General features: G+C 43.5%; 1 protein-coding gene across 1 annotated transcript; it reads left to right on the top strand.

Moving 5' to 3' along the window:
* Positions 1-22,550: 22,550 nt before the first annotated feature.
* Positions 22,551-67,370, top strand: PI15 (peptidase inhibitor 15). The gene is made up of 6 exons (XM_074985730.1): positions 22,551-22,661; positions 23,209-23,547; positions 53,401-53,519; positions 53,986-54,118; positions 54,292-54,407; positions 61,170-67,370. The coding sequence occupies exons 2-6, from the start codon at positions 23,278-23,280 to the stop codon at positions 61,303-61,305; spliced, it is 774 nt and encodes a 257-aa protein (XP_074841831.1). The 5' UTR covers positions 22,551-22,661; positions 23,209-23,277; the 3' UTR covers positions 61,306-67,370.
* The last annotated feature ends 4,719 nt before the right edge of the window (positions 67,371-72,089 follow it).

Genomic DNA, 72,089 nt, shown 5'->3' with positions numbered 1-72,089 from the left:
AAATCTTGTGTTGGCCCACAAGGCCCAAAGTGGATTGAACTAACTATTTGTATAATGATTCTATAGCGTGATGAGTGATGAAATGATGGTGTCCATGCCAGAATGGATTTAGTCCAAAAACTAATGATCTGGGATATCCCAGACCTATGTATTACCAATCTTCCAAATAAAATTCAAAATACTAATTCCCTTCTTTTTTCACATTTTTAAAATGATTGGACTTTCAAATTCTCCTACACTTCCTTAATAAATGTAGTATGGTCCCTCAACTAGACATTTGGAAGTGGGTCAGCCCTGGGATAAATCTTGGACTGGGTAAGCTGTTCCTTTATCTCCTTTAGCCAGGGGACTATTCTATGTAAATAACAGACTGGGGAGGGGTATATTAGTGGGTGGGGAGTATAGTACATAGGGGCAAAGTGGATTTAAGACTGAATTGAGAGGTGGGTGATAAATGCGGATGGGAGGGGAGAGGAGTTGTGGATCATTTCAGGGGAGTGGATATTGGGAAGGGGACATAAAGTGAATGGCGGAGGAAGTAGAAAAGAATAGGGATATAGGCACCTCTGTGACCCTCATTCTTCACGTGCACAAAGATCTGTGGGGTCTGAGCCTTTTCCCCTACTTCTCCCAGGTGTGCTGGGGTCTGGCAATACCTGCCCCCAAGGGATGTTAGAGCCCCACTTCCTGCTGCTTCAAGTAAGCCAGGTTCTGGAGCAGCTTCACCCATCTTGTGAGCCAGGATCTAGGGAAGTTCTGCCTGTCTGGATGTGGATTTTAAAATATTAATGTGTCATGAACACGCTGATGGGACTGGAATGAGGGTCTGAGCATGGATATGCTTGACATATATCAGAAATTCTCCAGCACTGATAAGAGGGAAAGGGAATGCCCACTGAGATAAATGGGGCAGTTCACACATCTCAGAGTTATTGTTTCAGGCTGTAGTACTATCTATGGGGTAGTCACTTTCAACTGAGAACATCTAATTGAGATGAATGGGCCACTTACCAGCTCTCTGATCCTGTAACTTTAGAGTTGGAAATCCAGTCTGGGCACAAATCTGAGAGTGAACTTAAACCCCAGGAAAAAGCCTGTCAGCTTGTTTTTTGTATTTCCTTGGACATGTCATCTCAGAGCATCAGAATATTTCCCAATGGGCTGAAAGTACATAGGGGCAAAGTGGATTTAAGACTGAATTGAGAGGTGGGTGATAAATGGGGATGGGAGGTAAGGGAAAAGAAAATAAATTACACATGTAAATGTTCACTGGTGGTGAGGAGTGATAAGGGTGCAAGATAGATGGTAAGAGGAGAAGAGAAGCTTAGGTAGCCAGTGAGGGCTTGAGGTAGGCATTATGAGGAGCAGGACAATACAAAAGGCGTTGGAGAATAAGAAGGGTAGTAGAGGAAACTGGTGGCTTAGGGATAGAATGGGATGCGTTGGGCCAGAATTCTCCTCTTCCATACGTGTTCTGGGATGCAGGCGAGCTCTACCTCTCCACAGGGGTCCGAGCCACTTTCCTGGCCCTTCCATGTGAGTTGCAATGGTCAGACTGAGGGTAATACAAATTTAAACACATGAAATCGAGCAAATAAATAATTAAGATATACATTGCTCGTGTTTGGGGGAGCATCCCAGTTTGAATGGGAGCTGGGGAAGTCTAGCTGAAGCTTGGGACAAGTGATGGAAGTAAGGAGTCTTGATCAGCATGCAACTCAAACTACAGAACTAAGGTTGTGTGCAGCCTTACAGTGAGCTGCTGTCTGTGATATGTGCGTGCAGCAGAACAGGGTGGGAGATAGCAAGAAGCATCATTTTACAGATTACGGGGTTTCTCCGTTGCCAGTTTTAATCACTGAACAGTCTAGGAAGGGTCAGAAGTGGAAATGGTAGTTACAGGCCACATGTTGCATGGAATGGTGGAGCAGGGTAAAGAAGGAGAAAGACATGTAAGTCTTCTGGCCAGTGCTTCATGTTATTGTAACCACCATGAAATAAAAATTTCAAGCTTTTGGGACATAGTCCCAGGTTGAGCTTTCTCTCACTGGCCCTGTTAAACATCAAGACATTGTGAACATTTCAAAGCATAATCATCATGGCCATTTCTCTGTAACAAAAAAGTAAAGGGCTGTGTGTACACGAGCGCCCAACTTTGAAGGGAACATGGTAAGTAGGGTATCGGGAGATTACTAATGAAGTGCTGCGGTGCATATGCAGCACTTCATTAAGCTAATTCTCCCCCGTGGCAACTTCGAAGCAGCAAACTTCAAAGTGCTGGCTTGCGTGTAGCCATGGCTAACCCACCGGCACTTCAAAGTGCCCGGGCTACTTCAAAGTCTCTTTACTCCTCAAAATCCCAGAACACGTATGGAAGAGGAGAATTCTGGTCCAATGCATCCCATCCTGTCCCTAAGCCACCAGTTTACTCTGCTATCCCTAGTATTCGCCAACCCCTGTTGTATTGTCCTGCTCCCCATAATCCCTAAAATTTTGAGGAGTAAAGGGACTTGGAAATAGCCCGGGCACTTCGGAGTACTGGTGGGTTAGCTGCGGCTGCATGCAAGCTGGCACCATGAAGTTTGCCACTTTGAAGTTGCCGCAGGGGAGAATTAGCTTAATGAAGTGCTGCATATGAACTGTAGCACTTTATTAGTAATCTCCCAACACCCTACTTGCCATGCTCCCTTCCAAGTTGGGAGCTAGTGTAGACACAGCCAAGGAGGAACATTTTATATGGATTGTACATATCACCTATGTAGACTACTAGAAATGCCATGGAGCTGGGACTATCCCTAGCTCTGCCATGGCCTTCTGCATGCACTTGAGCAAATCACTTCAACTCTGTGTGCTTCAGTTTCCAGTCTTTAATTGTGGATAATGATCTAAAGATCCTTGAGATTAGCTAATGAAAAGCACTCTATAAAAGACTGATCTTTTGATTATTACCCAGGCATGACATTACATCAATTGCAGACCTAGGTGAGACTACAACTGTTTAGAATATCATTATCTCCTACCAGTTAACAGTTGATTTTTATTTAAAAGCTAGGAAATTTAATGGCAAAAATCATTCATACAGAGTTATGTTTGCCTGATTATAGCTCATACCCTTCCAAAATGCCAAACTCAGACTTCTGAAAAATCAGGAAATAGACAGTGAAGGTAAATAGTCCCAGACTGTAAGCCTGCACTCTTTAAGAAATGCTCCAGTATGTCCATCTCACTCATGCTCCCCCTCTTTCCTTTCACTGTAATGGATTCGTGCCACTGGATCAACTTCTCCTCTGCTCAAACACTGAACACTGACAGAGTGCTCCCTGAGCTGGCAGTAGCCACTGAATTCTTTGTATGCACTCTATTCTCTGCTATTCATAGTCTCATAGGCTGCGTCTACACGTGCACGCTACATCGAAGTAGCTTATTTCAATGTAGCGACATCGAAATAGGCTATTTCGATGAATAACGTCTACACGTCCTCCAGGGCTGGCAACGTCGACGTTCAACTTCAACGTTGGGCAGCACCACATCGAAATAGGCGCTGCGAGGGAACGTCTACACACCAAAGTAGCACACATCGAAATAAGGGTGCCAGGCACAGCTGCAGACAGGGTCACAGGGTGGACTCAACAGCAAGCCGCTCCCTTAAAGGGCCCCTCCCAGACACAGTTACACTAAACAACACAAGATCCACAGAGCCGACAACTGGTTTCAGACCCTGTGCATGCAGCATGGATCCCCAGCTGCGGCAGCAGCAGCCAGAAGCCCTGGGCTAAGGGCTGCTGCACACGATGACCATAGAGCCCCGCAGGGGCTGGAGAGAGAGCGTCTCTCAACCCCTCAGCTGATGGCCACCATGGCGGACCCTGCTATTTCGATGGTGCAGGACGCAGATCATCTACACGTGCCCTACTTCAACGTTCAACTTCGAAGTAGGGCGCTATTCCCATCCCCTCATGGGGTTAGCGACTTCGACATCTCACCACCGAACGTTGATTTCAACTTCGAAATAGCGCCCAACACGTGTAGCCGTGATGGGCGCTATTTCGAAGTTGGCAACGCTACTTCGAAGTAGCGTGCACATGTAGACACGGCCATACTCTCCTTCTCACTGTAGTGTCTGAGTGCCTTCCAATAGTGCACTAAGCTGCATGAGTATCGTCTATCACATGAGGTGTATCTTCTCTCGTCTCCCCCTGGAGAAAAAACTGTGTGCGGAAAGTTGTGTTTTCTTCTGCTGTTTTTATTATTTATTTTATTATGCTATGAAGACACTGCTCTGTCTTTATATTCCAGGAGGCAAAGTTGAAGAAGTGTGCCTGGCACTTGGAATGGCAGTTGGTAAGGGTTGTGATGATTCATTGTGTTTTATCCCATGTTCTTCAGCCAGTCTCCAACAAAACTCTGTTTCCTGCACAAATAAAAAACTAACAATAAATAAGTGACACTAAAATACCCTTCTTAATCAACAGGTGTGATCCTTGTGTTGGTTCTGAATCACTTTTACTTGCCTTAGTGACAAAAATAAGGCTTTTCTGCATTTTCCTATGTCTAACCCTGCAGAGCCTGCTCCAGTTAAGACATTGACTTTGAATGCATCTACACAGCACACTAAACTAGAAATAAGATAAGCAATTTGCACGTATCTTATTTCAAGTTTATTTCAAAATATGCTATTTTGGCATTTGGTGCTGTCTAAACAGCATCATTTTTTTTGTTGAAATAATGTACTATTTTGGAGCATCCTGGTGGTGTCGCTTCTTGTCCAACGAGCAATACTGGGATGCCAAAATAGCATGCCCATGTTTTCAAAAAATATTTTGAAATAACAGTTGTATTTCAAAATGGAGTAGCAGCTATTCAGGATAATGAGGGAAACCAGAATAGCTCTGCCATGTAGACGTAGCATTTATGAGTACAGGATCAAGCTCTAACCATTCTGCCACCATTCTGATGGTACTGAGGCTGCTCAAATTTTCTGACTACCTAACCAGCACAGTTGATGTGGCACAAGGTGGAAGAAAACCAAAATGACTTAAAGAAGTCGTTAAGACATAATGTATATGGAGCGCCATGATGCCATTTTTAGAGGCACCATTCAATGCAAAACTATACTTCAAATGATGTGCAAAGGCTTCTCTTTAGTGGTGTCACTTTTTCACTACAATACATTTTTCTATGATTTATAAACAGGACATATCTGCCAAGTAACTCAATATAGAAATGTTCCCTTTTTTATTAAGGATGGTCATGTTACTTTCACGAGTTAAAATCTTCATTCACTAGTTCTGCAGAAGTGAATTTTCCTCTGAAGCAAAAGGTTAACAAAGGAGCTATGCAAAACTTATTGATTTCAGTTCACAGGCTTCATATAAAGCAAGTCTTATCAGATTGACTGTCAGATGGATTCACAGGATATGAATTTCTTTTGAGTTTTAGGACTGAATTCAGAGCAATGCAGAATACCATGACAGACATGGTTGTGATGCAAAACCACAAATCAGATGACATTTCTTAGAAACTGGGACCAGGTTCACTCAAAAAAATTCATGTAACTTTTGACGAATATAGGTTCAGTTTCAACCATGTAATGAAACATAACTGACGCTGCTGGAGAACCATGGTGAAATACCCCTTCTGCTTAATGTACTTGGAGGCTAGGTAGTCAAGAGCCAGAATTGTAATATACATGCCCTATATTGGTCCTCCACAGTTAGGGAAGCCCATCTGTGCAAGGCCATTCACAATTTCATACATGTTGCCCAGAGTCACGCTCTCTGAAGTAGGATACAACTGATGTGCCTGAATACTTCCATCAATGCAAGCGCAGTGGTCAACTTTCCCACTCCAAACTGGTTGGAGACCCATAAGTAGCTTCCACAGAGAAATTACCACTTGTTTGTCCACCAGCAGGGCAGCTCTCATACTCATGTCCTTGCATTACAGTGTGGGGGCAAGCTCATCACACAGTACCATGAAAGTGGCTTTCCTCTTCTCAATGATCTGCAGCCACCACTCATCATCCCAGCCTTGCATGGTGATGTGATCCCTCCGCACTGTGCCTCATTCCCAAGCCCAAAATTGGCATTCCACTGTGCTCAGCTCCTCCATGAATGTCACAAGAAGGCTCATGTTGTCATTCCTATGCATGGCAAGCTCAGTGTCTGACTTCTCATTGTTCCTTTGTAGTTGAAGGAATAATTTGGCTGCCATTTGTGAGGTGTTAGTGACACCTGGCAGCACTTTCTTCAGCGGTTCCGAATCCATTCCTGCAGACTGAGGAGCCAGAGCACACAACACAAGAGCTATGGGAAGAGGGTGCCAAATGAAAACAGAAGCACAGGTGTTGCTGGGCTGTGAGGCAACGCACTGGGGGATGTTGGGATAGGACCCAGTATGCCCTGTGAATCCCCCGTCACCTTGCCACAAACTTCAGCAGCAGAATAAAGAAAGGTGCTCTGTGGGATAGTAGCTCAGAGTACATTGCTGTGAACACCACTGAAAGTGCCACAAGTATGGTCAAACTACTGTTGTGGCAGCTGGCTGTGTGGCTACACAAGGGTAGTTTCATTGCTGCACCCTGTGACTGTAACTGACAGCACTTTATATTTACCAGTGTAGATAAAGCCTAACTACATGTTCATATGGGCAAGTTCTTAGTGATCCAGAACAGATAAATGTCACTTATGCCACTCTCAGTTCCAAATGAATACCTTTATTTCCATTTTTTGCCTTTTCAGTGTGGGGATGGAATAAAATCAGGACTCCTGGGGTATTACTCTTCTTTCAGCTACTACTCTTCTTTCAGCTACTACTACTATGTTGTTATCACATCACTTTTTGCAAAGGAGCTACTTTTATTTTACGTAGATGCACCTGAGATCCAAATCTGACAGACTTTTATTAGCTAAGGACAGTTTTTCCAGATTGTTTTGAACTTAGGCAACGCGTGGGAGATAAACAGGGGGCCTTGCACGCTCAGCATTGCCCCCCCCATGCACACTCACTGTGAGCTCCACAGTGCTTCCAGTAGCGGGCGGGCAGTCCCTCCCGCCTCTTCTGGAGGTGCATGGTTTGAATGCAGTGTTAGTGAGCATCCTAGCTTGTGCTACTCCCATGCTATGTTGTTCAAGGGGAGGTGGGGACTGTCCCTGCACACACCGGAAGTGGTACAGTGCTTCTTCAGGAAGAGGCAGGTGGAAGCCAAGGGGGAGGGCCATGGGCAGGGAGGGGGCAGGGCATGTGGCCAGTGCACCCCTTAGATCCCTGCATGGGTCACCTCTGTGAATAGATAAGCTAAGGTCATTCAGGCTGAAGCCCTCCTATGTGTGTGAGTTGTCTTTTCAAATATTTCAGTTCTTGAAGCAGTGAAAGTGCTGTTCACTGTGAAAAAAAATGAAGGGTCTGAGTCTCCTCTCACTTACACCAAAGCAAATTGGGAGTACCTCTGTTGTAGCCAGAGGAGTTGCACTGGTGTAAGTGAGAGGGAGATCAGCTTTTGTCCCCATCATAGAAGATGAGACAATAAAAGAACTGAAGGAGAGATTTGTACAACGGGGATTTAGTGTGACATAAATGACATTTAGCTTTTTTTTTATCAGAAAGTGGCCCCTTTATTATTTTTAATGACTATTTAGAAACATTTCCGGATAGCATGACAGGCAACGTTTCTAGTAAAAGTCAGTAAAAGATTAGTGACCATCTTTAAACTGGTTCATGCGTCATACTGCTTTCATTTGTAATTTATGCTGGCAACTGGATGATCTGTTGAAGTGAATCTGACTTGGCACAACATAAACCTGGCAAGGATTTCTGGACTGTTATGTGCATTCACTTTATGAACAAGTACACCATTCTATGCACTACCATTTACTGTATCATATTAAACATGCCCACACCATCCTCTCATTTTGCCTGCAATTTTCCTCCTGCTGACAATGGCTGGTGCAAATGATGGTAAATGACTGCCTACTTTCTCATAGCACTCTCAGACTTAATTGCCCTCATTTACACCCACAGTTGATTTTTTAAAAGTTGGCCCCCAGACAGGTGTCCTGGAACATCTTTTCCAATGGGGATTCTGACAGCCATTAAACCCAACTGTAAACCCTGAATATAAAACAAACCACTTCAAGTCAGGGCATACTGCAGCATCAGCAACACCCCTAGTTCCAGCACCTATGTCTTCAGGCCTCTGTTGTTTAGGAGCCTTTATTGCATTGATTTTCAGTGGGCCCCTAGGCTGCTAAGTGACTTAAGAGCTGAACATCAAATAATAGCAACTGCAAAATAGGAGGACAGTTTTATAAATTAAACCTTATGGTGCCTAGTGTTAACACAACTCACGTTTAGACATTCTGTAGCAATGGCCTGATTTTCAGAGCTGCTAGGGTCAACAGAAACTGCAATTGCTCAGCGTATATGAAAATCAGGGGTGACAAGGCACCTCATCCACCTGTTGGGCTCAGTGCTTTCTCTCTGGCAGTGGTGGTGTGTATGTGTAGGAGAAATGGAATACATTAGCCCCATTCCAGACAGTGACTTCCGCCCCTACCCCCCGCCTTTGGGGTTTATTGCTCAATATCTTCCAGGCAGGACCCAGGAGCTAAAAGTGAGGGAGTCATTGGTACCCGAATTGTGGTCATGGTCCCAGCCCTTCTCCAAGGCTTTCTGCCATGCTGCCCAATCTCAGCAATGCCCCACTACTTCTCCCTGAGCCCCAGCCCTCACACTGCCCCTTCTCCCTTAACTCTCTCCCCTCACACCATCTCTTCCCCTGGGGCCCTGCACACTACCTGTTCCCACAAGGCCCTGCTCCCACACTGCCTCTGCTCACTTCCCAAGAACAACCCCCTTCACTCTCTCTTCTCTGTCGCCTCACACCTGCCATTGCCCTGATGGCCAGTAACAAGTGATGGTGGCTCTGCGAAGGAGTACTCCTTCACTAAACAAAAGAAACAACTTCGCAACACAAAAAAGGGGAATGTCTTTTCCTAGGTGTATACACGGGCTCGGCATTGTTATTGGCCTCAGGGTGCCAGTCCTTCTCCTAAACAGGAAGTCAGTTGGGCAGCTTTTCCTCTAGGGAGGAGAGAACCCTACCACCCTGGAGAAGCCTTTCTCCCTGAGGACCTACTAACCCTGCAGCAGCTCATCTCTCCTCCTCCTCCTTTCTTACCAGAAGAGATGCTTGTAAAAGTCATGGTAGTCCTTAACCGGACTCAGCTGTCCCTAGTTGTCCTGAGGTTATCCCCTTTTCAGCTTGATGAGGAAGTTTTTTCAATCCAGGGCAGGGGTTGGCCACCAAAAGAGCAAGAAGCACCATTTTTTCCAATTTAGAAAACACTCTGTAATTCAAGCACCACAATGTGTGTGACTACGAGACAGTCCTAATAAATAATGTCAAATCATACTTTTGTTACCCCCACTTTAAGAACAGCACACACACACACAATGATTTGTAATGTGACACATGTTTACTGCAGGATGTTCACAAACTTTTTACATATTCTATTTCCTCACACTTTATGTGTGTGTTTATACCACTGTCTTCCTGACTTTCATTCCCAAACCACACAGGGTATATTCATGTAAGCATATATATATGAATTTGGGCACCTGCTGTTCCAATGTTGACATTTTGGCCTCTTTCCAATGTTGACATTTTGGCTAAAGCGTTATAGTAACTGTTTTGTTTTCACTATTTCATTGGTATGGCTGGATGATGGCTCCATATAAGGAAGAATGAGTGAAGGAACTAAGTAGTTTGGAACCTACTCATTACAATAACTTTTTCTAGGGGAGATAGGAAAAAATGCTTCATTTTAGGGTCCTTTGAAATCTTCTCACTTCTACTCAAAATTACCTACATTGACTGGTTGGAAGTGTCTATCAGACATTTCCCACATAACTATGGTAGAGTAAGGGGAGATGATTCTCGAATCCATCCAGCACTTTTGATAATTCTGTCATTGAATGTCACTGTAATCCTGCATTTAGTATTATAACCTTTTTGAATAATGTCTGTAGCCCCATTTGGGAACAGCTAAATGCTCTTTGCCCCATCAACTTTATGCAGTTTGAAAAAACTGAGAAACTTGTGGTTCTGCTGGTGTACAGATGGCCATGTTGTATAACAATTTTCAAGGTGAAGTTCTCTGAGCTGGTACTGACAATATTTTTGGACTCCACATAGATTGGAATCCTTGGGGATTTCACATTGGGGTAGATCATGACTTCCAGACTGAACAATTCCTTCCCAGTGTTAAACATCTGTGATGCAGACAAAGTAGTTGAGAAAGCAATGATTTTTAATTTCCAGGAACACCAGTAACAAATGGCAGGTTCTTGTCTGAATTCAGCTTCCATGGGAGTTGTCAGGGTTTTGAATTATCTGCTGGCTTTCATCTGTGGTCAGCTGAACTGTCAGACCATTCTGAACTTTTCAGCAGCTTTTGCAAGAAAAGGATGTTTCTCTTGCATCTGGAACTATCTATTTTCTGTACTTAGAATTACAACCCCTTTTCCCCTTAACAATGGATCCTAAAGACTGGCAGTATTTCAATGGTAAATGAAGTTATTCCTGTGTATAGCTTGCAAAACACTTCATAATCCTTTTGGATCCGTATTTTATGTAATATAACATTATTGTCAGGAACAACATGAGTTCACACAGTTCACATATAAAAACTTGGGACAATAAAACCCAGGTGTAACCAAAGCAGCTTAAGTGACTTCATTCGTATTATGACTCTTTCTCTACAGCTGAATTTGGACATATATGTCCATGTATAAAATAATTCTGTGAAATCATTCTAGTTAGCCTAATTTATAAAACATTTAATTTGTTTGAAAAACAAAAAGGATTCTAAAATCTGAGTCATTCCAATTTCATTTCTTGATCATTGACTGCAAAAGAAATCTTTTCTTGCTAAAATATTAGCCTTTCTGTATACATTTTGAACTACAACATCAAAAATACATCCTATCAGATTAATCCAGTATGTAGAATTCCAGAATTTGCATCATTTGGCAAACACACTGTGAAAGCAAACTTAATACCAACGTTCCTATTTTCGAAAATATTTTGTCTAGTTGTATTAGCAGAGATCTTTGTTCGAGATCTTTGCTTCAGGTCAAAGAGGCCATTGTCTTACTCTATTCATACAAGCATAAACATTCTAACTAGACATAGAAGACTGACAAGATTTGAAGGTGTCTCCCTCAGTCTTTGCCAATTGTTCTTAAATTAAATGCAGATGTGCTTATGGGAAATCAAATGTGGCAGGAGAGACATCAAAAGGAATCAGAAAAAGCATTACACTTCCAATGGTAATATTTTTTATTCAGGTGATGTAAATAGTTGAAATGCATGGATCTTTAAATCTTTCTACCTCCACAGAACGAGCACTACAGAATTATTTATAACTGTATGAACAAAAACTATATGTAGCTCTGTCCAAAGAGTTTCAGCTTCAAAAAGGGAGTTTATTAAGGCTGTTCTCTTGATTCTAATGTCAGAAAGCAGCTTTTCCAGCCAATGGACCACTGACATTTAAAACAAGTTGTTTACCTCCTGTGCTCCACAGGCTATTCAAAGTGAGATGTGTCCTTCAAGAAGCTAGAGAGCCTCAAAACTTTGCCTAAAATGAAATTGTTTGCACGTAACCTTGACAATGTGGTTTTCCAAGCAGTGCAGGCAATTTATCCATGATTCTTTCACTAATTTTAATGAAAGATGCATTGATAAATCCCCTATACTGTTTTTTAAAAAAATCAGTGCTCATCTTTAAAGCTAGGACCCATGATAATAGACTAGAGGCATGAGCATCTCAGTTTCAACGATGCCTTAATTCGATCCAGGATGTCTGACTCTGCAACTTGCAAGACCTCTTTGCCCAAAGAGCACCATTATGTTCCAAAGCTGACTTGAACCTCGTTGTTATAACTAAGGTCTTCTGTGTGCCACATCACAGACCACGACATGTCACGTTTGGCCAGTGGGCTGCACCGTTCATTTGTGTGGAAAATTTGAACTAAAATCAAATATATGTTTTGCCTTTATCAGAAACCACAAAAAGCATTTGAGGGCAATGGGGCCAACAGCCGCCATGGGCCTGGGGTCAAGGTGGAAGGGGGATGTAGCCAAGAGGGGAAGGAGTGAGGGCTTGAAACAGTCAGCCTTGGCACCCATCGCCGCCCCAGCCCTCTTCCTCCACTCCCTCAGAGCTCCACATGGAGCAGTGCTATGGTGTGGGGCCTGGAGCTTTGGTTGCAGAATACCAAGCCCAGGGCAATGCCCCACTTTGCCCCTGCCTGTCAGTGGGCCTGTTTGAGGGCCGAACTAAAGTTAAAATGGTGGCATTTGGAGTATTCATGTAAAGCAAAAAGGGATTGCCAGCATCCAGTCATAAACTCAATGCACCTTCTCTTTCTGTGTTTATAGTGAAAGTGGGATGTCTATTCCTGTTCCTGTTGTAACCCTTTCTTTACAGTAGGGACAGACAGAGAAGACCAACTGTGACACCAAGAATAAAAGAGGGAGAGTTAAAAAGGCTAGACCAGTGGCACTTTCTTCCTAACGTGAATCCTAGATCTTGGTTCGGTGTTGTATTTTATGCTTCACTGCTGCCCTGGGAGACAGCAGACATTCTGCTGGGCAGTAAGTGCTGGGAAGAGCATGGGGTAGCTATGAGCAGAGCAGCACTGGTCTACAGCTCTGTGTGAATGAGTACAGCCTGCAGTCCTTTAGATACACTCATGTCACAAGTTGTGGCTCTAGCTTGAGAGGAATAAGTCATCTCGACAGAGGGAAAACCTGGCATACAGTTCTGTGACTTCAGCCTCAGTGGCAAAAATCCTAGCATGAGGCTGACTAAATCCAGCCTTGGTGTGACAGAGTGTACCAGCCCTGCACTGAGCAGGAGGGTGGGAGCCAGGCCTGTTGGGAGAAAAAAGCCCTGCTCCCAAGACCCTGCTGGGCGTGCTCAGGCTGCAGCCCAGGTATAAAGACTGGGGAAGCCTGGCAGTTGGGGCTGGCCAGAAGAGGGGAAGGAGCTCCCCCTGGAGCCTGGAAGCAACAGCCCCCTGAGAAGCAGTCACAGCAACCGTCTGGGCAAAGCAGCAGCAGCAGCAGCAGCAGCAGCAGCAGCAGCAGTCGCCTGAGCCGCAGCAGCAACAGCTGCCCAAGGAGCAGCAGCAGCAGGCGTGGTGGCAGCCACCACCTCAGTAGCAGTCTGCAGCAGGAGCTGGGTAGGAAGTAGCCCAGGGTGGGGAACCAGGAAGGCTTACAGTGAGCTTAGCATGTTGCGGTGAGGATCCCCACTGAGCTGGTGGCTGGGGTCTCACACCCACCACCAACAGGGCCCTGGGCTGGAGCTTGGTGGAACGGAAGGGCCCGAGCTCCCCTGCCCCCACCTCCCTGTGAGCCTGAGTCAGGGAGAACTTAGACTGCTGAGGCCTGAGTAGGCCACGGAGGCCTGTGAACTGGGACTAGGCCGCTGAGGCCTGAGGGCAGCGCAAGAGCCCTCGGGAGCAAGGCGGGGCAGGAGACCCCCCCCACACTTGGGCAGTGCTTTCCCTGATATTTTTCCTTGGGCAGAAATAATTTTGTTAAGTGCACCAAGACATGTGGCTGTGCACCACCCATATAAGCAGATGCTGCCAGCTGTGGGGTGGGGTGGGCACTCTGCTAATCACCTAGGCAGCACCTGAATCCCTCCTGGGTGGCCACCCAAGTGCTCAGCTTACAGGGTACACTGCTCTTGAGGAAGGGAAAGTCCCAGTCACTAAGTAGATGTATGCTTGTGGAGGGAAACAAGATCTTTCTGAGCAGCGACTGGCCTTGTTTTGAAGGGGTGTGTGTGCGTACGTGTGTGAAACAATTGTTTAGATGAGTGAAGTCTTTGGACTTTTAGGCTACGTCTACACGTGCCCCAAACTTCGAAATGGCCATGCAAATGGCCATTTCGAAGTTTACTAATGAAGCGCTGAAATGCATATTCAGCGCTTCATTAGCATGCGGGCGGCAGCGGCGCTTTGAAATTGACGCGCCTTGCCGCCACGCGTCGCATCCAGACGGGGCTCCTTTTCGAAAGGACGCCGCCTACTTCGAAGTCCCCTTATTCCCATGAGCTCATGGGAATAAGGGGACTTCGAAGTAGGCGGGGCCCTTTCGAAAAGGAGCCCCGTCTGGACGCGCCGTGCGGTGGCAAGGCGCGTCAATTTCGAAGCGCCGCTGCCGCCCGCATGCTAATGAAGCGCTGAATATGCATTTCAGCGCTTCATTAGTAAACTTCGAAATGGCCATTTGCATGGCCATTTCGAAGTTTGGGGCACGTGTAGACACGGCCTTATAGGGTCAAAAGATGGAATTTTACAATGATAAATGCTGTTGTTGCAGCAGCAGGCTAGTTGTGATTGAGAATTTTGTGCTATGTACATTGCACGTGAAGTAGGCTACATTAACTTCACTGACTTCAGCTGACGCTGATAGAATTACTTTACCCACTACATCGTGAAATCATTTGGATGACAGCATTGTGCAATCCAACCGACGTTTCCTTTAAGAAGAAAAATCATTGCACTTAGGTCCAGGCCTTGGGATTGAAATGCTCAGTTCGCTAGGATGGTCTCTCACACAATTTGTCTGTGTGATGCAGACAAACTGCCATATCTTGGGAATCAAAAGTTTGAGCTGGCGTAAAGCATGGCTTTAAAGCAGAATATTTTAAATGATTTGGCACCATCATGGTCAGCCAAATCTTAAACATCATGTTAGAAATCACAAATGGAACTAAACAGAGTTAAAAAGTAAGTCCAAAAAGTAGGTGGAAGTGTTCTTCCCTGGAATTCTAGTCCTGTGTGTCCTGGGGTTGGGATATTAAGTCACTGTCACTATTCCAGACCCTCAATTAATAAACTATTGAGTATGGATGAGCCTTAATCAGCTCAACATCAACACACACATGCACACACAAACCCTCTTAGCACCTGAGAATGAAGGGAAAATCTCAACCTATTATGGTCCCCTCCAGTCACAGATTCTCAGAGAACAAATTCTTCTGGATCATTTAATAATCTACCCTGCAACAATAGACTTGTAATTTTTAATTGTCTGCTTTGATTTCTAGACTCAAATCTAATTTTATTTTATCTCAATTAATTTAAAACTGTATGATGGCCAGCATTTTCAAACTGGGTGACTCAGACTGGGCACCAAACCCACATTTAATGAGGGTGGCTGGATGGCCCAGCAATTAGGACACTAGCTTAGGGCTTGCACATTTGGCTTCTATTCCTTGTGCTGTCACAGACTTCCCATTTGACCCCATAAGCTATACCCATTTTACAGATGGAGAACTGAAGCACAGAAAGATTAAGGCCCGATTAGGGCCCTAACTTACATTAAAATCAGTGGGAATGAGGCACCTAAATACCTTTAAAAATCTCTGTGTTTCTCTGTGTACCTCAGTTCTCTGCCTGTGAAATGGGTAAAACAATACTTCCCTGCCTCACAGAGCTCTTGTAGGAATAAGACTATTAAAGGCTGTGTGGCACTGAGATGCTGGACGAATGGGAGCCATATAAATTACATAGATCCATATTCAAAGAATTAATCAAGCTCTTTTCCCACTGATGTAAATTGTTTATATTACAGTAGCACTGATACATACAAATGAAGATTAGCAGCTACATTGTGCAAGGCACTGCATAAACATGTATATTGAGAAAGTTCCTTCTATCAAGAGTTTATGTTCCAAATAAACAAAGGGTTGGAGGGGGAAAAAATTCACCTGAGGTCATTCAGTAGCTGGTAGAAGAGCCAGAAGTAGAACTCAGTTCTTGTGACACTAAGGCCAGTGATCTAGCAGTAATCCACTAGATCACACTGCCTTCCACATAATAATTTAGCAAAGATTTTTTTTTAAATTACCTTTCCACACACGAAGGACTTACGCCATTTTTTATTTAAGCTTTAGGTACTGTTCCCAGAAATGGCGTACTCAGAAAGGTGAGTCCTCTACACCAATAAAAAATAGCGGTGATGAATAGCCTTGCGTTTTGCAGTGCTGGAGCTGGGTCTCCGTCCACCTCTTCATAAGAAAAGAATTATTAATAATGTTGAAAGAAGAAAAAAGCACTCAGACTAGATTCTGTTTTCCTGGATTTATATTCTTGCCATCTGACAGTAGAATATCTATCCAAATAGTCTCGCCTTTTCCTTCTATATACTTCTCTGGGCTGAAATGGCCGCTTAGTGGAACAGAAATTAAACAGATAAATCTCTGTGCTCAGTACGCAAAATGTTACCTTTTTTAGTATTGCTATACACTTGTTTTCTTTTGGTGACAGCTTTTGCTATAAAGATGCTTAAATGTCTGCAAAAGACCATACAAAGGGGAAACGTTACTGGAGAGCTATGAGACAGCACAACAAAAATCCTCACTCACCAGGTGTCAAAATGATGATCATTGCAGACACTATGTTCATGGTTTGGGAGAGTTTATTTTGTAACGTATCTACATGAAGAAGCTAAACTCTGCTACATTCATTTGTTTTCCTTTTGCTGGTTACCATAAAAACCCTAAAGGAACATCATGGCACGGCACGGAGTGGTATAATATGACAGCAGCCAACAAAGCATCTGGAAAATGTACTTAATATGACAAGTACACCCTGTCTAGTAAATATGCTTGCTCCTCTCCTCTGTGTGGCTGATGTTCCTGTGAAATGATATTTTTATCCTGGTACAAAGTTATGCTAGTTGCTTCGAATTAGTGGAACATTATAATATATCTAGTAAGACACATCAGAAGGGACATACGAAGAGACATAGCTGCATTTAGTGTGCTGAGCAGCAATTTTTGGTGAAATAGCAGTCTTGTCAGAAGTAGTTAACGTCTCCCGTCATTTATTATTGTTAGTAGTAGTAGTAGTAGTAGTAGTAGTAGTAGTAGTGAGTTTCTTTCAGATGCCAGCTTTCCTACTGCTGAAGCCATATCCTCCACCATAACCACAAGACTAAATTACAGCACGCTCTACATGAGGCGACATATTAAATCAATTGGGGAGCTGAAGCCTGGGTCCAAAGTAGCAGCCTGTGTGGTCAGAAGTGCATTTCTTTCTGCGCATGTGACAAGAGTGGTTTATGTGTTCCACCCTCATTGCTTAGCAATTGATTTCCAGATGGAGTTTAAAAGATATTGGGATTTGACATATAGAGTCATAGCTGGCTTGATGCTTGCTTGAAGGAGTGTCCATCCCCCCATATGATATTGCAGCAGATGAGTTCAGCTGTGTGGCTGAACCCTTTTGGTGCAGCAGAGAGGCAGGGTGCCCTTGCCTTTGGAACTCATTCCCCACTTTGGTCTGAAATAGCCCTAATCTGTTGACCTGGAGATCCAGAGTGAAATTCACCTGTTTTCTTTGGCTATGGTGCCATGGTTTGATGTCTGGGAATTTGGACATGTGATATTTTTCAATCTTCACTGATCTGCTTATTTATTTTTATTGGGGCTACAGTGTAGGAACAGGCTAGTGAAACTGATCCTTTTAAGCATTTGTTGGGTTTTAAATGTGATGACAAAGGTACTTGGAGCCTGGGACAGGCATTTTTAAAATAATGAATATACATCGAAGTGAACAAATTAGGCCAAACTTTTCAATCCTGGGCATCTTACATTGATTTCCAAATGCAGTCTTAGGTAACTAAGTAAAAGTGATTTGATTTGAAGGGGGCACCATTTGGGGTAAGATGACAGCACACTTTCCATAGTGACTGAATCCTTGGCTCATCTGCAGAGAACACCCAGGGATGCCAGCTAGAATGGTAGCATGGAGATCACCCATTGAATGGCTGACCTTTTTGATATTCTTACACAGATTCAGATTGGTTATTTAGTCAATAGACTTCCTATTTCATAACAAACCCCATCTAGTCTGCCAATATGTTATAGTATACCTAAAATATCAAAACAATGAAGAAAGATCCATTACTCATGACCACTATGTGGCAGCTTCCCAATGTTGAAGGAGTGTCTGACAACCTTGAGCTTCTTGCGGCGCAGTGGTGTGATGTGCAGCATAAGGGCTGATCTGAAGAGTCTATGATCAGTCCAGCACTCAGCTCCCCTCATGGCCCTGGTGATCTTAACATTTTGAATGTCCCATCTGTGACTGATGACATAGACAACATGATGTGATGACAAGGCCATCATGAAGATCTTAGAGGAAACACAGAACGCACTTCTGCTATGGCAAAACAATCAGTACTCAATCTCCAAATGCGATCGTTTCAAACACCTTCAGAGCCAGGCGCAAACAGCACTTTGCAAAATGCAAGATGAGCGGTGGGAGAGTGAAGCTGATGAAGTCCAATGCTATGCTGACACCAAAAACTCCAAGATGTTCTTCCTTGCTATTAAAGCTATATATGGACCTTCAAAGCCAAGTACTACACCTCTCCTGTTTGCAGATGGCGTGACCCTTCTGAGGGAAAAGAACAGCATCAGCAATAGGTGGAGAGAGCATTTCAGCAACCTTCTCAACAGACCCTCCATTGTCGACCTTGTGGCCCAAGACCAGATCCCTCAGAAACCCACAATAGACAGTCTTGACCTGCCCCCTACAATGGATGAGGTCAAAAAGGCAATCAGCCAGACCAGCTCTGGCAGAGACCCTGGGATGGATGGTATCCCTGCTGAAATTTTCAAAGCGCAGGACCAGTGTCACTTGAAGCATTTCACAACATCCTGATCAGCATCTGGGAAGAAGAAGACATGGCCAAAGACTTTAAGGGTGCCACAATCATCTCGCTCTTCAAGAACAAGGGCAACAAAGCTGACTGTGGAAATTACCGGGGAATCTCCCTTCTCTGTACTGCTGGGAAGATCTTGACTCGAGACACCTTCAACCGTTTGATCACCAGCATCTCAGATGAGAACCTACCTGAGGCACAGTGTGGTTTTTGCCCAGGCCGCAGCACCATTGACGTGATCTTTGCTGTTTGTCAGGTCCAGGAAAAGTGCATAGAGCAGAACTTGGATCTGTACACTGTCTTTATAGACCTGACCAAGGTGTTTTACACCGTCAACAGAGAAGCCCTGTCAAAACTTGGCTGCTTGAGAAGATTTGTTAACCTCATGCGCATGTTCCATGATGACATGGCTGGCTTTGTTCTTTCAAATGACGAGTCCAGATCCATTTGAGATATCCAATGGTGTGAAGTAAGGGTGCGTGCTGGCCCCAGTGTTATTCAACCTCTTTTTCACGTGCATCCTCAGCCACACAGTTAGGGACCTGGACCATGGAGTCTACATAAAATACAGACTGATGAGTCACTTTTTGACCTTCGTTGTCTGAATGCTAAAACCAAGACGCTTGAGAGGCTCATCCTTGAAGCCCCTTTTGCTGATGACTGTGTACTTATGGCACACAAGGAATCTGATCTCCAACTCATTGTCAACAAGTTTGCTGATGCCACTCGCCTCTTTGGTTTGACCATCAGCCTAGGAAAGACCGAGGGACTGTTTCAACCTGCTCCAGAATCTGCTGCTCTCCCCGCTTCAATCTTTATTGAAGGAACAAAGTTAAAAACAGTAGAGGAGTTCAAGTACCTTGGCATTGTGATAGCCAATGATGGCTCCTTTGACAAAGAAATCAATGCCAGAATCTGCCAGGCCAGCCGGGCACTAGGATGTCTGAGAGTGCGAGTGTTGAATCAGCACAATATCCGACAGTCCACTAAACTGAAAGTGTACAAGGCTGTAGTCCTGACCAGTCTCCTGTATGGCTGTGAAACCTGGACCTTGTACACAAAACATATAAAACTGCTGGAGCGCTTCCACATATGCAGCCTGAGGTCAATACTGCACAGTCGATGGCAGGACAGAGTTACAAACCTGGAAGTCCTGGACACAGCAGGAAACACGAGCATCAAAGCCATGATTCTGACAGCCCAGCTTCGCTGCACAGGGCACGTCATACAAAGGGAGGAATTGAGAATTCCTAAGCAACTCCTCTACAGTGAACTCTCCCAGGGGAAAAGGAATCAAGGTAGGCCTCGCAAGAGATATAAAGACTGCGCGAAGGCCAACATTGCTTATGCTGGTTTAAAACCAGATCAGCTAGAGCAGCATGCAAAAGACCGAACAGGCTGGTGTGCTCTTGTACAACACGCATATGACAACTTTGAAGAGCAGCGATGCATACGCTCATTGATGCTCGTGAGAGGAAGAAATCAACAGCAGGACCCATGCCAACAGAGCCAGGACATTTCCCTTGCCCCCACTGTGAACGCCCATGCCGTCCAAAGCTTGGACTCCTCAGCCACATGCGAGTCTACAACTGATGAGCCTGTGCAAGCTCAAGATGTCATCGTCAGACACGATGGACTGCCTACAATGATGTGCCAAAAACTCTCATATTTGCAATCTTCTCTTCATGGCTATGCCTGCTAGGATTGCCTGTAGTTGTCTGAATACCTTTACATGTGCATTTACTGTGAATGCCCAGGAGATATGCAAACAACTCGTTAAACAAAAACCAAAAGTAATGGAAATAAAGGAAAACTCATGAACAAACCTGTTCTGAAGAGATTTGCTGCCCAATTTTACAAATATCAGAGGTGTTCATATTGATTAATGTTTGCTGATACATTGTATTTGTACAGCGTCCAGCACAATGGCAATCTACTTCATTGTGGCCTTTAGCCACTATCATAATATAGCTGTTAAGTAATAATGATGCCAATCTAAAATTTGATTGCTTTACAAAATAAATTCTTTGTCATTCTTAAGATGTTGAGCCAGATTCTCAACCTAAGTCATTGACAATTTACCCTGTCCATATATTTGTCCTGTACAATTCAAACAAGGAGACTGCAGTTACATAGCAGTAATATACATGAATATATTTCATTTATATAGGGGAGAAAATTACGTGAAAAATTTATCCAATATCCAAGATCATACATGCAGAATATGCTTGTGTTGAAAATGTCTAGTTTGGTCATCCATGTGAATACCTGGAAGGTACAATTTAGGCAACATTGTTGGACAGTTTGTGAATAATAATAATAATAATAATAATAATAATAATAATAATACAACACCTTGTCCTTATGTAAGACCTGTCTTTTCAAAGTGCATCAACAAAAGCCAAATATTTGAGTCTCACAATATATCTGTAAAGGACTATTGTAGATACGGCACAGAGAAATTGCATGACTTTTTGTCAGCTCTGCATACAGACCCCTGGTAGTGCTAGAAATACAACCGAAAAATTCTGGCTTCCGGTCCCCTGCAATAATAGTTGAATCACATGTTCTGGCCATAAATTCACGTAGTGCTCCTCCAGCTGAAGTACTGCCAACAAGCTCACTGCAAGCTCACCAGGGGATAATATATGGGATATAAACTAACGATGAGCCCTCTTCCATTCCCCATGTTTTATGAATATTGCCCATCTTGTTTAGGACATCACAAAATATCTTTACTGAATTTTCTAGGCCCCTTGTTCTACAGAGAGCCCCATATTTCCTACTCCTGGCAACTCATTCAGCCTGACGCTGAATGTGCTCCAATCCCTGGCCCCCTAATATTGGACTGCTGGCTGCTAGCCACTGGCTGCTGCTGTTGCTACATTCTTCACGGCCTCAATATTGTGCCCTCAGCTTTGGTTTATGAGTGGCTGAATCATTCTGTGCCTAAATAATTTCCATTTATATGCTATTAAATCTGAACCAGATGGTTCCCTGGCCTTCTTTTGCACAGTCATGCTGTTTCTGTAGTTTCTCAGAGGCAGAAGTTCAGGTAACTGCCCTATTTTTGAGTTCCAAACTTTCCTGATCCTTCCTTTGGAACTTGTATGGGTCTGAGAGGGAGAGAGAGAAAGCCAGAGCAAGGGAGTAAGTGGGAAGGAGCAGAGATTTGAGAATCTGTTGCACTCCACAATGAATGAACTTAGTACTTCTCTTTTATGCTGCTGCTTGTTTTCCCGGTGAGCTCACTAGCACAGCACAGGGAGAAAACACTCTTTAACGGCATTCCCTTGGACTATTCTGAGTGTTCACTTTGTATGCTGCAATTCATGGTATATTGTTTCAGTTACTGGGTCAGAGGCTTACCAGTCACTGCCTATGGAAATTGTATTGCCTGTTACTTGAATAATGATGTTTTAAAACATATCAGATATACTTATCATGATTACTATAAGATAGTATTAAGAAATCAAGATGAATTAATCATATAAAGGTGGGTGAAAAACTGTAAGAGGAAAGGTGGGAAGCACCCTGGGAAAAGAGAGATTTGTCCTTTGCCTCTTTGTTGTATAGCAGCTGTGGGTGTGACACAATGTCCTAACCACCTACATTAAAAAGATGCCACCCAATCATTGTGTGTTCTGTGCAAAACTCCTTCCCTCCCATTTTGGCTAGGAAGAGACCCTTAGAGAGCCTGCCCTTTCTGGATCATACAGACTGTAACATATAAAAGCTGTTAGTAACTCCTGTAGTCAGCAGCTTCTAACCTAGCAGAGTTTTGTTCTTTGAGGGTTTGTAATAAGACACAATCCTCATTCCAAGGGTACACACTACAGCATAAGAAAGATCTGTGTAAATTGGAATCACAATATACTGTATTCATTTTTGGTATTACACAGAGGTAAGCCATTCAGCTCAGTAAGTTTGCTTTGCATGCATTTTTATTACTGTTCATCACATTCTTATGGAGTAAGATTTCAATATTGTTATTAAAATGTCCTATTTTCATGATTTGTATATTGTTTGCCTGTTAGTTTGTATCTGAGGACTTATCAGAGCCATTAGTGCAAGCAGTAAAAGACATGCCCTGGAATGTACTTTCCATCCTCAATAAATAAAAGTCTGTGAGATTCCTTGCAGTCTGCCTAGCTAGAACAGGATCTATGGCATATTGTACAAACTGATGGTATTTATTAGTACAGTCATAGTGCAGAAAATGTATCTGTGGGGGATATGGTGGCACTTTATTCAGACTTAGTTTTTAAAAGTTCATATTAAGGTTCACTTTCATACAGTGTGTTATGAAGGAATAGCTCTAGATTGCTTTAAATGAGAGATTTGGCAAATTATGAAAAAATAACTTCTTAGGGAGAAAAAGTTCTTTTTTTTTCTTGCAAGCCATAGATTTGTGTACAGAGTCACATTTTCTGACCCCTTTTCTTCCACAGATCTGCTCTCTGCTCTCCTGCCTCAAAGCTGAGCAACTCTCTGGCCTGTCTTCCTCCCTGGGCCCTAAAATGACAGTAATCTCTGCAATCAGTTGTGCTTTCCTATTTTTCATTCTCTGTGAAACAAGTACACTAGTATTACCCAATTCCACTGACCTACTCCTCTCCAAAAATTTCACTGACATTGAAACAGCTTTGGCAGCTCACTTGGACTCTGCAAAAATCCCCAAAGTCAGGCAGAAGCGATACATTTCACAGAATGACATGATTGCCATCCTTGATTATCATAATCAAGTCAGAGGCAAAGTCTTTCCACCTGCCTCAAACATGGAATATATGGTAAGTGGACTTTCATTTACTTCTGAGAGGGGAAGAATGTTTCATTAGACCTGCTGGAAAATGTAAGAGACTATAAATCAGTGACTCTATTTTCCAGAGCCAAGCCAACATTTTTTTAATTCAGTAAGCAAAGGATTTGTAACCACTGCCTGACTTTACTATAGCATGGGGGTGGGGGAATTGGCTGAAATATTGTAATGAAAAATTAATAACAGCTAAGAAACAACTTGTGAACCCTTTGCTCACCCTTTTACACGTAGTTCCAATAAAGTCAATGGAATTCGAGTCAGTAGAGTTACTCATGTGAGTCATTGCTCACCAAGGTAGGTAAGGGGTATATAATATTCTTTTAAATAATCAGGGTCTAAACCAAATGGTTAAGATGCCAATTACTCATAGTTCCATTACTGAATTGCTAAGGAGAACACTAAGCCCTGAGATGTATTTTTAAAAAGTACATCCCATGAACATTGCTAGACTCTTCCACATATATTATTTTCAGACGCTGATTTGTCAGGTGATAATGGGTTTCTTTTAGCGTGCATATTTTGTGTTCATGTCATCGTTTTATTTCTCTATAAGTTACAATACTTGTCTACAATGTTTTTCTAAACACATTGGATTTACTCAGAAATCAGCATGAATGATATTGGTAGTTTTCCCCCACCCCCTTTATTGGTTAAATGTCTGCTTCTACAGTATACTAAGTGAACACACTAGTTATTTCCTCATTACGATTTAATGCTTTGTCATTGAAGTAACTGCTCAACCAGTGTATTTTTAATGTGTGTTTCAACTTTCAATGCATGCTTACTTTAGTACTCTAATGTTAAAAATAGGCCACTTAGGCAGAAGTCCTTTTACCTAACAAGTAAGGAATTCACAACATTTTTAAGGGGCAGTCAAATTTTGTATAAGGAGTATGATATTAACTTAAAGACACAGGAGTAGCTCCGATGGCAACAGACAATTAACTCATTTAAGAAACAGGACACCACTGACATGACAAGTAGAGAAGGGGATGGTGGTAGTCAAAACAAACTCCTCCTCTTTAGTAGCTAATGATTAACAATCTGGACTTCTCTCTGTCACAGATGTTACCTAAGTCTGGGTTTGATCTTGCAACATTCTGAGTATCTCCCACAGGCATCTCAAAGAGCTGGGTGTGCTTTGAATCTTACAGCATCAGGGCTTGTGTCTGTGATGTAGATTGAGTTTGAAGTTTGTTTAAGTGGAAAGGTCAGAGTCAGAAAACAATAAGAAACTCAAAAGTCAAGCTCAATCAGCCTGTTAATTACTGAATCCTGTGACTGATGGCTTCTGCTGATTCTGTTTAAATAAACTGTGCTGTGATAGCTGGGAGAAGGGCAGCCTAGAGTCACCCTCCCTTCGCTTTATGTCTTTTGGAAACGTGCTGTGCAGTTGACTACAATGAAAACAGTTGAAATTCACTTCAAAGCCAATGTCAGGGGAAAACCATATTCTAAAGATTTTTTTTTCTAAAGAACCATTCACAAGACAAAAGTAAAGAAATCCCAAACAGCAGGGAAGAGGCAGATGACTCTGTTCTCTTAATAGATTTGTGGGAATTAAGATCTTCAGAAACTGCTAGGTCTTCATTGAATATTGGTGGGTTTTCTGCTGGGCTTCACTCCAAAGTGGTGACCTTCAGACGTGACAGGTTTCATGAAGAACTAAGATCCTGCAATTGGCCGCAGAGGTGCGAATCCTGATAAAGTACACTTTACTCCCTTTCTTAGAACGTCTTGCAACCAGCCCTCTAGCAGGTGTGTCTGTGCCCCCTTCAGCATCAACCAGTTCAGTAGCCACCAAGACAAGAACTGGACCTCTCCCCATTTTACTTAGTCAGCAAGGGTCACAATGGCAGTGGGGTGTTCCATGGCGTTCTCCTTCAGAAAACCTGTTGGGCAAAAGGACTAAAGATTACAATTCACACTCAGATCTGCAAGTTGTAGCTCAAGGCGCTACCATAATTCACTAGCTGCCCCGCTCCCCCAACAGCATTGTATTGGAGTCTTATGAGAAGCTTGGATTCCATGCTTAGGTCTCCATGTAATTTCTTCATGACATTTCAGTATGTGTAATTTCATCAGTGGTGTGCTGTCGGGAACATCAGGTCTCTGTTGCGTTTGAGGTTATGACATTCAACATCCATTCCCACAAATAATATTTGAGACATATTGCCATTGCCAACAGACAATATGTGTCATGCTGAAAATTCACAGAATTATGTCATTCTACCCTGAGGCCTCTGCATAAGGGCACCGCTAGTGATGAACATGATTTTCCTAAATCATTATCTGAATTACCTTATGATGAGGAGTACAGGGATTGGCTGCCAGCTCCAGACAGATAGATTTTGTGCATCTTCATCTGATGTGCAAAATCAAACTCTGGAAGATGGACCCGGTTGCGGATGTGTAGACAAGCATTTATGTCATACAATCTGCTTCAACCTCTTACAGAACTGTCTTCTAGCTGAAACAGATGGCTTTTATAAATTTACTTTAGAACCTAGGTAGTAAAGAGGTCCCTGTTACATTTCTTAGCAAATAATTTATCTTAGTATAACCTGAGATGTGTTTTTGACTGAATACCGTGAAACAGGGGCTACATTAGCATTAGTAATAATCTCCAAATGTCTTACCTAAATGTTTCCTTTAGAAGTTGAGATTATGGCAATACCTCCCCAACTGTGAGTTGAGTTTTTTTCTATATGCCCTTTCCACAAACACGAGAAAACTGCCTTGAGTATACGTGAGTCACTCCCCAAACATTCAAACTCAGTGCATTTGCATGGTTAGCTGTCACCGTATTGTTTCGCAGACACTCATGAGAGTGGTTGATGTACAGGGTGGGTTGGTGGCAGCATGGAAGCGAGCCAGGGATGGTGATTGCTTAGCCAGCAGCCCATGTGGGTCAGGCTGGCAGCAGCCAGGGGCTGGCTGGGATGGTAGTAGCCAAACTGACAACCCAGGTAAGGAAGGCTGGTGGAAGCTAGGGGCATGCTGGAAGTGTGGCTGTTAGCCCAAGCAGGACTTTCAGAGGTTCACTCCTGACTGTGGTCCCCCTAGCCCTATTTTTCCCATAAGCTCTTAAATTCCTCTACCACAAAGTCCCTCACCACGGGGTTTTTCAGGAAAGTAAATCACAGTCAGAGAGGGATTATTGTATTACTCCTTGGCTGGGTCTACACTTACACCCAGGTTCAAAGGGGGCACGTTAATCAGGGTGACAGAAGATTACTAATGAAGTGCTGTGGTGAATATGCAGCTCTTCATTAGGCCAGTTCTCCCCTGCGGCAACTTCAATGTGTCATACTTTGAAGTGCTGGTGTTCCTTCAAAGTGCCTTTACTCCCCAAAATTTTGGGCTGTGGCTTCACTAGCCGCCACCTTTCAAAAGAGAGGTACTAATGAGGCACTGTCATGAATATGCAGGGCCTCATTAGCGTAATGGCAGCCTCGCATGCTTTTTGAAAGTACCGCTTTCAAAACGCAAGCTGCTCGTGTAGTCCTTTTGAAAGAACCCCTGGATTTTGAAAACTCTTTCTTCCCATTTGGTTTTGGGAAGAAGGAGCTTTTGAAATCTGGGGAGTCCTTTTGAAAGGCCCCCCTATACATGAGCAGCATGCATTTTGAAAGCATCACTTTGAAAAGCACGCATGGCTGCCATTATGCTAATGAGGCACTGCAAATTCATGGCAACACCTCATTAGCATCTGCCAAAGTGGCTCATTAGCATCTCCCTTTTGAAAGGTGGCGGCTAGTGTAGCCACAGCCTTGAGGAGTAAAGGCACTTTAAAGTAGTCTGGGCACTTCGAAGTGCCCGTGGCTACACGCAAGCCAGCACTTCAAATTTGGAGGCTTTGAAGTTGCTGCAGGGGAGAATTAGCCTAATGAAGTGCTGCATATTCACTGCAGCACTTCATTAGTAATTTCCCATCACCCTGATTAACATGCCCACTGTGAAGTTGGGAGCAGGTATAGACAAGCCCCTCATATACCATTTGTAACCAACCAATCAAATGTCTGTGTTCCATTTCATATCACTACCTCTCAGAAATTTACAGAAAGTTGTCTTCTTTGCATCATTTCTCTAGGTCATATGGTTCATATCAAATCTGTTAAATACCTTTGCACAGGTTATGTCCTCACATGTTTTTATTGTTAATATACATAAATTACAATTACCTCCATTTTAAGGCTCATTTACTTGGGCAAAGAAAGGCAGCTTTTGTGTAAATGATAATTAGGCCCAATGTATTTTTGATATAAAAATTGACTCTCTGCAATCTATCTCAGTGGCCCCAACTCAGGAATAACACATGGGCTATGTCTACACTAGCCCCAAACTTCGAAATGGCCATGTAAATGGCCATTTTGAAGTTTACTAATGAAGCGCTGAAATACATATTCAGCGTCTCATTAACATGCGGGCGGCCGCGGCACTTCGAAATTGATGTGGCTCGCCACCACGCGGCTCGTCCCGACGAGGCTCCTTTACGAAAGGACCCCGCCTACTTCGAAGTCCCCTTATTCCTGTGAGCAGATGGGAATAAGGGGACTTTGAAGTAGGCGGGGTCCTTTAGAAAAGGAGCCCCATCTGGACGAGCCACGCGGTGGCAATCCGCATCAATTTCGAAGTGCCGCAGCCGCCCACATGCTAATGAGGCGCTGAATATGTATTTCAGCACTTCATTAGTAAACTTCGAAATGGCCATTTACATGGCCATTTTGAAGTCTTGGGCTAGTGTAGACACAGCCACAGTGGACTTTGTTCAAGAAATTATATGTGTTAAACTGTATCACAGTTACATAGGTCTTTAAAATCCTTCATAAATGGTAACGCCTGAAACAAAATAACGATCAGGGAAATCACAAGTTCTCCCCTGTGTTACGGCTGCTTTGTGTTGTGCCAGCAACACAAATTGGCTCTAAATCTGGCATATTTGAGCCTAATGTACAGGCAGGTGGTGTTTGGTGAAGAAACATGGCAGTGTAGAGCTGTGGCTTTTCTGTGCCCCAACAGTCCACGTTTGCTATATTGACCTGAGGGACCACTGGCAGCCAGCATAAGTCGGATCAGCTTTGTGGGATGCTCTCTCTCACCTGAGAGAATGAATCTGCATCCCACTAAACATGGATTGGCCAGAAGCTCTTCCTGTGTATGTGAAAAGAAAAGCCAGGAAATCATAGTGAATGACTGGAGAGCAGTTTTAAATGTAAACAGAAAGGACCTCCAGTGGAAAACATCCCTTCTGTGCAAAATGTAAAGCACTTCTCATACAGTAAAATGGTAAGCTATGAGTTTTTTACACGTGTGTTGGCATGAGAGCTCCTTTCCCTTGTTTTAGACATACATTTTTGGAGTGTCCATATTAAAAAAGTGGATGAATATTTACATTATGTAAATTTAATATCACCTTCTGGAAGTTTGAGTCACAAGGGAAAAAGAAAAACTTAATGAGGTTTCTGATAGACTAACCCTGAGCCTTCAGAATTAGAACTTCATTCATTAGTAAACATAGCACCTCTTGAACTTCTTGGCTGAAAACAAAGAGAGGCATTTTTCCGAAGTATCCTGATCCAAGGTACACACAGTAACTAGCTTCATACATGAATGGAGAGCATAGGGACTTCAAAACTCTACATTTTTGCCCTTTTTCTACCTCTGAGACAAAACTGGGAAATAGCATGTGTTCCCTAAAAATGTAGAAATGTGCACGTGTGAAAGAGGGCAAGGGACAAAAACTGCAGAGACACCACCTGTGTTGGCCCATTTATAGTGGCCTGTGTTCTCCAGTGTGGTTAAGCTTGACTTCAAGTATGAAGGTTTCGCCCAGTAAACCGTGGTTCTTGATATATTTATTCCATACCTATCAACTTGTTTTGAGATGGAGTATCACATACTGAGACTTATCACTCCTGGGAACTCTATTTTGAACAATAAGGAAGCTCTAATAAAGTCTTTTATGTCTAGTACTTCTGTCCTTCTGGTAGCATTGCTTAGCAAATGGTATGTATTTTTCATGAAAAATTGCAAAGGAAATTTAAGAACTCTGAAAAACTGAAAGCAATCAGATTTTGATACATAAAATTAGAGTTTCAGATTTTCATATGAAAGAGGATAATTTCAACAGAAGTAAAAAATTCCTTTATCATTTTCTGTTCTTGAATAAAAGACATTTCCTTTTGAAAATATTTCAGATGAAAGATTTCAACTGACTCTTCTTTCAAGCTCTTGGCAGATTGTCAGCAAGATCATCAGTTGGATAAAGTTAGATCCCCTTGGTACCTCTCCCTGAGTAAGATCTTGCCAAATAAAATGAGGCTTAGAGTAGGTTAGGAAAACACTGAATATTTTGAAGTTTGTAACTCTGTCACTTGACTTTTCCAAAAGATATAGAAATAATAACATACAAAAAGAACTTATTATTATTTGCTTTATCAACCTACTGGTTTTATTTGCATTTTACTATTTTAAAGCCAGGATCTAAAACTGAGAAGAAAAGCAAAGAATGGAAAGAAAACTATTTGGCCACTGGTGATGGGCAAACTTCAAACTGTTAGGAGAGCGTAGCTTTGGATGGAATGTGAATATTTGTATAAAATGTGAATATTTGTGTAAAACTTATCCATAGCTCTTGAATCTGCAAATTGGCTTGAAGTCTTATGACAGCAAGCTTTTTACGAGATTTCCAGGACACTGTGATTCTAGTCAGGCTAGCAATGAATACTGTAGGAGCAGCCCTCTTGTATAGTTGCCAGTTTTGGTTGGATATATTTCTGGAGGTTTCATCACATGATATAATCTTTGATGAAAGATTAATATTTAATTCCTTAAGACTCCATGACAATCCTGGAGGTCTCACAACTCTTTCTGCTTGTAGCATTTTAGCACTTCTGCTTATCCGAAGTTCAGAGCTGCATCATATATTTTAAAATGTTAACCATCTGTCTTTGAAACTCAGCACAGTTTCCCTTTGGGTTATTTTATGTGAACTACAATAATAACCAAAATACCATAGCTTGCCAGTGATAAATCAGGATTTTTTTTCTTTTCAAAGTGGAATTTTGGAATTTCTAGCTAAGTTTTCAAATTCATGCTATACACATTAAGGCAGGCTGCAGAGACACACAAGGTATTAATTTATTAAGGTATGCATAGTAACGTTTTTAACAGGTGGCAGCTGAGAGCAAAGAAAGCATTCTTATTCTTAGAGAGAGTCAGCCTTGAGTCCAAATGATCTCATAGTCCAAATAAATATGTGAAGCTTGCCAAATCTGTCTATATAAATTCCAGTGAGCTCATATGTTTTTATCACACTGTATGTACTGGAAGAACAGGGGAGCAGAAAGGAGGCATTTTCAGTCACCCTGCTAAAAATGCATGCGACCAGAAGGGTTGGTGGATGTTTTATGAAGCATAAGGCCAAATAATGTGGGATGGGGTCCTACCTGTCCATGGTGTACTTGAAAACATTTTAAAAGCTGCAGGTCCACAGTACAGAGGGGCCAGAAGAGAAGCTGTACATAGGAATTCTGTATCTTTGGCAGATCTCATTGAAATCGGTATTAGGAGGGTGCCAGCAGGCATGGCCAGGTGGGATCCATACACTGAGGGAATCACCTTGAACAAAGTCCTTCAGAATGGTACAGTCACAGCCTTCTGCTGCTATTCCTCCCCCCCAGGTTGCATTGTAGCTATACGCTAGCTGTACAGGGTGCAGCATATGATAGATAGTCATAAAACCCACCACGAATACAAAATTGGTATCTGCAGCCGCATCTGTAGCTGCGAAAATGATCTGCACACATCTGTATCCACAGCCGCAGAGGTAAAGTGAATATCTACAAATTTTCAGTTTCAAATACAAAATTTGTAGCCACAACTGTACGTGCAACTGTAAATGTGAGCCGTGTATCTCTGCACCACAGTATGCTGATACCTGTGGACATAAAGTGGATATTCTCCGATTTGCAGGGTTCTGGATATGTGGTCACATTGCCTAATGTAGGAGGATGTTTAGATGCTCCAGTGATAGCATGGTATAAGAACCTATTTAAGAACAAAATAAATCACTTGGCTGTTTGGAGCCAAGGATTTCATTCCTCAGTCATTCCATTCTCCCCTCCCCCCTCCTACTTCCCCCCCCCTTTATTTTGTCTGTCACAGGAAGAAGTCTTTTTGCAGAGGATTTTCTCCTTCCCCATGCTTTATTTTTTTGTGAAGAAGGATTTCTCCTCTGCCTCAGTTGAACAAATAAGAAAAATGTGTGTCTATGAGAAAGAAAATGGGAAGTTTAATGTAAAAAATTAATGGTTTGATGTAAAAGTGTAATGGACCATCATTAAAATTAGGTAGGCAGTCTTACCTACTATTACTCTTTGGTCCACTATGGTGTTGTCTGTTGTTTTTTCTTTCTTGACGGAAAATGGAGAAAATCATCAATAGCTATGTCTGTAATGTAAATGAGGCCACACATAAAGGGTGCATGTTAATAACCAAGAAGGTGTTTCTTATATTTGCGTGAAAATATTGCTCTATCAACATTAAATCACTATAACAACATTGACTTTCACTTTAACAACAAGCCTTCTTCTACTACTATAGTTAATAAGTTTTCTCAAGTAGCTCTTGAAAGGATTCTTCCTTTGATTTACTCTGCATCTTCGCTGGCAGACAAATTCAAATTTAAGAAAGTTTGCTTGATATTACCGCGTGACTGTCTTCACTGTAAATACCATTAGCTGGATTTAGGGAGCACTAATTCAATATCACAATATTGTCGAGAACAACAAGAAGTCTTGTGGCATCTTATAGACTAATAGATATTTTGGAGCATAAGCTTTCGTGGGCAAAGATCCACTTCATCAGATACATGATTTGGGGGGGTGGTTTCAGAGGGGTATTTAAAGAATGGGGTCCCAGAAAAAGGGAGGGCCAGAGCTGACAAAGTCTATTCAGCAAGGTGGAAATGGCCCATTATCAATAGTAGGTATCAAAAGAGGAAAAAACAAGTCAGATCAGACAGGGGGATGTGAGCCATTGTCAGAGTCTAATGGGGAGATCTTAACACCCAGGGCAGAGAAACTGCCTTTGCGAGCCACTCCCAGTCTCTGTTTAATCCATGGTTAATGGAGTCAAATTTGCAAATAAATTGCAGCTCAGAGATTTCTCTCTCCATTTGATTTCTGAAATTTCTTTGTTTTAGGACTGCCACTCTTAAATCTGCTACTGAGTGTCCAGGGAGATTGAAGTGTTCCCCCAAGGGCTTCTGTACATTACCGTTCCTGATGTCTGATTTATGTCCATTTATTCTTTTACATAGAGACTGTCCAGTTTGGCCAATGTAAATTGCAGTGGGGCATTGCGGGCACATGATGGCATATATTATATTAGTAGATGTACAGAAGTAGTAATAGATGTATATTAGTAGATTACTAGTAGTACATCTACTAATATAATATATGCCATCATGTGCCCGCAATGCCCCACTGCAATTTACATTTGTTTTTTTTTTTTTTTTTTTTGCTGTGCCCACTGCGCCATGTGGCAACAAGGTGGTTGTGGGGGTCATGCTTGCATAAAAGGCCAAGTAACTTCTCAGCAGTTTACATTTTTGCTTGAACACCCCTCATTCCCTCACAGGCGCCATGCAGTCGGGGTCTTTCCCACACTCAGCTACATCACATAGGTAGGCCCCGACCGAATAAAAGGATGCGCCTGCCTTTTGGTGCTGACCATGCTGCCACACAGCAACCATGACCTGGCTTGTGCTCAGTTAGGGCTCCAAAGGTGGGAAACGTTTTCAGGGGCTTGCTCTTCCTGGGGGAGGGGAGTCGTCCCCAGAGGCTAAGATATGTGGGGGGACTACTTCAACTGGCCCCTCACCAAAAATGTTTTTGGGGCCTTTCTGCTGCTAGGTAGAAGTCTACCCCCAGCAATTAAGATACTTAGGGGCTTGCTGCCTTCAGGAGGAAGTGTCCCCTGGCAGCTGAGATATGCGGGGGGGTGGGGGGGGATTACTTCAGCTACTTCAACACTTCAACCAGCTCTGCAGCTGCAGACCACAGCTCCCCCCGCATTTCTAGGGGCTTGCTGCCCATTGCAGACCCCTGCTGCTTTGATATTTCTGTTATAAAATCTTTATCCTAACATTTCCTATCTGTCTTCATGCTTTGATGCCCAAAAACACAGGGCCAGTTGAGATTCCTGCTTCCTTTATAAGTTCAGTGTACAAGATTTCAGTGCCATCCACCATGTTGGCAATATCTGTGTAGTGAAGAGGGAAGCCAAAAATCTTTTTTCCTAGACTTTTCTATCTTCTTTCTTCTAACTTTGCACCCCTTCATGCAGGGAAGAATGGATGGAGGGCCAGTTAAAAATACAGTGTGTCCCGGTTTTATTTTCAGGGATCGGATGCAATCGCAGGAGCGGGGACACTCAGTGGATAACCAGTTGAGAAAGCGGCCTGTGCACAGAAGCCTTATAGTGAACAGGGAAGCCAAAGACCCTCCCCTCAGAAGCCCTGTTTTTTCAAAAACTTTACTATCATCTCGTCAAGCTTTTCAGAGTCCCTGTACTATTTTCAGGGATTGGATGTAATCATGGGAGGGGGGACAGTCAGTTCATGGCCAGTTGAGAATTCAGTTACAGAAGAAAGAGATTTCTGTTAACTTTGCCATCTCTGTGGATGCCCTACTTTTCCTTCCTTCCGACGGGAAAAATGGACATTTGCTTACTATGAGAGTGGAAGGAGGAAAACATGGTGTGGGAAGATGATGTCAAAGACCAGCGAGCATATCCAGAATGCTACGGGGATAAGGGAACTGTGGGATAGGTTCTAACGATGCACTACTGTAATCATCGATGTTTGCCAGTTGGGTGTGGCAGCAATGTTGACTTTGTGAGGAGCACGTGGGGAGGTGAGGATAGTCAAAAGCGAATTTATAAATTCCAAATCAATATTAATAAATTCAGTTTTAACTCGTAGTGTAGACACAGCCTTAGTGCTCTTTACATTGGGTGTTAGAGCAACTTAACAATGTTGCTCAGAGGCGTGGGTTGTTCACAGCCCTGAGCAAGATAGCTGGGTTAACCTAATTTCTTAGGGTACACATAACTTCACAATTATTTAGCTCTAATGTTTCAGATATGTATATAATGACACAGAAAAGACTTTCTGTTTCAAAAATTTATCTTGAAATGACATACTGAATTTGGTCAAATTAAAATTTATCTTTATTTGAATAACTTTAGTGTCGCGCCATCTGCTTTTCTATGTCTTAAAATGCTTGTATGTCTTGCATGTTTAGCACTTTGATTAGTCTTCTTTACTAACATATATACATAGAGCCCTGCAAATTCACGGATAGCCTGTTTATGTCCACAGGCATCCATATCCATGAATGTGGTTGTGGATATCTGCAGATCATTTTTGCAGATACAGATGTAGATGGGTTCTATATATACAGGCTTAGAATGATCAGACTTTTATAAAAAAATTAATAAATGTTGATTTCACTGCTTACACACAGATGAAAATGTATAGGTTTAACCTCAATAGTCCATCCTCCTTGGGACCTGACAGGTGCCAAATATGAGAATTTACAAAATCAAGGAAAAGTCAATTTTGTCCAACAGCATTAACAATGTTTCTGCTGCTTACAGGGCTTTTATCTTCCCTTCCCTACACATAGTAAGGGAGGCTTGAGTTGTAAAAGTGTGACTGACCAAATATTTTCCATAAAAACTTTTTCCAACAGAAAAATGGGTGTTCAACTAAACTAAATTTACCACTGATACTGATTTCCTTGAAAAAAATTTGTCAAAGAATTAAAACCAAAAATTATTTGTTTATGGATCATGACTCTGATTCTTCACAAATTCAGAACTCTGAGTCCCAATTATATATGTTCTGGAATATTAGGTTGCATTCACTCACTAAAATCAGTGCCCATGTTTTGTGAACTGGCATAAGCGTAGGACTGCCAGCAGCAGCACTGTGTTAGTGGGCCGTGTAGACATGGCCAGTAATTCTTTATAAAATCATATGCCTACACAATAGGCACAGTTAAAAAGCTGGCTTTAAAAACACCATTTCAATTATAAATAAGAGGCTTTCTTTCTTTCTTTCAAAAACGGAGTACTGATTGAATCAATTCTATTTATCTTCCTGAAGAAAAGCTAAAAAGTTCCTTTTTCTAATTCTGCCTACTGTAATCTGCTTTTGCAATAAGCTACTAAAAAGAAGAAGGCAACACCATGCTAAGCAAAAGAAATCAAGATAATAAAGTGTGCACAGACCTTCCTGGTTCATTTGGGCTATGTCTACGCTGCAACAATCTGTTGACAGAAGTTACTGTCAAAAAATGTCTTCCAACAAAACTTCTGTCAACAGATTGCAGCCACACACAAAAGTGGATCATTCCGTTGATCTGCTCTGTTGACAGAAAGTGGCCAGCCTGCCCGGCCGCTCTCTTGACAGAGCAGCCCACTGGAAGCACAGCAGACAGGGCTTCCTGGTGTCCTGGAAGCCATATCTGTCAACAGAGGGCCCCACCCCAAAGTTTCCACATGGCTTTTTGTCAATGGATTCTGTCAAGAAAGGTGTTCTGCCTTGTGGGGGAGAAGCAGAAGTCTGTTGACAAAAGTTCCTTGTTCTGGGTAGTTACTGGTGACAGAACTCCTTTTTAGTGTGGATGCGCCATGAGTTTTGTTGACAAAACTCTGTAGTGTAGACATAGCCTAGTAGTAAAGCAGCAGTTTCTTTCCCAGGGAAAAAAATATCACAACACAGCTTGAAAAATTTAAAAAATCAGATCAGAAATCTCAGCAAGGATAAGGGCAATAAGGGTGGTAAAAATTATGCATCGTATTTTTCTTGTTTCTCTGACAATACATTCTTAAAATGTAGTAGACTGATTGATTTATTGAGTGGTTATGGATTTTTCTGCTGATACAAGATTACCCAGTGGTGGGTTTTTGATAATTTTTTTATATCAAGAGGAAATGGTCGTGTCAATAGAGGTCACGTCAAAGAAATATTCTCTAGGGCTATGTCTAGACTAGAGAGATGCATCAAAAAAACCCGCAGAGCACCCAGATTCTCCAGGGTGTTCTGTTGACAGTAAGTCAACAGAACGTAGTGTCTTCATCAACAGCTGTACCACACTTGCCATGAGGAAGAATGCCTCTGTCAACAGAGACCTGTTAACAAAATGCCAGTCTGGACGTTCCAGGGGGCCCTCTGTCAACAGAAAAGGCCTCTGGGATGCTGTGCAGGTGTCCTGGGTGCATCATGTCCATAGCAAGCAGTGCTGTATGGTGTCTGCCTCCAGCCATTCTTAAGGCTTCAGGGAACCCAGGAATCCCTGCGGCAGGGAGCTGAGAACATGCGAGCAGCAGAGCAACATGCTGCTGTGCAAATTCCCTTTCAGCCACTCCTTTCCATCTAGCCTTCCACCATGGCAGACCAGCAGGGAGCCTGCAACCCCCCTGGGCCCACAAGGAGATGAAGTCAGAAGCCAACAGCAGCCTGTACATCATCCTGCACATGGTCCCCACCATCCAGGCCATGTCAGGGCATCATCAGAGCTGGGCCAGAGTATCTCTGGTAAGTACTGCACATATCACACACCCCTGGGAGTGGGAGACAGGCACAGACAGCCCATGCTGAGAGCGTCTGCCAGCTGGTTCGGGTGGGACATTGCACTGCACTCCCAGCACATGGAACCACAAGCAGTGTGTGCTCCACCTGGACCCAGCAAGCAGCCCCAGGCATGTGTGCTGGCCTGCTGACAGCTTCACAGGAGGCTGGACAAGCCCCAGGCCCACTGCCAGCACACGCCACGTCTGGAAGCGAGCTAGCCACACAGGCAATGAACAGTCCCTGGATACACCAAGGACTGGGGCTCCTAGGACGCAGGCATGGCCACAGGTGAGAGGCAGCACCCACTCCCACAGACAGCACTGCGAGCCACGGGGGTGGAGGTGGGCTCTGAGGAGGGCTGGGCTGCTCCCAGCTCACCTGTCACCCATGCGGGGACTCCTCTGTCGCCAGATGCCCCACAGCCCATCAAGCAGGGGTGGGGGAGGTGCAGTGGTCAGCATGGTGCCAGAGGCACAGCCAAGCCCCATGCAGCAGGGCCTGTTGTGCAGGCTACACATGTCTTTGCTCCTGGGACATTCACATCCCTTGGCCTGGTGGGTGTTGGGTGCTGCACACGGTTAGGGGGCCTCAGGGGCTGTGTTTGTGAATGACTCAATGTCTCCCCTCCTTGTCTTCCATACAGCTGGAACCTCATTGTCCAAGGGCTGGGACAGCCCCACTCTAGAACCAGGGCAGGTCCACAGCAGGAGGGGCCATCTCTGGCTGCAGGAGGACCTCCAGAGGGACCGCAATGTGGCCCTCTGGAAGATGATGGCACTCTGGAGTGGTGGGAGCAGGATGACCAGCAGTGGCAGTCACAGACCTGCGACCAACTCACGTCCCCCTTTAACGCCACCACCCAGTACCTGGTGAGACATGATGGCCCAGCTGCCCACAGTTGCTGCCTCTGCCCCCCACTGCCCCTGCCATCCCCCCACTCCACCCCACCACCATGCCCACACCAGCCACCCCACAGGGAATCATGGACCTCCTGCAATGGCTGAGGGCCATAGCTGCCCCCTTGTTCCCCAGGCCAACCCTGCTCCCCCTGCCAATCCAGACCATGCTGCAGCCCCACCACCTCTGTACCGCTCCCTGCTCCTAGGCCCAACCCAGCCCTGATGGGGGCCCCGAGCCCATTGCTGATGCCATTCAGCATCCTTCTCCCCTTTGGGTTTGCAGCCCCCTCCCTCTCCATGGACTGATGCCCACCTCCTCTGTACCAAGCCCCGCCCAAATAGTTCAAAGAGGTTTGCACGTCACTTTCTTATAAATAGTTTTGTATTACACAGTTTTGTTTGCATTCGTTTCTACTTTTTCCAGTAAAACAGTTGTTCATTGTGCCTGCTTCCCTCTTCATTGAGCAGAGGTCAGGGGGGTGTGGGGGCAAAGAGAGCGCTCATGGTGGGGATGGGGCAGGGCTGTAGGCCCAAGGCCCCTGCTGGAGGGGTCCCTAGGGAGGCTTATTGGGGGCTGTGAGGGAAACTGTGCCTCAAGGCCTCCCAGATCTGCATCCCCTTCTAATGGTCCTGGTGGCTTGGAGCTGTACCCAGCTGTTCATACCCAAGGCCAGGCACGCTGGGAGAAAAGCTTCCCCTCTTCCCTTCCACTATGTTATGCAGGGCACAACACACGAACACAACTTGGGGGATGTTGTGCTCTCCCACATCCCGGTCTCCCTCCACCTGCATTCTGCCCTAGTTGAAGTGGACATTAAGGAGTGTTTGGCTGGGGTCCAGCTGGACAGCGTAAGGCCTCATGAGCTGCTTCTTGAGGGGGTAGGCCACATCCTCCATAATGAATAGTGGCACGTGCATGTCCCTGACCATCACTTCATGGCAGAGGATGAATGTGCCAACCTCAGTCCTTCGGCACAGGCAGGAGCTGCAGAACGGCTGCACGTTGTGTGCCCAGGAAGACCACCCGATGTAAATGTCTATGAAGTGTCCATGGTGGTCTGCCAGGGCCTTCAGCACCATGGAGAAGGACCCATTTCTGTTGATATATCTGGCATCACTGTGGTCCAGTGCATGGATGGGGTTGTGGGTCCCATTAATAGCCCCAAAGCAGTTTGGGAATCCCATTGCAGTTGCAGCAAATTTGGCCATGGCTGCATCCACGTCTGCCAAACAGATAGCCATCTGCAGCAGGGTGACATTGATGTCCATCGTGACCTGCAAAGGGAGGGGACCAAACACACACATCAGGGACTTAGGGAGGGGGTCCCTGGGCTAGCAGGAGGGGGCGTCCCCTGCCCTCTCCTGTCCCTTCCACAAGCTCTCCAGGATCCCCTCCTGTGAGACCATCCCTCCAGCAGAATTTGTGTGTGAGGGTGGGATGGCACAGTTCCCCCCCAATCCCACCCCTCACACCCATTGTCCCCGCTTCCTGAGGGTCCTCCTTTGGCATGACACCCCCACCCACCCATGCAGAGACTTGCAGCCCAAGAGTGCCTTACCTTCAGGAGGAGCGCCCCGACAAGCGGCAAGCAGCAGCTGTTGCGTGTGGCACGTTTCCACAGGGCGACTGCCACCCTCTTCTCCACAAGGGTGGCAGGCTGCAGCCAGGTGTCCTGTCTCCAGAGGGTGGGAGTTGAGCCAGGCCCAGAACTCCAGGGAGGTGGCCTTCCTCATGTGGACGTTCCGGAGCCACTGCTGGTCATCCTGCTGCCCTATGGCCAGCCAGTAGCACCAGTCGGAACCGGTGCGGTGCCTCCAGAGCTACCCATGCACCTGGAGTGAGGTGAGCATGGGTGGGATTGTGTGATAACAACAGTGGGTTCCTCAAAGCTGGTGTCCAGCTCACCTCCCAGAGGAAGAGGAGGACGGCTGTGAGGAGGTGCAGCAGGTACAGAAGCATCTCTGGGTGAGGCCAGAGCAAGCCTGAAGGTGGCTCAGGCACCGTGGCTGCCTGGAAAGCACTGTGTCTCTCAGGAAGCATTGAAGCCCTACTCTAGGAGCTGTACAGTCCCTCGTGGATGTAGGAACACCTTCGCATGGGCAGGGAACGGGTGTCTGGGGGATTGGGCCCTTTAAGGCCGCATCTTGTTGGGGCTTCCAGAAGGGATTGCTGACCGTGCAACCCTGTGTGACAGCGTTTCGATGGCCGTTTGGTTGAGAGAGCAGCCGGGCAGTCTGGCCGCTGCCTGTGAACAGAGCAGATCGAAAAGAGATCTGCCTTGCTGTCTGGCCACGACCTGCCAACAGGAGTTTTGTCGGAAGATAGCTTCCCACAAAAACTTCTGTCAACAGATCGCTCTAATTTAGACATAACCTTTGTGACAAGAAAATATGATGTATTGTCTAACTTTACTGTTTTCATAAATCTCATGCGAGCTTGCTAGAAGACTGTTGAATTACATATACCACAGCATCTAGATATATTTATTTCTTGGTAATTTCCCAAGAGCAAACTGCAGCTTTTAAAAGGATCTCTGAAGAAAATTACTTGTGTTTTATTAGTGAAGAACAATCGTAATGTGGTTATTCTTAAATACATTATTACGCTTGGCAGCAGCGATACAGGATAGTTGGAACATGCAAGTGTTGCTGAGGGCATCTGTGGATGATGAATGTGCAGTGTCATGGTTGAATTATACTGACTAAAACAAAACAGATTTTAAAATCAGCAATCTCCATTTTTCTGAGCATGGTACTGGGATTTATCAAAGATTAGTGTCTCAGATTTTATTGGCATGCAAAGACCGTATACCATTAGTGCTCTGTACGTGCACTACAGCAGTTTTCTTTTGCATTAATTGTTTGCCTGCTGTAGGAATTCTCGGCTGTAATGGAATTAATGTCAGATTTTTTTTCTAGGTGTGCTCTTTTGGAGGAGTACTTACTGGGTTCATTGCAGAGCAAGCTAAAGTCCCACTGTAACCAATCCTGAAATGAAACATTGTTCATTCATTACTGGATTAAAAGTTAAGCACTTCTGTAGGGCGTGTCTACACAAATATTCATGTTTTGGGAAGCCAGGGTACGAATCCACCCTGTGCTCATCTCCCATGCACTAACCATCCACGTGGACCCTGCTGATGCATACTGACAGGTTGTGAGTGCACTTAATCTACTCCCATTTCAAAGCAGGGATTGAGTCAATATCCCGTTGACTTCACTATTCTCTCATTATGTTCAATTAGGATGGAAAAGTGGGGTCATGTAGAATTAACAAGGTGAGCGAGATGTGTCTGCTTAAATTCTCTCAGCAATATAATATATAATAAAGTATGCAAATCATATGGATGTTTAAATTGCCACTGTCAGATGTCAGAGTTAGCATCCCATTAAACTATATGAAGGAATTTATTAATTATTTTATTGTTTTAATTTGGTTGAGGAATTCCTGGTGGCTCATGAACCACACTGCAGCAGGGGACATCCTGAAGGCTTTCCTCACAAACCAGAAGGGCTAGGAACACCGGCATACTGTGTAAAAATACTTTACAAAATACTTTAAAAGTACTGTGTAGAAATACTTTACAGAAGCTTAAAATCTGTGCAGATGGAAGGGTTTACAAGGGGAATGACAAAGTGTGAGCACTGGGTTAGTTCCAATCACAGCCCAAGGGCAGCTGGGGTTGATACACAGACCTCTTCCAGTCCCTAGAAAGAACTGGAAGGGTAGGTCTCTTCATATCATACCCCCCAGGATACTTTAATTAGGTTAGAATGTACTGACTAGTTCTGAGGGTGGCTGCATACAGCAGCACAGTCTGATAGGCTAACACAAGTCAAAACAGGAAAATGGTAGAGAACTTGGAACATCAGAATGGTGCCTGGAGGACACCACTTTCCAGTTGGAGAAGGTAAACAGGCAATTCTGCTGCATGGATGTGGGTATGCACATGTGCATGAATATTGTCTTCCAATGTTATCCTAGGCTATGTCTAGATTACAGGGATTTGTCAGCAGAAGTTTGTGTTGGAAGTTATCTTGCGACAGAACTTCTGTCGGCACATCACATACAGACTACAAAGCAGATCAAAAGAGCTATCTGCTCTGTCAAGAGAGAGCAGCCGGACTGCGTGTCCACTCTAGCAGCAAAACAGCCACCCAGGACCACAGCAGACAGGATCACAGGTCACCATTTCCTTCCAGGAGCCCTGGCAAAATGCACCGTTAAAGGGACCCCCTCCCCAGACATGTTTCCTGCCTATGCTGAAGGTGTGCCTACCTCTTCGAGGAACAGCACAGCTTGCACAGGGCTTCATGTTTTTCTGGGAGACACCACCCATTCCAGGGAGCCAAGGTGCCAGGACAGCTCCTGGGCTTGTGCTGGTCTCACATGGAGATGCTGCAGCAGCTGCTGCACCATCTAATGGCCATCCTCCTCTTCCTCATGGAGGGTGAGCCAGAGACCACCTGCAAGGACCTCACCATGGCTGCAGAACAGTCACACCTGCATCACTCCCCCTGACCCCAGGTGCACAGCCGGATCTGGAGGCACTGCACCAGTTCTGACTGATGCAACTGGCTGGTCATGGAACAATGGGATGACCAGCAGTGGGTCCAGAACTTCCATATGCAGAAGCCAACCTTCCTGGAGCTCTTTGCCTGTCCCCTCCTCCTGCAAGTCATGACGGCCATCAACATCATCTTGCTGCATAGGTTTCATCTGTATGGGAGATGGGGGTTAAATTGTGGCCAAATTCACTGCCCCTGGGGTTTCCAAACTGTGTTGGGACCATCAATGGGACCCACACCAGATTCTATGCCCTGGAGCATAGCACAGCCAAATACATCAACCTCAAGAGATACTTTTTGATGGTGCTTCAGGCACCGGTCCATCACCACGGACAGTTCGCAGACATTTACGTCGGGCTGGGCACACGATGCTCATTTGTTCCACAACTCTGGCCTGTGCCAGACACTGGAGGCAGGCACGTTTGTCACCTGTCATGAACTGGCAATTGGGGACGTTCAGGTACTACACTGCATCGTGGGGGACGTAGCCTACCCCCTCATGCTCTGGCTCATGAAATTGTACACCAGCCAGCTGGACCCCAGCTGGGAACTCTTCAGTGCCCACCTCAACCAGGCCAGGATGCAGGCTGAATGCTCCTTGAGCCACCTCAGAGCATGCGTCTGGTGCCTGCTCACCCCTGTTGAGGTTGGGGGAGCACAACATACACCAGGTTGTAGTGACATGTGCCCTGCACAACATTGTGGACAGGAAGTGGGAGGTTTTCCTCCCAGGGTCGGGGGGCAGATGCTAGCCACGAGAGCCATGCATACGAGCAGCCAGGCATAGCTACTATCTGCCAGCCCCATCAGGATAGGGTGCAGATCTATGAGGCCCTGAGGGAGAGATTCTCCCATGCCCCCCAGTAGTCCTCCCAAGGGCACACCCACAGAGGCCTCAGTCCCACAGCCCTACCTCATCCATACCACGACCCTTCCCCTCATACTTCCTCCTCCCTGCTCAATAAAGTGGGACATAGGTGTGGTGAACAAATAACTATATTAATGAAACAAGGAAAAGCGTGTTGTAAAGAAACATTGAAATCAGAACTATTTACAGACAGGGCTGGGCACTCAACTGTTTACATTGTGGGGCCTTGGGAGAGGAGGTGAGGGGCCTCAGAACATGGAGGGGATGGAGGGGCCAGAAACCCTCCTGCCACAGGTTTGGAGCCCCAATCCGGGCTGCAGTGGGACTGGGACCTGGGAGAAGTATGGGCAGGGAGCAGCTGTAGAGGGGTCTGGGGAAGCAGGGCAGGGTGGAAGGCAGGGGGAGTGGTCTTGGCTAATGCCCACTGGATGAGGTCCAGGATGCCCTGTGGGAGGGCTGGCAGAGGCAGGGCAGTGGGGGCAGGGGAGGAAGCCACGGGCAGCTGGGCAATCACATCCTACCAAGCATTGGTGATGACATGAAAAGTGGGACAAAAGTTAGTCCCAGGCCTGCAACTGCCACTCCATTTTGGCCCACAGCTGCCGTTCCACAATGCATGTCATAGTCCAGAGGGCAGCATTGTGGTCCCACTGGAGGTCCTCATGGATGAGCCAATGGCCCCACCAGCTGTGGCTTTGGCCTGGTGGTGAGGTGGGGGTGGCTTGGCCCTTGGGTGGTGTAGGTCTAGCTGTAAAGGAGACAAGGAGGGAGATGGTGAGTCATTCATGCTATGCAGCCCCTGAAGACATGCCCCTCTACCATAAACACCAACCAACATCCCCTGGGCCAAGGGATGGGAATGTCATCAGAAAGCCTTCCAGAATGTCCAGACTGACTTTCTGTCAGCAGATCTCTGTCAGCAGAGGCATTATGCCTCATGGGAAGTGGGCTAAGAATGTTGACAAAAGTGCTGCATTCTGTCCATTTACTGTTGACAGAACACCTTGGGAATCTGGATGCTCTGCAGATTTCGTTGACAAGACCTTCTAATATAGACATAGCCAAAGACATTCATTTCATGGCATGAGGGGATGCTGTTAATAGCTACAAAGTGAACACGTGGAAGCTGCAATGTAACCTCAGAAATATAAATACCGTGAATGTTTGTAACTAAAATGCTCGTAACTCTGAACAAAATTTTATGGTTGTTCTTGTATAAGGTTACACGTGACCACTGAGGTTGTGTCTACATGGAGCTGTGCAAAGCAAAATGTTTTTTTAAAGCAAAAATAGTACAATGTTGTGTTAAAAGTAAACTACTAAAAAGGGAGCAAACAGAATTCTTCTTCTGCAGGATAAAGTTTCAAAGCTGTATTGTCAGGCTGCATCTACATGGAGCTGTGTTGCCAGCAGCGTAATGCAAAGAAGGGGTCTTGAAAATGCAAATGACCACTTATATGCATATTTCTGTGGCTAATTTGCATAGTTGCATGAGATTGCCCTGCTGGCAGAGGCTGTTGCTGGCCATAAACAAGCTGTGTAGACATGATTCTGCCAGTGAAAAACCCTCTTTTTTGGCAGCCCCTTATGCCTGGAAAACATCAGGCATAAGGGGTTGCTGAAAAAGGGGGTTTTTGCCAGCAGAACCATGTCTACTTGGCTTGTTTTCTTTCAGCGCGATCTCATGGGACTATGCAAATTAGGCTCTCAAATACACAAATGAGTACCCTTTGCATTTTCAAGACCCTCACCTTTGCATAATGCTGCCAACAGCACAGCTCCATGTAGATGCAGCCTGACAATACAGCTTTGAAACTTTATTGAGCAGAAGAAGAATTCTGTTTGCTCCCTTTTTAGTAGCTTACTTTTAACACAATACTGTACTATTTTTGCTTTAAAAAATTGTTTCAATTGCTGCCTGATTGTGTACTTCCAGTTCAAAATAAGGTCTGTGGTTGACCGGTCAGATTGTAACTTTGGTGTTCATAACTCTGAGGTAGCATCCTGATCACTTAAAACACCCATGGTACGAGATGCAGTTAAAGTAGAAGAGAGTAATTAACCCTGCTGGTAGGCAGATGAGTAATTTTTTCACCTGCTTGAGAGATGAGGCAGCAAATCTGGCAGTATAAAGGATAACCCAGGGAGCCGGAAAGGCATTTTCTCATAATTGCTGCTATATGTTTGTGCTGTACCTAGAGCTTAAGAAGGAGACAAACAATTAAGACACAAACAACAAGTCTCGTGGCACCTTATAGACTAACAGATCATTTGGAGCATAGGCTTTTGTGGGCAAAGACCCTCTTCGTCAGATGCATGAGCTGGGGAGGCAGGAGAGGTTTCAGAGGTGGGTATAAAAAGGGAGTCTCAGTCAAGGGGAGGGCCAGAGCTGACAAGGTCTGTTCAGTCATGGAGGATGTGGCCCATTCTCAGAAGTTCATGTGGAGGTGTGAACACCATGAGTAGAGAAACTGCTTTTGTAATGGACCAATCACTCCCAGTCTCTGTTCAACCCCTGGTTGATGGAGTCAAATTTGCAAATGAATTGTAGCTCTGAAGTCTCTCTTTGGAGTTTATTTTTGAAATTTTTTTGTTGTAGGACTGCTACTTTTAAATCTGTTACTGAGTGTCCAGGGAGATTGAAGTGTTTTCCTACAGGTTTTTGTATGTTACCATTCTGGGTGTCAGATTTATGTCCAGTCTGGCCAATGTAAATTGCAGTGGGGCATTGCTGGCACGTGATGGAATATATTATATAAGTAGGTGTGCAGGTGAAAGAGCCCCTGATGGTGTGGCTGATGTGGTTAGGTCCTGTGATGGTGTCACTGGTGTAGATATGTGAGCAGAGTTGGCACTGAGGTTTCTTGCAAGGATTGGTTCCAAGTTTAGAGTTACTGTGGTGTGGTCTATAGTTGCTGGTGAGAATTTGTTTAAGGTTGGCAGGCTGTCTGTAGGCAAGGACTGGCCTGCCTCTCAAGGTCTGCGAGAGTGAAGTATCGTTGTCCAGGATGGGTTGCAGATCACTGATGATGCACTGGAGAGGCTTTAGCTGGGGGCTGTATGTGAAGGCCAGTGGTGTTCTCCTGTTTTCCTTTTTGGGCCTGTCTTGTACCTTCTCGGTGCATGTTGAAAGTACCTTGGTGGACCGGTGTGCTGCTTAATTTGCTGAGATAACTTATACACTTTAAAATGTATCTAACAACAGAGAGCTTCTCTGAAGCCAAATGTGTGCATACACAGAACCAGGTGCAAGTAAAGATGTAGGGTACAACTCAGAAAAAGACAAATGATGAACCATTGCAGTTAAAAGGAAGGTTTTGAGTCATTCAGACTATCACGTCGAGTGAATTTTTCCCACCGTGACTCCAACATATTCAGTGGGAGAAGGTTTAAAGAGAAGAGTTTGAAGTGAAGGCTATGTAGGACCCAAGGACAGTCTCAAAGCAGGAGGCAGGGGCTGTCTGTGAATGCTGGATCCCCACTTTTAGAGTTGGGAGTCATGCTGTGAAGTACTTTGGCGGCAGTAGGTGTTAGAGAAGGGAATGTATTAAAACAGAATTGTAGAGCCTGATATTGTGTCTTTATAGTCTGTGTAACTTGCTTTTTACTCCTTACTGTTTCATCTTTCAGTCTGTAATAGTTTTTCTATTACATTTTTGCTTATTTTTACCTCCAGCAAGGCTGTAGTGTATAAGTTGCAGAGAGCATGCGGGCATAGGTGATGTGGGAGGTTTGTACAGGGGCCCACATGAGCCCCCCCTCCTGCCCTGCCATGTTGCCCCTGCCCTTCTGGAGTCATCACCAGTGCCACCCTGCTTCTGATGAGTGCAGATGCATGGGCAGAACAGGGGTGGAGCAGGTGCAGGAGGGGGAGGGGCATGGGCAGAGAAGGGTGGGGCATGGGCACATGGCTAGTCCCCCCTTTCAATCCACACACTATATGTAGGCTAAAGTGAATTGACAACTGGGGGCTGGCTTCATGCTTCTGAGGCGATGAACCAGAAGGGAGACGTCCAAGTGTCTGGTAGTTAAGAACTTGGGGTAGATGGATTTTGGGAGACTCTGGAACAAAAAGGCAGTGGAGGTCTTGTTGCAAAGAGAACTAAGCTGGTCAGAGCCAGGGTGGGACGTTATGCTTGCGGGGTGGTTACTTGCTCCAGGGCTCTAAGCCATCACAACATGGCATTGATATCCGAAGTTACCAAGGTGGCTAGTGTCAGAAGGCCTTACTGCTCTGGGTGATGCTCAAAACATCACCCCATCATTACTACTCATTTCTGTAAAGCTTCATGCAGAAATTCCATAAAAGGCTTCAGTGGCACAGAAGTGCATTTGATATATTAGGCGAAAGAAAGCCAGGGAATTTAAAATGAGCCATGAATATGAATCTAGATTTCATTGTAATGAGAATGATTGCAACAACTTTAACCAGTTTCAAATGGCAAATTAACAAATCTTTGAAATAGAGTATACACTGCCATTGGGGACAACTACTTCATAAGCTTTAGCAAACCATACTGAAAACCCGTCATGAAAGAATATGAACTTCACTTCTTATCATTCATTGATAGCTACCAGTATTTTTTACACTTCCCGCTGCTACGTTCTGTACTTTATGGGTACGATAGGGTTTACTGTACTTCTTACTTGAAGAGGGTAGGAAGAAGAAAACAGGGATGAAATTCTGACCTCACAAAAGCCAGTAGTAAATGTCCCATTGATTTCAACAGGGCTAGGGTTTCATCCCAGAATTTCAGCTAGCATGTGGTTTCGTTCATGAGGGCCATTAGCTCTCAGTAGTCAAATCCCTTTGGAGAAATTTCTTCCACAGTGACACCTACAAGAAACCGTCTAACTGTTAATGGCAAATGGCAAAAATATCCAGCAAGACTGTATTGCAGCTAAGCTCGTTTACATCAGCCAAGGATGTGACTGAACATATTTGGTAAAAATGGCCATTCGTCACCTGGATCCCTTTACTAAATGCTGGTGCTATTTCCCCTACCCTTTGTTTGTTTGTCTTAGCTTGCTAGCTTTTGAAGGCAATCCTTATGTCCTTAGAGTCAGAGAGATATCGCCGTGTTAGTCTATGTTCTATCAAAACAAAAAAAGCAGTCCAGTAACCCTTTGAAGTGCTTTTTTATTATGTCCTTATATTTCACTACTCCTAACAACTTGTGTTGTAGACAGAAAACTAATAATGGCTAATTAATAAATCAAAAGAAGCACAGTATTTTAGGGGTGATCTCATCCATGCTATAAAAGAGGATTTTACTGCACCCTGGCTCTGATGAGATACTTCTGCATTCACAGCCTGAAATTGTATACACATTCCTCTTTTGCCATCTAGACAGAATGTTAGACTGTGATCCTCTCCATCTGGAATGCTCATTGAAGTCTGCAGGGGTTATGTATGTGGATGGCTTCCAGAGACAGGCCCTGAGTTTGCTGGATACAATCAGCCTTTGGTCTTTCATTCTACTTTCCAAGCATCTTGGTTCTTTGAATAAATATGTTTTGGATTTCATTTTATCAGATGCATTTGACTGTGGAGAATATAATCTCAGGATTTGTTAGCTATATTTTCAACCTTTCCAAATCCATCTATTTATTTATTTTTTCTAATTCATATTTGCAATATTTCCCCAATTAGTGTCAACTGCAGCTGCACTCTTTGTTCTGTATTCCAAGACACATGGGCCATAATATCAGAACTAGGGAACACCAAATGAAATTCATGGGGAGCAGGTTTAAAACAATAAAAGGCAGTTCTTCCCACAGCGTACAGCCAACCTGTGGAACTCCTTGCCAGAGGAGGCTGTGAAGGCTAGGACTTTAATAGGGCTTAAAAAAGAGCTGAATAAATTAATGGAGGTTAGGTGTTATTAAGGGCTATTAGCCAGGTTGAGTAAGGAATTGTGTCCCTAGCCTCTGTTTGTCAGAAGCTGGAGATGGATGACAGGAGAGAGATTGTTTGATTGTTACTTGTTCAGTCCACTCCCTCTGGGGCACCTGGTATTGGCCACTGTCAGCAGAGAGGATACTGGGCTGGATGGACCTTTGGTCCGACCCAGTATGGCCATTCTTATGTTCTTATGTGTCTACTCTACAGCGATCCTTCGAAAGAATTTCTTCTTGAAGATCTCTTCCAAAAAAACCTCCTTTTGAAAGATCGTGTCCACATATAAAAAAGCAGATCTAAAGAATGATCTGCTTTGTTGAAAGAGAACATCCACAGAGCTCCCTCTCTTTTGAAGGAACAGGCCAGGGACTGAAAAATCTGGCACTATGAGGACTGCTCTTTCAAGAGAAGGGCCCCTGGAGCATCTATACATGCTTTTTTTCTGAAAGAATGTTTTGGAAAAAGATGCTTTTCCTCATCTGGGAGAGGAAGAGGGCTTCCAAAAGATATGCCACATTCTTTCGAATTCCTTTTGAAAGAAGGCATTTTGTTTGTAGACGCTCTGCGGGATCTTTCAAAAGAGCTTACTAGTGTAGATGCAGCCATGCTGAATAAAACTAACATAAACACGTAACACTCCAGGACATCACTGGACACATTTTTCCATCCCGAAGTGGAAGAAGAATTGTAATTTGCCAGTTTACACTCATTTGATAAACTGCTCTCTTACAACTGTTTCTCTGGAATCCCCCAAAGAGATTAGGGGGTCATCAGTTTTTGTTTAAAGCTTCCTTGTTAGAAATCCCATATGGAGAAATGAAGCAGGAAATAAAGACAAAATGGAGATGCCTCAGTTTAGGAAATCTGACCAGGTGATTTGCTAGTAAGACATCTATTCTTCTCCCCTCAAGTGTTGCTGCTACATCTATTGGTGAGAAAATCTGGGAGCTGCAGAAAATCCACAACTAGGAGCCAATTTGTCCTGATGCTCCTCATTTCCATTCTCCTACAGGGCTAGGGGGAGTAGATCAGGATGGAGTGGGCTGGGGCCCAGGGGCTCTGTTTCCTGCTGCCCAGTGAAGCAGAGTGACCCTGTTGGGAGATGGAGGAACAGCACAGGCTGCTGAGGTTGTTCCACTTCCAGAGGCTGTTGTCACAGTGGGAATGCAATGGCCCAACCCCTACTGCCACCCCACAGCAGGCCCCCTGCTAATCTCCTGGCATGTGTCTCTTGGGAGAAGGGCTTCAGGGAAAGGGTGCAAGAGGAGTAAGAGGGGGCAGAGCAGGGTCAGGAAGAGGGGGTGGAGGAGGAGCAAGGCATGGGGGAAGGAGTGAGTGTGGGGCGAGGTAGAGATGGGGTGGGGGTAGGGTCTGTGGCAGGGGGTTGCTATAGGGCCTGTGCCTGGGGCACTGCAATGGAGTTGTCCCATACCCGATGTCCCTGTATAGGCTGCCCTCTCTAGTGCATTTAAAATCTTCACCTCCTGGCTACAGACTCTGCAACAAGCTTGCCTTAACTGGTTCTGCACATCAGTCTAAAGTTCACTCCATTTTTTCAGGGGGGTCCTTAAAAAAAAAGCAGTTCATAAAACCTTTCTCCATTTTTTCCTGTTATGGATTTTTTATTGCTCTAACTCCATCCTCTTCAGGCAACCTGGGTACATCCACGCTATAGAGATTTTTCGACAGAAGCCCTTCTGGAAGAGCTCTTCCAAAAGAACGTCCACACACACAAAAGCAGATCAAAAGAGTGATCTGCTGTCTTGAAAGAGAGCATCCACACAGCCCCGGCTCTTTCCAAAGAACGGGCCAAAGACTGAAAAAATCAGGCCCCAAGAGGATGGCTCTTTCAAAAAAAGGGCCTGTGGAGCGTCTACACGTTTTCTTTCAAAAGAATCTTTCAAAGGGAAGTGCTCTTCCTGAAATGGGAAAGGAAGAGTGATTTCAAAAGGAGTGCCACATGCTTTCGATTTTCTTTTAAAAGAACATTTTTTGTGTGTAGACGTTCCACGGGATCCTTTGAAAGAGCCCCCTTCTTTCGAAAACTCTTCCAAAAGATCTTGCTAGTGTAGACGGAGACCCTGCGGTGCACCAAAATGAACAAGCAGTCATGTAGCACCTTAAAGACTAACAAAATAATTTATTAGGTCATGAGGTTTTGTGGGGCACCCCAACTTCTTCAGATCTGGAGATATGCCATTTCCAGTGCAGCACTCCCTCATTTGCGTTCTTCTTCCGAAGGGGGAATGCTGGATAGACACAGCCAATCAGTTTTAATTAATGATGGAACTTTACTTCCTTCTGGTGGTTACTGGAGTTCCTCTAGAATCTTTTGTAAGGTTCTTCTTCAAAAGCACTTGGCAATTCTAAATGTAGTGAGTGGAACAATAAATGCATTCTCCTGTATCTCATATTTGATTACAGTGAAGGAGGGAGCCCTTTAGTCACTCTAACATCAATTTTTCTGAACTCTTTTTTCTTGCTGGTCTGTAATTCCCAGAATCAATTGCAGCTCATTAACCTGGTGTCAAGATGTGGGCATTATGGGCATAATTGTCCATTTTACATCATATGTGACAAAGTGTACGTTTCATTCTCCATCCTCACTGCATGTTTTTGGTTTGCTTTTGTTTTTAAAGATACATTTTTGGACCTGACAAACTATTTATGCAGACTGTTTTTTTTTCCTTTCGTTTCTCCTGGCTGTTCATTAAAACTGGTCTGGACCAAAAGCCTGAATTGGAATACCACAAACTTTGAGGTATTCTGAACATGCATCTCAATCTGGAGCTAGGTTTTGTTGCTTGAGCACAACTTTACTGTTTAAGTATATTAGGATTTGTGCATATTTTGTGACATTAGTAAAATACTCGTTACTAGAGGCATTACCCTGAATACATGTTCATTCTGTAAGCCTATTAATTGCTGCTATTTATGTTATTTGACTGACGCATTCCTCTGTTTACAACTTCCTAAGTGTTTACAGCGGAGATACTGATGTCACAGTTCAAGGATGTATGTGAACAAAAAAGAAACAAGCAGGAGACACTGTTTAACCCCGGGGGGGAAAATCCCCTTTAATGTAAAAGAACTGTGCGCTGGATTATTTGTTCTAACAGTAAAATTCACAGAGGGAAGCTTAGAGGAAGGAAACCACTCAAAAAATCTCCTCAAAAAATTGCGTGCTGATTATTTTAGCAGGGATCAGAATTTGACCCCATCGACGAGTTATGCAAACACATGCTTACTGTGAGTCTGGTACAGGGGTCCCCCGGAGATCCTCTGCCTCCACTCTGGCCCTTTCTTGATAATGTGGTTTCAGAGAAGCCAGTTGGTTACCCGGCACTCCTCTTGGCTGCAGATGTACTAATGATTCCACTTACTATGCGAAGGGTGTTTCATGTGTGTCTCCTTAGCTCTGCTGACCAACAATTCATGGGATCCCCTCTGCCCCCTCTGAACTCTATCCAGTCTTTTTCTCTTCTGCATGCTTGAATCCCAGCTCAACAGATAGCCCCCAGGGACTCATAGAAAATGGATGGGGAGACCACTGCCATGGAGAGGGGACCCTTCCATGCAAGATGAGGCAGAGTTGCATACCTGGCATGCCAGACCTTGGTGGTGCGGTCTGGCTCTCTGATCAATCTGACAAGTCCCTGTATATGCTTTAGCCATGTTCTTCTGCATGCTGAAGATCTCTGACGATATTTTGTTTTTTGTACTTGCCTTATATATTATACTGAATGTATTTTTTATGGGAATCACAAATTTAACATCATATATTAAAAACGTCTTCAGCTGTGTTGCGCAATTAATCTTATGCATTATATCTGGAAGTATTCTGAACATGCATGACACAATCATATCATAGAATGCCTGCCTCTTGCACTTCTCTACATTTTATGCACATTACTGATAAAGTCTTTTTGCTTTCTCAGGTTTGGGATGAAACTCTTGCCAAGTCTGCAGAGGCTTGGGCTGCAACATGCATTTGGGACCATGGACCTTCCTATTTACTGAGATTCTTGGGCCAAAACCTATCTGTAAGAACTGGAAGGTAGGCAGGTGTTGTTTGGCAAAACCTTTTATTTTATAAAAATAGAGGGGGCCCCTCAGCTGGTGTCAGCATCAGTGGAGCTGCACCTTTGAACTATTCCAATGGCAAGACCTAAATTTGTCAACAGCTTATAAAGATTTTCATTACGTTCGGGAATCTGAGAATTAACAACTGGGAAATATGACTGTAAACAGGAATTTCAGGTAACGCCCTAAAGAGACACAATGGCCTAAAGTACTGAGGTTGAAGCAATGCCAAAAGGGGAGGAGAAAGAGAGAAAAATGTGCAAATGAAGCCAAATGGGAGCCAGTAGGCCCGGGTCACATGAGACTTAATAGAACTACAGAAAAGTAGTTTGTGAATGGTCTGGCCACGGATGCCAGGCCCAATGTTCTAATCTAACATAAAACCTTTTGAAAATGAACTGTCCCCCCTCACCCAAACCTCCATCTTTAAACGAACCTAGGTACCGATCCATACTTCAGCTGGTAAAGCCATGGTATGATGAAGTGAAGGACTATGCTTTTCCATACCCTCAAGACTGCAACCCTAGATGCCCTCTGAGATGCTATGGACCCATGTGCACACATTACACACAGGTCTGATGAGTTCCATTCTTCCTGCAACAATCTATAGTTTAGAACTGGACTTTTCTGTGATATAGCTCTGTGTGTGTTTGTGTGTGTGCATGCATCTGCGCAAACGTGTATATAAATAAATAATATTCTTTTTGATGTTGACTGCACCAAAAGAATAATGATTATTTATTCAGATGGTCTGGGCCACTTCCAATCGGATAGGCTGCGCAGTCCACACATGCCACAATATGAATGTCTGGGGATCTGTTTGGCGACGCGCTGTTTACTTGGTATGCAACTATGCCCCAAAGTAAGTTGCTTTCTTTTCATTCTGTTTGCTTTTATACTTCATGCCTGCGTGGCTTATTTGATAGGACTGTTTACTCCTTTTCTCCAGCTGGCATTCCAGTCATGCTTTTTGTGATGGGCCCACTTCCTCAAACATGTATAATAACTGAAATGATAAAAATGTACTAGTTTTGTATATAAAACAAACCAAAGAGAATAAAAAGATGTGTATTTAACACATCTCATTATCTTTTATTATTGTATTGACCGTCCTTTGCAGTACCCTTTACCCCCATCTTTTTCTCCTCATTCCCTTGTTTTGTTACAAATAATTAGGGCCCAGTTCTGCAAGCCATGCTTAACACTGATTTGCACTTACTGTCAGGAACTGGCCCACTGTAGGCTGGGACCCTTAGCTGTAAGTGTCTCTCAGGCCTTTTTTTTATTCTATAAAAAGCCTTGCACACCCATGGCGATGTATATAAAAAAAGAAGCAAGTGACAATGAATTGTATGGGTTTGATAAACTTTAAGTGGTGCAGGTCCACAAGTAGTAAAGAATATGGCACGGAATGAGTCTGAATAATTTCACTGCTTTATCTGCCATATGTACAGGGAGAAAAAGTTTAACTATGTCTCTGAAGATTTGCAGTCCCCAAACAGGTTGATTTTGGTGATAAAAGCTCAAGAGAAGAAACACCTTCTAGTTTGGGGTGTTTGGAAGGCAGTTCCTTTTTGCTTACTAATACAGTTAGGCTTTCTCTCCAAAAGTGGCATGCTAATACACGACCTGAAATATGCTAATGAGGTGCGGATGCAAATTCCCCACACCTCATTAGCATGAGGTCACATGATTTGTAGTCCGGAAGGAGCTATTCTGGACTTCAAAACAATGTGTAGAAGCACGGCCCTTCCAGAAGACCTGCCGAGGGCCGTGCTTCTACACATTGTTTTGGAGTCCGGAAGAGCATCTTCCGGACTACAAATCATATGACCTTACGCTAATGAGGCATGGGGAATTTGCATCCATGCCTCACTAGCATATTTTGGGCTGTTTATTACCATGCCACTTTCAGATAAATTGGCATGTGTAGAGACGGCCTTAGTGAAAACAGTAGTAGCAAAGGAACTAGAGGGGCATCAGTACAACCCGATCTGACTCCTACCTCCACACTTTGGAGATATTTACACTGAAATCCCAATTATGTCCCAAATATCGTAACTTGGGTCTCTCCTTTTAATAGCAACCTGTGCATTATAACGTATGCAACCATTATAAACCATGAAATAATTACAAAAGCATTAGGACTGAGGAGTCCTGTGGCATCCTAAAGATTTATTTGAGCATAAGATTTCATGGGTAAAACCCATTTCTTCAGATTCTTCAAATACAGACTAACACAGCTACCCCTCTGAGACTTAAAAGCATTAGGGTACATCATTAATTTTATTCAGTTTTGGCAAATGCGATATATCTCAAAAGAAGCATTGTCGAGAACTGCTAAATATTTGATTTATTATTTGATTGATTGTTAACCATGTAATAATGATACGTTACATTTTGGTGAGTTTTTTAATTTTTTTGTTCTAAAAGTCCTGACTTACTTTGCAGCTCCGTTTTAACTAGTCCTTATTCCCTCAAATTGATTTGTTCAGGGCTACTAAATACCAATGGCAAGTCTTAGACAGATTCATAAAAATGGTTAGACTTGTATAGGGATAAGATACAACAGTGTTTTAAATGAGATATGAGTTAGCATCCTTCAGAGCATAAGCGAACAACTCACTGACTAGAGGGAGCAAGGAAGAAACTTCCCTTATTTGCAGGCTATCCTGTAACACAAAGGGTTTCTTATATCTTCCTCTGATGTATTTGAGTGAATTTATGGTTCCAATCTTCCCTAATATAATCCCTAATATTTGCCTGTGTAACTGGGCATGACTCATCACCATGGCCACTCCAGCTGGTCACTTGGGAGTTAGCTCTTCCAGCCTCCAGAGTGCCCACTTCTGGCGGGTGTCTCACCTGCTGTTACCTACTTGTCTGTTCTATGCTCACTGATGTAAGCACCCATGTCTGTCCCTGACCACAGAGCCCTCCATCAGGCTACTGCCCTGGTGCAGTACCCCACACTCTGGGGTCTCCTTGGAAAGTCTTGGAAAGCCTCAGTAGCCCACAGCTGGTTATTACCTAGACCCTTACCTCAGGGGCAAAGTGCTGTCTGAAATGGCCACTCATCATTGGCAAGAAGGTTGTTGGACCTGCTGCCCTCTGCTATCTTGTCTGCCTCCCTGGAACTCTAGTACCCTCAGGCCTTGTCTCAGGCCCTGTAGCCTGGGAGCTTGCCTAGCGAGAGCTCCTCAGCTCTTCTCTGTATTAGAAAGCCCCTCTAGCTTCCTTGGCAGCTAGTTCCTTCCTGCTCTACTGCTGGAGCAAGAGTCTTCTCTCTTCCCTTGCAGGAGCCTTCATTTATACAGCCCTCAGCTGGGCCCTAATGGCTTGATACCTGCCACAGCTGCTGGCTTCACTATCTTCTCCCTCTCCCAGGGTTGGGTTTAACCCTTGCGAGGCCAGTGTGAGGCAGATTCCCTGTCACAGGCCCTGTCAGATAAAGGACTCAGTATTACAGGAACTGCTGTTATAGTCTGGGGTGACAATTCATTCGTCCCTGTTTTGATGTCATTGGCAATTTGCCTGGAAAGAATGAAAGAAACTTGGTAAGCACTTTAAGGTCAGGATCTGTGTATCTAGAATATAGGTCTCACTTCATCAGTCACAAAGACATTTGCCCCGTCCCACAACATACCATGGCATTATACAATAGGTCAGGGCAGGACGTGAAAAAAACCTCAGCAACCATTTTAAACCAAAAGGGATTTAGAAGTGCTGAATAATATTACTCCAGTAGGAGTTTGGCCAGGACATCAGTGCTATACCTCCCAATAGCTGGTGTCTACGCTACTTTAAACTGGTTGGAAAATAGGCCAGAAAACCTACATTGGCTATATAAGTTTCTGATTTCAGAAACAATGTAAGATGGTATGTTTAAAAATGCGTGTATGATTTAGACCAGAGGGAGGCAACCTGTGGCTCATGGGACACATGTGGTTCATTGGGGCTCAGCCTGTGTCCTTCAGACCCTCAGCTGCCCACCTCTTCCACACCTCTCATGCACTGGGGCACTTCACGTCCTTTGCGCCTGCTCCTCCCTCCGAGCACTTCTGGAGCAGGGAAATGTGGGGCTCCGGTGCCCTCTTGTGTGAGTGGCACGTGGGGAAGGAAGGAGCCGCAGGGCTGCAGATGGAATCCCAGTGGGGTGAGGGCTGATGGAGCCCACTGAGGTGAAGGAGGTCCACTCAAGCAGCTCACTCACTGTTTGCAGCTGTCCGTTGCTGTTTAGGTCAAACTAACTGATATAGTTAATGCATCTTTCTATTAATCATTCTTGATACGGAGAGAAGGAAGCCAACATTCAACTTGTGGCACCCGCTCTAGATTACAGTATCTGTTATCAAGGTAACATATTTCCCAGATAGCGTAGTCTACAGTGTCCATTTGGAACAGCAGTACACATGAGTAAAGTATGGGAGAGACTTCTACTTTCTTCCAAGGCACAATCCAAAATTGGCTTTTGATCCAGCTTTTTTGGCTGGGAGAGGGAAAATGAGAAACTGCTTCGAATATAACTGCATTAATCACTGCTGTAGCACACAACACAGAAATTAGAAGGTTTTCTTCTCAATTAAATGTAATCATAGAATCACAGAATCATAGAACAATAGAGCTGGAAGAGACCTAAAAAAGCCATTGAGTCCAGCCCCCTGCTCTAAGCAGGACCAAACCCATCAGATCAGCCCAGCCAGGGCTTTGTCAAGGCGAGACTTAAACACCTCCAGGGATGGAAACTCCACTACTTCCCTGGGTAGACCATTCCAATGCTTCACCACCCTCCTAGTGAAAAAGTTTTTCCTAATGTTCAACCTGGACCTTCCCAACCACAACTTGAGACCATTGTTCCATGTTCTGCCATCCATGACCACTGTGAACAGCCTCTCTCCAGCCTCTTTGCAACTTTCTTTGGCTACGTCTACACGTGAAGCCTACATCGAAGTAGCCTATTTCGATGTGGCGACATCGAAATAGGCTATTTCGATGAATAACGTCTACACGTCCTCCAGGGCTGGCAACGTCGATGTTCAACATCGACGTTGCGCAGCACCACATCGAAATAGGCGCAGCGAGGGAACGTCTACACGCCACAGTAGCACACATCGAAATAAGGGTGCCAGGCACAGCTGCAGACAGGGTCACAGGGCGGACTCAGCAGCCAGCTGCTCCGTTAAAGGGCCCCTCCCAGACACAGTTGCACTAAACAGCACAAGATACACAGAGCCGACAACGAGTTGCAGACCCTGTGCATGCAGCATGAATCCCCCGCTGCAGCAGCAGCAGCCAGAAGCCCTGGGCTGAGGGCTGCTGCACACGGTGACCATAGAGCCCCGCACGGGCTGGAGAGAGAGCGTCTCTCAACCCCCCAGCTGATGGCTGCCATGGAGGACCCCACAATTTCGACGTTGCGGGACGCGGATCGTCTACACGGTCCATACTTCGACGTTGAACGTCGAAGTAGGGCGCTATTCCGATCCCCTCATGAGGTTAGTGACTTCGACGTCTCGCCGCCTAATGTCGAAGTTAACTTCGAAATAGCGCCCGACGCGTGTAGCCGTGACGGGTGCTATTTTGAAGTTAGTGCCGCTACTTCGAAGTAGCGTGCACGTGTAGACACAGCTTTTCAGTAAGTTGAAGGCTGTTTTCAAGTTCCATTCTCAGTCTTCTCTTCTCCAGACTAAACAGTCCCAATTTCCTCAACCTTTCTTCATAAGTCATATGCTCCAGCCCCCTAATTATTTTGGTCGCCCTCCGCTGGACCCTTTCCAGAGTATCCACATCCTTCCTATAATTGAAGGCCCAGAACTGGACACAGTACTCCAGATGCAGCCTCACCAAAGTCGAATAAAGAGGAACAATCACTTCTTTGGATCTACTGGCAATGATCCTCTTGATGCAACCTAAAATATGCCATTAGCCTTGTTGGCTACAACGGCACACTGTTCACTCATGTCCAGCTTCTTGTCCACTACAACTCCCAGGTCCTTTTCTGCAGAACTACTACCACGCCAGTCGGACCCCAGCCTGTAACAACGCTTGGGATTCTTCCGGCCCAAGTGCCAGACTCTGCACTTATCCTTATTGAACCTCATTGGATTTCTTTCAGCCCAGTCTTCCAATTTGTCGAAGTCACTCTGGACCCTGTCCCTACCCTCCAGCATATCTACCTCTCCCCCTAGCTTAGTGTCATCTGCAAACTTGCTGAGGTTGCAATCCAATCCCTCATCCAGGTCATTGATATATATGTTGAACAGAACAGGACCCAGAACCAAACCTTGGGGCACTCTACTAGAAACTGACCGCCATCCCAACATTGAGCCATTGATCACTACCCGCTGGGCCCGCCCTTCTAGCCAGCTTTCTATTCATCTTACCGTCCATTTATCCAGTCCCCATTCCTTTAACTTGCTGACAAGAATGCTATGGGAGACCATATCTAAAGCTTTGCTAAAGTCAAGATAAATCATATCCATTGATTTTTCCTTATCCACAGAGCCAGTTATCTCATCGTAGAAAATAATCAGATTGGTCAGGCATGACTTGCCCTTCATAAATCCATTCTGACTATTTCTGATCACTTTCCTCTCCTCCCAGTGCCTCAAAATGACTTCCTTGAGGAGCCCCTCCATGACTTTTCCAGTTCAGAAGAAATCTAATGTTAGCTTTCTCCAGTGACTAACCTGTAATAATCCCAGAATCAATAGTGATGGGTCAATCTCTAAAATCTTAGGCTTTGTATAAACATCTGGAGGTCTGGATGATAGCTCTTCCACCTCTTTTGAGGTTACCCCACTCTTCATGATTGCCTCTGCAGACTCCTAGCTACTTGTATCCTGGGTCCTGTAGCAGAAACTACGCGCCCGCAGCTTCCAGACAAATCAATCATGAAATCCCAATGGACTCCTGAGTCCTTCTTCCTCATTTCTTCCTCATGAAATCCCAATAGATTTCTGACTTGATCTTTTAGTGAAACTTTCCAATCATCTCCTGGTTTCTGCACTCTTTCTACAATGCCACTGTGACCATCATTCATTTCCCCAGTTTCTCTGAGCAAACCATCCGGGGTTCACATTCAGTACACAAGAATAATCTATTCTAGCAACACCCTCAGGAGATCCACCCCATCTTGCAAATAACAGCACAAGTAATCTATTAATGGAAGTTTTAAAACTTTGCAACAACATAAGGTTACTAACAGGGAGGGGGTTGCTAAGTGGTTTGAGCATTAACCTGCTAAATCCAGAGTTGTGAGTTCAACCCTGGAGGGGACTGTTTAGGGACATGTTCCTTCCACAAAAACTCTCAGGGAGGGTGCTTGGTCCTGCTAAGAGAGCAGGAGACTAGACTCAATGACCTTCTGAGGTCCCTTCCAGCTCTACAAGATGTGTCTCTCCTCTTTTTTAAATGGTCTCTTTAACAAGAGCCCTCAGGTTCCTTTCTCTTTCTAGTGAGCAAAGTTACAAAGGTCATTCTTAAAGTAGTGTTTGTCACTAAATTAGTATGAAAATACTTTATGATACATGTTGGGCCATTTATCACCCAAACTCAGTTTGCCCTGATTAAGGGATATATTTTTCATAAATTACTAAATATGTGTATTGCTTTATATTTACAGGGGCAACTGGATTGGAGAAGCACCATATAAAGTAGGAGTCCCGTGTTCCGCATGTCCTCCTAGTTATGGAGGAGCTTGTACTGACAATCTTTGTTTTCCAGGAATAACATCAAACTACTTATATTGGTTTAAATGAGTTAACATAAGTTTACATTGTTTTTAAATAATTTGGCTGAGTAACAAAAGCTTATATATTGAATTTTGCACATATTTTATAAATATTTATATAGTAATACTATCTTTGTTTTCTTTGTATATGCTTTTCTATAATTAGCTCTCAGAGTACAGTACCAATTATTTTTAACTCTTTGGAATGTATAACTATAATTCTGCATTTCAGGCCATGATCATGTAGAGAAATACGAACTTAAATCTTCTTTAAAAAGTGTGACTTCCCAAAGAATATGTTCTCTTAGCTATAAAAAGCAAATGTCAAAGGGCAGTGGCAATTTACATGTAAAATGTGATCTTTCCCTTTGAGAATACAGATATAGATAGATAATGGTCACTAGAAACTACACCAATGCTTTAAAAAAGAAAAATATAGAAATGTACAAAATATGTGCAAACCCACCCCCCAAATACTTTGCCTTCTTCTTGCCAACAGTTATTCCAGTTTCCACGTATGCTTATTTCTGCATAGTCAATGGGAGTATGAACAAAAGTAACCATATGTGTGAGAGGAGCTCCAGCATTCAGCCCTATAAGAGCTCCCCCGACATAACAGATATTTCAAGAGTTCAACACACAGATGTTGCTGTCATGAGTTGTGCCTGCTTTGAGGTCCCCAAGTAAAGAACAGGGAGCCATGCTGGCCCTTGTACCACTAAGAAATATGGTTGAATTGAAAGTACCCATCACTAAACCTCACTAAAGCTTTGTTTAAAGTAGAAAACTGTATCACTTTAACTAAACTCTATAATTAACAATGTAGAATCCCATTAGTGTGATGCAGATATATTGATATGGAGACACTTTATGCCAGAATAACTAATCTATATGGGAAGGAGTATAAGTATATTGGCATAACCCACTATTATTCTATTATATATGCATCTGTATTAGGACTTTTACCTATATAAATATATGAATAAAAAGTCACATCCCTAGCTGAAATAGTCTGGCAGGTAAAATTTCCAATCAATTTTAAATACAGGATATCTCAAATAAAAAGTACAATGTGAAAAAGCAAACTTCTATTTATTTTAAAAAAGAAAAAAACTAACCATTGTACAACAAATATTGAACGTCTGTAAAAATGTTGACAGAGTGAAGCTATTTCCTGAAAAGTATCACGATAAAGCATGGAAAATATATATCTATATTTGTTCTCCCCCTAAATAGCAAATGTCTTCTGAGAGCTAAGTAGAAAATGCATGGAGAAAGGGACTACCGCTGAAATTAGAACACCATATATATGTACAGATAACTTGTCCTGAGTGGTACGCATAACAGAAAAGGGTCTGAATACTGCCCTCGGACACATGTGACCCACAGTCATTAATGTGACATTAAAGCAAAAGTCATTAAAAAGTTGTGCATTCATATTACAGGACAGAATTTTCCCATGCTGAACAAGGAACACAAGTGATTAGCTGTTTACAATTTTCCACATTTACACTCTGCCTGCCACAGATGTGTTGGATGGAGTGGCAAATTATATGAGCCTCAATTGTACATGAGCCCTAGCAATACTCAAGTATGGGGGCCAAGCTCGACCAATGTTTGGGGTTTAGTCAAACAGTCCAACTGACTGAAATGCACACCTCTGCAAAGGGGAAGATACAAGCTCTGTGCAGAACTCAAGACCCTATTTGAAAGGGTTAGGTTTAAGTGGTAGATAGGCCATGTTCTGTAATCCAATGGGAGTTTTTCAGTAAAGACTGTTGAGGTAAAAATGGACTTTTGCTTCCCATAACAGATGGAGGAACAGATACAATTTTACACATTTTCATTTCCTTTCATCTGCAAAAATTGTAATATGTAACAGGCAGAGAGTATGCTAACACGCTTTACCCTGCAGGGTCTAAGGATTAGGGTGCATGCTTAATAATTATGCACTTTGTAACTTGCAACTTGTGCGTTGTGTGGTAAACTTTCCAAATAGAACAAAAAATGTACATTAATTTATAATTCTGTAATCAACTGAAAGTATGATTACGGGTATGTATGTTATTGTATCTGTAACTTGTTTTAACTTGGTAATAATAAGTTAAACATTTGGGACATTTTGTTTTCTGTGCATATAAGTAATAAGAATCTTTGCTACTATCAAACAGGTAAGCAGATTTTTTTCGAAATTTACAGTAATGGTGCTATGGGTGATTATATCTGACATAATCACACTGTAATTTACAGCAGCAGGAAATAATCTGGATATAAGCTATTTCATAAGAGCAGCTTTTGAGAAAACCAGCAGCAAGCATGTAGTTTAACATACTTCATCTAACAGAGAAGGTTACAGCTAACTGGACATTTGACTAACCAAATGAAGTTTATCCTTCATTTTTTTTTTTTTACAAACTTGCATTATCTGTTTGAATCCCTGTAATTTCTCTCACCAGATTTCTCTTTGGTTGAGTAATGACAATGCCAGCAAAGATCTACCTTAATGGTCTGTGTCAGTGCTGCTTGATTGATGACCTGACACAAAATGCTGTTGGAATAGAAGTACAAGAAATGTGTTGAAGACAAAAGGTGTCACATAACATACTTTTATGATTATAGGTCTATGATGAGAAAAGAGAAAGCCAACACCCCGCCCCCCGCAAATACCGTAGGGAATATTCCACCCATTTCACAGATTTACAGCTCAATATTTCTTTCCCCAACAGAGCAAAACAGAAATGTACTTTTATAACAGTAAATTGGCTATTGACAAATTACGGCCATGTCCACACGGGCAGCTTCTGTCGACAAAACTGAGCTTTTGTCGCCAAAACTCACTGAGCATCTACATGGTTAAAGAGCTCTGTCAAGAGTTTATCAACAAAACTCAGCTGCTCAGTTGGCAGTGTTATCCCTGTTCCCGATCAAGTATAACACCTCTGTCAATAGTGTTTTGTTGACAGAGTGCCCATGTAGACAGTTCAGTCGACAGAAAGGCCTTCTGGTTTCCCGTACATCTCTGTTTGCAGAGCTTCCGCTTAGCCGTTCTGTTGAGAGAGGACAGTGTAGTCTGGCTGCTCTCTGTCGACAGAGCAGCTTGCTCTTTTTATCTGCTTTTGCGTATAGACACTATCTGTTGACAGAGATACTGGCAAGATTTCTCTGTTGACGGTGGCTGCCATGGAGACATGGCCTATTCCTTTTGGATTCAGGTATTTTTTGTTCTATTTTAAATATTAAGCAGATATTTCTGAATTGTACAGAAACAACAAAATAGGGATGAAGAATAACAGTGATTTAAAAGAAGAAACATTTAGGAGAGTTATACAAATAAAAAGCTAAAAGGATGCAGCAATGCTATTAAGAATCCAAGGCAGGCCTTCCTGTTATAATAACTGCCTGTCATATTTTGGGCTCGTTCACTGTTGGCTAGTAAAAGCTGACTTTTTGGTGCTAAACTATATATTCCTATGCTGGAGACATTTCTTGCAGAAGATGAGTTTTATTTCTAACACATGTTCTAGTAGTGCTTTTTGAACCATTTCTGATGGAGCACAATATCTGTGGGTAGGTCAATGAGACATTGGGCCAAATTCTGGTTACAGAAGTATGTAGATGGCTCCCATTGGTTTAACTAAGAGCCTGACATGCTAAAGGGAAAAATAGACTATTCTTAAAAAAATTAATAGATAAAAAAGCCCTACCCTCATTACACTTTGCACTTGAACAAAAACAACAAGAAGTCTTGTCTTGTGTGTGCATATGACAAAGCAAGTCTTTGCCCACGAAAGCTTATGCTCCAAAAAATCTGTTAGTCCATTAGGTGGCACAGGACTTCTTGTTCTTTGTGTGGATACAGATTAACACGGCTATCCCCTGATAATTTGCACTTGAAGTTTCTGATTATTGTCAATCAGTGTCCTATGCAAAGAATAGCAGATGGTTAAGGCTTCTAATAGTAATGATTTCAAATTGTCTATGAACACCTTCTAGTGACCCTAGATCACCTCCTGGGGAATAACCTACCTCAAAAACTCTAAGGTTCACTTTGCTTAAATGGCCCTGGAATGGCATACATTCCCCTCTCTAGGAACCAATACAGTTCCCACTGAATTCCAAGTGACAGGGATTTGGCGTTATTTCAGTCAATAGGAATTTTGGCACTAAGTGACTGATTCTGGACCTATTTAACTAAGGTAACAGAAGATAAGGGAGAAAAGCAGAGTTCAGTGGAGTTGCGTGAATGTTACTAAGGGTAGAATTAGACTTCATGTGCACCTAACTCTCTTATCAAAGCTCAGAGTTAAACACAGGAATCTGGAAGAAAATAAGCACTATGGCAAAACTGATAAATATCGCAGTTAGGGCGTTATACCTATTTCTTCTAGAGGAAAAAGAATACTTCCAATTCATAGATGACATTTTCATTTATTATTAACCATAATTTCCAGTCCTTCTTTCTGCTCAGTATTTGGTTACTGAGTTTGGCTCAAGATGTGGTAATTACCTGGCAAACAGGACATACATAGCTGCATTGTTGTAGATTGCAGTTCTTTATTCAGACAGATTAATGGAATGGGCTTAAATTCCTTGTTTAGGAGCCATCCACTTCCAACACGCTAAACAGCATTACAGAGAGGAGCTCTCCTTTCAGAAGGCACTACAGAGATAACAGGAATAAAACATCTTGAATTCAAAATAATTTTCTTGTCTTCTGCAGAATGACATATCCAGGTAGAAAACGGGTTTCTCCTTGTTTAACTCGTGACAATATAGTGCATCCTTCTATGCTGTTCACGTTCACTCTGGTAAAATCCTTCCTGTAAACTCACTGGAGCTTCAGCATGTCATCATACAAGGCAGAAACTATTTAGATACAAAGGCTATGTCTACACTACCAGATAAGTTCAAATTTAAGGCAGTTAGCTCAATTGTACCAAGTTACTGTCTTCACTGTAAATACCATTGGCTCAATTTAGGGAGCACTAATATCGATATCATAACATCGTTGGAACCGGCTGGGTGTAGCATTAAGCTCCCATTTAAAAGTTCAAATGAAGGCTGGGGCAGAAGCCCCATGTCTTTGCATCAAGTTCAATAGCCTCCGGAGGCTGATTGGTGCTGCTGCACCTGGCTCCCTGTTCCCCGTCACTTGTAGGAGCCAGGAAACTGACTGGTGCTGCTGTACCTGGCTCCCTGCTGAGCCTGGCCCCTGGCTCTGGTGAGCTGGGTGCAGCTGCACTGGTCAGTTTTGTGGCATACCCAAGCTGCAAGGACCCAGGACCCAGGCAGCAGGGTGAGCGCTGCTGGCGGTAGGGGTGCAGCAGGGCTCAGGGGAAGGGTGCAGATTGAGGGGCTGAGGGAACTGTGGAATAGGTTCCCACAATGCACTGCTGCAACAATTGATGTTTGGCCATTCAGTGTGGCAGCATTAACTCGACTTTGTGTGGACTTTGTGTGAAGTGCGGATCCTCAAAACTGAATTTATAAAACACAGCGTTATAAAATTGAATTTAATAAAATCAGTTTTTCTGGTAGTGTAGACGTAGCCCATGTTAAAGCTAATACCCTCTCCAAGGGGAGTTAGTGGCAATATGGCATTGATCTGAAGCAATAAACCTCTTTGTTTCATGCATGGTCCTATTGTTTCATTGAAGAAGTGCTTGAGTGCTGGGATTCATTTAATAAATAAACTCATTTCAGAAAATCTGTAATTGCTAAATGCTTGTATATTTGCTTTCTCTTCATTTGCATACTGTACCATACCAGAATAGAAGGTGTTGTCATTCATACATTCAATATAGGATATGATTTTGACTAGCTAAAACCAACCCAAAATATTTTCAGTATTTATACAAAGAAATTTGTTTCTCACACATTTTCAGGTTTCTTTCTTTCTTTCTTTCTTTTCTTATATTTGATAAGAAAGTTCATTTGACAGGTATTGAAGTGAATTATTGAACATATTTTTCCATGTTATATGATGACACATATATATGTATGTTATAACTCAGATATAAACTGCTATTCCTGTTTCAATTCTTGGTGTTATAAAAACATAAAGAAATATAGATTATTTTGAACTTGTGTATAATGTCTATGCATTTAAATAAATAATTAAAATGATCCGTATTTATACCTGATGTTCTTTTTTGTTTGTTTGTTTTGCTGTTTTATTTTATTTGTCTAATGAAAACCCTATGTCATCTGGCCTTTCTGAAATCCTTCTTTGGGTCTCAGCAGGTCTATCAGTCTCAGCTAGCTTGGCTTCCATTTTCAGGTCTCATGAGTAATGGGGAAGAAGCTGTATTCTGACCGGAGTGAGCTAATCTCATGAGTTTTGAACAAAACAGCCACTCAGACTCAATCAGAAAAAGCCACTTCTCAACAGCACCACCATCTACCTATGGAAAGACTTATATGACCTCTTGATTGTAGCTTAAGAATTAATATTCTTCAGTATTATAGCTAATCTTACTAATGTGCACTGATCAGGAATATTGGAAACAATTATGTATATGCTTTATTTTTGGTCTCCTACTTAAGTATCTTGAATACATTGGTTGATGCACCAACTACCTTCCACCTGCATGCCTACAAAAGTAGTATTTTGAATTTCTACTTGAAAATTAGCAGATTCAATGACAAAGAAATATACTTTACCTTCTCTCAAATAATTACTATTTATCTATGCTTGATGCTGAACCAACAGCAAAATAGTCTGAAGCCAATGGTTAAATAGTCTGAAGTAAATAGGTTGAAATTCACTGAGAAGAAATGCAAAGAACTCCCCTTCAGAAGCAACAAAAGTACACAAAGCGGGAAATGACTGCCTAGAAAGGAGTACTGTAGATAGGGATGTGGGGGCTAATAGTGGATCACAATTAAATATGAATACATAACTCTACTACAAATAAGCAAACATCATTCTGGGATACATTAGCAAAGGCTATTGTAAGCAAGACATGAGATGTAATTCTTCCACTCTACTTTGTGCTGATTAGGTCTCAGCTGGAGTTTTATATCCAGTGCTGAGTGCCAAATTTTGGGAGAGAGATGGACAAACCGAGCTTGCTGTATTTCTCTAACACCATCCTCATATGTGTATAGAAAACAGCAGGGATGTCCTTATATCTCTGGCTCAAGATTGTCCATGCCCACTGGCCCCCTCCCATGTGGAAACAATTCTATATTGGCATTCCCTGGGTAACAGCAAGCTCCAAAATCCATTGCTAACATCTAATATGGAAAAACATTTCATTTCTGAAGAGATTTTAGAAATCATGTCTGGGTAAGTTGCTTCCTCTGGGACCATAGGTTTAGCTAAATCATTCACTTCTTAATAATCAATAGTTAATTGAAAACGACCAGTTGATTTCTCAACAGGCTGTACCTGGAGAATTACAGCCAAAGGCTTGTCTTCTAACGGGCTTTCAAAGTGTTCATGCTGTCCATTACAGGTGCGCTTACCTTTCTGGGCACTAGATGTTGTAGAGGAGGATCTCCACCCACCCGGTAAAATGTCAGTGCCCATGCATCCACAGTCCAATACGTCCCTACCCCTACTGCTGGGGCCATATGGCCCATCTCTTTAACCCACATCAGTCAACTAAAGAAAGACCTTAGCTAAACTGAACTTTGCACAGTTCCTGTCACAGCTCTCATGACAATAAATTCCTCATCTCCTACTTCAATTTGCTATAGGAGACCCTTCAACTAAGCCTACACTCTGAGTATTCACTCACAGAATTCCTTCTGGACTATTTATCACCATCTCCCCTTCTCTTTTAATTGTATGAGCAAAGATTGTGGTATTAGATGCAATTGTAAGGCCCACAGATCTGGGCTGCCAGCCCCAGGGATAAAACCTGTGAGCACAGTGTCTAAAGCCCAGCACTCTACCACATGAGCTAAAGGTCAGCTGCCTCTCAGCCAAGGCTGTAGAGCAGAGACTTCACTCACCCCAGATGAGGTCTCAGTGCCTCTGGGTACTACACAATTATTACAGAAACTGGGTGCCCAGTGACCCCTTGAATGAGTTCCCTTCTCTAATACAGTCTGTCATTGTAATTGGAGCCCACTAGCCACTAATATTTCTTTACAGGCCCCAGCTACACTTGTTGAGAGAGAGGGTCACTGCCAGTTCCTAAGTTATGCCCTACAAACATGCAGGGTTTGTGGGTTTGACTCCCCCACCCTCTGGGCTTAATATTTCTCCTTGACATTAGTAATCATCGAGCCCACCTTATGACTCTCCCTTTTCATTCTATCACCCAGGCACTCTAAAACCATTTCTTCCTGCTTCTGTTTTCAGGAATGTATCCTGACTAATCTGTTGGGTGACTTTTGTTCTTTAATTTGCCAAGTTTGTCTACAGTTCCTTAGCATGTTCCCACAATTTCCCCAAAACAATATAATTTTCCCTTTAATACATATATCCTTGATTTCTTAAACTTCTTTCTTCTTGCCCTTTATATGTTCCCTTACTCCCGTACCCATGCCCTCTACTCCTCCAATTAGTTTCATGTTTTTCCTGTTTCTACTTTGAACAATTAAGCTCCACTACAGGTATCATGTTCTTATCCACTTTTCACAAATGCTGAGCTCTATTGAGCCTATACATTTGATTACTGAGCTTAGAGGCATCTGACAAAGTGGGCTCCTGCCCACAAAAGCTTATGCCCAAATAAATTTGTTAGTCTTTAAGGTGCCACAGGACTCCTTGGTTTTATTGCTGAATGTAAAGTTTAAAAACCTCTTGGCACGCTTCAAGGACCATCGCCAGAAATGCTTCCTCCTCTCTTTCCCACCAATTAATATGAATATTTCTTAAAGTTTCCCATTGTGATAGCCCCCACAGAAAAATCGCTGAGAGATTAATCTTTAAAAGGCCACAACATAGTCAAAAGTAAATCCACAAATGCTTTGCCTCATAATAAACATGCTAATCTACCAGCTGCCTTACCAGTGGATCTAGTAAATCCAGTCATCACTGACCACGAAGGTCCAGTATCAGGAGGAAGCATAATACCCAAGTCTTGATTTCTTTGTTGGGTAACCTCTCCCAAATCTGAGCCTGTAATCGTCCATATAGTAAATTTATCCCAGTTACCCCTGGGAAGGGGACCCTATTCTTTTATAAACATTTGCACATCATGAAATGTGGTAGACACAATGGAAATGATGGTGATAAGAATTTGCTTCTGCCCCATGTTCTTTAGTTTTAACAATGTGGGGGTACACATTCAAAGGTTCCATAGTTGCTCCTCAATAAGCAGACAAAAGGACCAATGGGAAGAAAGACTCAATATTCTTTCTGCCACCTGGTGACAAATATTCAATTGGTCCATAGGAGACATCACCACATTTAAAACATTGATGTCATTCTGCTCCTGTTTCATGATGTCCCTCCCTGTTATTGGACCGGTTACTTTACATTATTCTTTTTGCTCTATATTTTGGCTAACTGTTCTTTCACTTTATCCTGTCTGCCTTAAGGGAATTATTTTTCCTAAGCCTGAATTCCCAACTTACGGCCTTTCAGAAGGACTCCACTAACCCAGTCCTTCTTTTGTTTTTTATTTTCCACATTCTGTTAAAGAAAATTTTTAGTATCACCCCTGACCTGCCAAGGAGTGTTGAAAAAAAGCCCACAGGGACATCTTTCTTTCCACAAAGGTTGCACAGCAGACAACTTCGACAGCTCCTTGGTTGCAGTAATTTTACTGAGCATATTCCACTAGTGCAGCCTGCAGCACCTAAACAGATTGTCCAGTGGGACCTTGATACTCCAGAGGGGTTAGCATGACGTATAATGATTTGCAGAAGTTATTCACCCTTTGCATTCAAAGGTATATTATTCCAACTTTAGGGTGAGTTTCTTCTGAAAAATTTCTTCTAGGTCAAGGGAAGATCTGAAGAGATATTGTCTATAATGAACAGCAGAAAGGCACCCATAGAGATAGGAAAGAAATTAAAGAAAGAGTGTTTACTCTTATGTATTCAGGCTCAGTGATTAGAGTATTGGCCTGCTAAACCCAGGGTTGTGAGTTCAGTCCTTGAGGAGGCCATTTAGGGGTCTGGGGAAAATAAGTTAAAAAAAAATCTGTCAGGGATCATGATAGGTTCTGCCAAGAGGCCAGGGGACTGGACTCAGTGACATCTAGAGGTTCCGTCCAGCTCTATGCACTATAGGTGTAGGACTGGGCTAATTTTCAGCAAGGTGGTTTTAGATGTCAGGAAACATTTCCTAACTACAAGGATAGTTAAGCACTAAAATAGGTCTTGTCGGATGGTTGTGGAATTCCTATCCTGGGGGGATTTTAAGAATAGATTATCCAAAAGATTGTCTGCTCCTACCTCAGAACAGGGGGAATGGAGCAGATGCCTCTCAAGATCCTTTTCAGCATTATGGTTCTGTGATCTGCTGTCATTCCTCTCCATGATGTAGAGCATCATCCTGCAGTGAATAATATATGTGAGCATGAGTAAATGATGGTCAAATTGCTGGTACACACTAGATTGGACTAGTAATGGGGTTGTGTCAAATGCTGCCACATGGGCAGGTGAAATGTAGCACCTGCCACTTTCACATCACAGCTACTGCTCTGCTGGGCCTGATCTCAGCAGAGTATTATATGAATTGTGCTTTGCTCAAAGACACTATCTGAATTAGATGATTTTTTACACCAGCTCACGACTGTCAACTGCCTTTCCAAGAGCATACTGGTTATACTCCCACCCCCCTGCTCCGCTTCTACTTTGTCTCTCTTGCTCCTCTATCAATGGATAATTAGTGAGTGGTTGGATGAT

The sequence above is a fragment of the Carettochelys insculpta genome, chromosome 2 (assembly GCF_033958435.1).
Source record: "Carettochelys insculpta isolate YL-2023 chromosome 2, ASM3395843v1, whole genome shotgun sequence".
Taxonomy (NCBI): Eukaryota; Metazoa; Chordata; order Testudines; family Carettochelyidae; genus Carettochelys; species Carettochelys insculpta.
Note: the sequence above shows the minus strand (reverse complement) of the source record. Positions and strands in the feature narration are given on the sequence as shown.

Coding starts and splice junctions, on each gene's coding strand:
- PI15 (XM_074985730.1), top strand. CDS start 23,278: ATGACAGTAATCTCTGCAATCAGTTGTGCTTTCCTATTTTTCATTCTC. Junction 23,548..53,400: donor CCTCAAACATGGAATATATG/GTAAGTGGACTT, acceptor TTGCTTTCTCAG/GTTTGGGATGAAACTCTTGC. Junction 54,119..54,291: donor TGTGCACACATTACACACAG/GTCTGATGAGTT, acceptor TTATTTATTCAG/ATGGTCTGGGCCACTTCCAA.